Genomic DNA, 72,089 nt, shown 5'->3' with positions numbered 1-72,089 from the left:
AAAAGTCTGCGTAAATACGGCAATTGATAGAAACAGCTGCCATTACAAACCCTGGCTCGACAGCGCTCCTAGAAGCCAATTTTTGAGGCTACGCAGAAACTGTACCGAATTAGATGATTTTAATGAGCAAGCAAATATTTTAAAAGATAAATTTATCGAAAAAAACTACTCAGAGACCGACTTATTAGAAAATATTAATACGATCAAACACAAAAATAGGAGTGAACTTTTAACATATAAAACAAAAAATATAAACGAATCTATATCCCTCCCTATAACTTTCAACTACAATAACAAAAGCAGTGAAATTAAAAAAATCATTAAAAAACACTGGCACATTTTAAAACAAGACGACAAACTTAATAAAATTATTCCCGATAAACCAAAGATAGTTTTTAGAGGAGCTCCTAACTTTAGATCGATTTTAACTACAAATTTTACTAAAACTAATGTACAGAAAAATCCTGTATCCTTCTTTCCGCAAACTAAAGGGTTCTACAAATGTAAAACATGCATTGTATGCAAAACCACAGATCCCACATTTGCATCTAAGGTGACCCAATTTGTTTCAAACAAGACTAACACTGTGTATAATATCAAAGAGTTCATTACCTGTAATACCAAAAATGTAATTTATTTGCTCGAATGCCCATGTGGCTTCCAGTACGTTGGAATGACCACAAGGTGCCTGAAAATCAGGTTGAGCGAACATTGTAGAAACATTAAAAATGGATACTTAAATCATACAGTATCCAAACATTTTATTAACCATAACAAAGATCCTAAACTGTTAAAATGTATGGGGATAAAAAAATGCACTTTACCCTGGAGAGGGGGAGATATTAAAAATGTCTTAGGAAGAACAGAAATGGAGTGGGTCTATAAGTTACAGACCCTCTCACCTCATGGTCTAAATGCAGACTTCGATCTGCATAATTTTTTATGATTATGATTATACTGCTTTATTTTATTCTTTTTATTGGTATCAGCTGGTTATATTTCTATTACTTTTACCATCCTTTTACTCTTATATTGATATTATTTTTACCTATAGTTTTGCTACTATGGTATTCATTCAACTTATTGCCATTATGTACTACTCTTTCTCCCCTTGCCTTACTATATTCCCACTTTGACGGCTATTTTCGCCGTCTAGTATTATGATCCTTATAGGCTACCGTACTGTGCCCTTGAGGAAGCAGCTCGCTGTTAATTTACTCAGCGAGCTGCCTCCCGGTCTCCGCCCCCCCGTGCGCGCGCACATCTGACCGGCACTACTACAAGCCCCATGGGGCTTAGCTCTACAGTAGTGCCGGCGGGGTAAAGTCACACGGGGAGGGGCTCATACCTCACGCGCTCAGCGCTCTGATACTACATTTCCCATACACCCAAAGTCCGATCATGTGACACAAGTTCCACAATTTTAAATATGTGTTAAAAACTTTGTTTTTTATATTTTTATGTTCCATTGTGTATATATTACTTATGACCATTTATATGTCCATTTGTTTTCAACTTATTTAGTGTCTAACAATGTTTTAATCTAAAGGTTTTTTGATTGGCCAATCATTTTTTGGCGCAAATTTTAACAATCTTCACTGTCTTATATATACTGTATCTTGCCAGGTATAATGCTATATTACCATTTTGAAAAAGCCTGTTTAGGTGAAACGCGTTAATGGTTTTAAATTGTGTATTTTAATAATAAAAGTGATTTTGGTTACCTTTTTTATAGGACCAACTCCTTTTTTATTTGATAAACTATTTTATTATTCCTGGCATTTTTATAATACAATTTCTCTTTTTTTTTTTTTTTTTTATATATATATTTTTTTTATATTTATTTTTATATACATATTATTATTTATTATTATTTTATTCTACAACCACTACTATTTTTACCTCTCATACTCGGATCCTGAACCAAAGAAATCCCAGGTGGGGATTATTCCACCAGCGCCCTATTAATAGAGCAGTATTTCCTGCTCTATATTTGTAAGTATATTTTATTTACTGTTACTTTACATACCCTACCTATTGAGAGCACTATTGTTGTTTTCTATACATTCCGGAGTACCAAGGTTGGATTGACAGACGTTTTCTCCAGTATATCCTGGTAGCGGGGATCATACCGCTGCAACGCCTATAAGTCTAGAGCTGGTCCAAAGCTCCTACATATGTGAGTGTATTATCTTATTATTTTCTCATTTTATCCTTGGAGCCGCAATTCTTCACTATTGGCAGTTTGTCGTGTCTCCCATTTTGTCTCCACATATACAGATTATCCTACTACCCGGACGGATCAACTCCTGAGGACTGTACAGATATCCCACCAAGCTATATCAGTGAGACTATTTTTATTCATTTTTATCTTATTTTTTAATTTTTTCATTGTATATTTTTTACTATCTGCAAAGACTTCCTTCAAAGATATATTTTTTCATAGATATATTTTTTCACCTGGTTCAAGAGACTTACATTTTCCGTTACTATTGGATTGTGACCATTTGGTCTGGTATACACTGTATTTCACTGTATCTTACTTTTTAGCGCAGCCCTTTCCCCCCGTTTTTTCATCTCCAGTCTGTTTTTAGGGTTTTGTGGGATTCCCTAATTAGGGTTGCTGCTTTTTCTGTTATTGAGCGCAGACTCTTCTCTTTGTTTCTCTAGTTACCACATCTGCCTGGTCTCACAGTTTAGCTGGTTTCCTAGTAACCACAATATCTCTGCAAGCATCATTACGTCATAACAACACTTGCGGCTTTCCGTCACTTCCGGGTTGGAATCAGTTTGCGGCCCACATAAACGTAAACCTTGTTTATTTGGCCCATGTAAGCCTTTGAGTTTGACATGTTAGCTGTAATGCCTTTTATACTGTGATGCATTTAAACTGTGATGAATTTAAACTGTGGTGCATTATGCAGCTGTGCCTTTACTGCTTTATGCTGTGATGCCTTTTATACTATGATGCCTTTAACCTTAGTGATTTTTTGCACCTTGTTGCCTTTTTATCACTGTGCATGCACTTTTTCTTTATTTCTTATGCTTCCCCTCGGTCCCAGAGATTTATTCCGGGTTCTCTGGGTGTTCAAGGGCCATGTATGCTGCAGACCAAGCTCTCTCCCCAGTCTCTAGACAGCAAATGCACTTGGAAGATGCCCGTGCATGTGCAGTTTGTGCCTTAAAGGCCCAATACAGATGACTTGCATTATGGGAATACAGATTGCGGCAGCCATCTTGGATTAGTGCAATTGCCAGAATGTACCTACAATGGAGGGGAAATTACTGTAAACATCACAACTTATTTGTAAAGCATTTGCAGGTTTCCCAGATATGCATTTGCAGGTTTCCCAGAAAGCATTTGCAGGTTTCCCAGTGCTGTCTTCAGCTGTCTAAATCTGTTTGACTGTTTTCTTGGTTATAGAATTTGACAGTGCCCTTTTGTACTTTTATACTTCACCACGTGTAATTTTTTTTGTTTTGTTTATTTTATGTCCGAATCTACACCATGTTCTGATTGTGATGGAAATGCAGTGGTAAGAAAACCATTATGCGTTGCCTGTCTTCAGTAGGTAACCTCTTCAGCTTCACCTATACCTGCGCAGCCACAGGACATGTTGGCATAGCTTACAAAGGAAGTTTCATGGTATTTTCTGAATCTACACCATGTTTTGGTTCTGATGAGAAAGCAGTGGAAAAAAACTGTTGTGCTCTGACTGTCTCCATAAGGTAGCTGCTTAAGCATCACCTATACCGGTGCAGCCACATGACAGGTGGGACGATGCTACCGCTTGACAACTCTGCATTTTTTTACACAAGCCTATGGATCAAAAGTGGACGCAGACCTGTCCAAATTTATATGCCTGCCGATGCAGGTTGTCAGAGATATTAAGAGCCAAGATTGAAGTAGCATTCTGGAGTTTTCAGGTTACAAGTGACTTCTTCACAGAAGTTTTCCTAGATGTAACTAGGATATTCTCTCAAACAAATGGCTTTATCTATAGCAACTAGGAAAGCATTATGGTTCTGCTTCTGGGATGATGACTCATTCTCCAAGTCTGCCCTCTACACCCTTCTGTTTGAAGGGGAGCTGCTGTTTAGGAAAGCTTTTGATGAATCCATTAAAAGGCAGCTGAGGGCTGCACGGTATTTGTACCTCAGGACTGAAGATCGAAGAATCCAGCTCCTCAGGGTCAGACAGGAGAACCTCGAGTGACCAGCATTTCTGAGATACATTGAATTACTGACCCTGCAGGGTAAAGTCCAGAGGTAACTCGTGGCAGTTGGTAACCTGCCTTTCAAGGTTCTAATAGAGCTATGAAGAAGGTATAGCACTGAAGCTTCAGACACAAGAGTCTCTATACCAACAAGATAATTCAGACAGATGAATCAAAGGTATAGCACTGAAGGAATATGTATGAAACCTGGACAAAGATGTGATTTTTTTAGGTCCCTTAACAAGAGAGGTTCCTGGGACAATGTTCGTCTCTCTTCCGATGCTAAAAGTAAAGACACATGGAAGCCCTTTATTGGAGCTAAGAAGGGCCAACAATAGGCTGAATGACAGAGCTTTTGGGATGGAGTCAATCAGATCCATATCCCCAGCAATTTGGAAAGACAATTTCCTTATATCTATATATCTCAAGGATGCTTACTAATTGTCATGGCCGTTACCAGTAATTCCTGTCTCTTCCGGGTTGACGGACTGTAGCCACACCCCCTCTCTGACGCGGTCTCATTACGCTACATAATGCGACCGCGCCAGACAACAGACGCTGGATTAATGAACAGCGTACCGCGGAATTAAACCGTCTGCCACACTTCTCTACAACTTACCTGTGTACCGAACCGGACTTGTACTCGACTGACCTCCTTCTCCTTCCCTCGATCACGGCTAGTACTTTGACTCCTCTCGACCTTTCTCCAACGGAACCTCCCCAGAGGGGACTCTGGGACCAACTTCAACCTCTGGAAGCTAAGTTACCGTACTTGTGTTATACGAACTTTTCCCACAGACTTCTGAGCAATCAAGCTTCAGCCAGCTCTCACGTTCTCCTATCGTTATTGGAGTAATTCCTACTCATTAACCCTTCAGTCTCCAGCTGATACGTTTTCTACCAATTAAGCTAAAACAAATCTCTGCAGGTTAAACTCCATTACTTTTCCTTTATTGAATTATTGCTGCAATTCAATTGTATAAGATAGTCTAAGATTCCACTCACCAATACTGAAGCATTTAAAGATACAGTACCTATGTTTTCTTCAATCAAAATATTAAAGACACAGTACCAGTGAATTCTCTAGTGAACTGTCATCTCTTTATTTTCCTCATTAATTTCACATTCACATCTATTTAGACTGAAATCTGCAGTTGAGCTCCATCTCAATCTATGTGAACGTGACAGATTAATCCAGCCTTGTAATGGATCCAGCAGATTTCGATTCAAAATTTAGTATGCTGAATCAAAGAGTTGATACACTTGCTCAAGGCATGCAAGATCTCCAGGTTACAAATGAACGGATTCTTACTTATGTCAGAGACTTACAAACCCACACTCCTCATACCGTTATGCACTCAGCCAGTGACCCTGCTGTATGTAATCCCGAGAAGTTTTCTGGAGATAGATCAAAATACAGGGTGTTCCTTAATTCCTGCAAATTATTGATTGCTCTAAAACCTCGATCTTATCCCACTGAAAGATCTAAGGTTTGTTCAGTTATCTCCTTCCTAAGAGGTGAACCTATGGCCTGGGCCCACTCCTTCTTGGAAAATGATGATCCCATCTTAGACTCATTGGACGAGTTCTTTGAAGCTATGTCTCTCCTTTACGAAGATCCTAACAAACAGTCTACAGCTGATTTAACCATCCGAACCATCCAGCAAAAACATAGACCTGTCGAAGATTACATAGCTGAGTTTAAGAGATGGGCAATAGAAACTCAATGGAACGATATAACCCTGCGCAACCAATTTCGAATTGGGTTATCCGAAGGAGTAAAGGATGAACTTTCTAGAACTGAACTTCCTGCTACATTAAACGCTCTTATTCAACTATCAATCAGTATTGACAGACGGCTTAGGGAAAGAAAGGCCGAAAAAGCTCTCTCAGGTTCATCATGGAGGAAACCAGCTGCTCCTCCAAAACCAGCTGAAAAACCTTCATCACCTAACGAACCTATGGAAATTGGCACTATAAGAAGTCCTCTCACACTAGAAGAAAAAACTAGAAGACGACTACTCAACCTTTGTATGTACTGTGCCTCACAAGATCACTTAATCCTGGACTGCCCTCTATTGAAACGACCATGGAGTGGTAAGCATGCTCATACCACGTCTATACTGAGTGCACTCCCTTCTAAATCAACCACTCAATTTTTCTCCATTTCTCTCATATTACAGTGGGACAAAGAAAGAATCACGACTGAAGCCATCATTGACTCTGGGGCTAACGGGGTGTTCATCGATTCATCCTTTGTAATCAAAAATAAAATTCCTTGTGTTCGTAAAAGCACTTCTGTTTCTGTCAGAGTAATTGATGGCTCCCTCATAGCCTCGGGCCCTATAACAAAAGAAACTATTCCTGTACGAACAACCACCCTTAACACTCATATCGAATATCTTATATTCGATGTTATCTCTTCTCCTCTTTATCCGGTCATCCTAGGAATCAATTGGCTAAGGGACCACAACCCTCAAATTACCTGGTCTCCCTTTTCTCTCACTTTTAACTCTGAGTACTGTAAGGAAACATGCTTACAACATATTCCACTCCTTCAAACTATTGAAGAACCAACTATACCTTCCTGCTCTTCTGAGTTCTCTGATGTATTCAGTAAAAGGGAAGCTGAAACACTCCCACCTCATCGTCCCTACGACTGCCCTATCAACCTCATACCTGGTGCCCCCATACCTTTTGGGCACATCTACCCTCTCTCTGAATCTGAATTAAAAATCCTCAAGGAATACTTGGATGAAAACCTCCGTAAGGGGTTCATTAGACCTTCCAGCTCACCTGCTGCCTCCAGTATGTTTTTTGTGAGGAATAAGGACCAGACCATCCGTCCCATCATAGAGTACAGAGCTTTAAATAAAATAACAGTGAAAAATCGCTATCCTCTTCCCCTGATAAACGAGCTGATTGAAAGGTTAAAAACAGCCACCATCTATACTAAGCTTGACCTCCGTGGGGCATACAATCTCGTTAGAATCAAAGCTAACGATGAATGGAAAACTGCCTTCAGAACTAGATATGGTCTCTACGAGTATCTTGTGATGCCTTTCGGCCTCTGCAACGCCCCTGCCACCTTTCAACATTTCATAAATGACATCTTCAGGGATCTTCTGGACGTCTGTGTTATCATTTACTTAGATGACATTCTTATATATTCTAATACACCTGAGGAACACAAAAAACACATGAGATGGGTGTTATCCCGACTTAGAACTCATAAACTATACGCTAAACCAGAAAAATGTCTCTTTAACGTCAATGAAATAACCTTCTTAGGTTACGTTATCACTCCTCATTCGATTGGAATGGATAGCTCGAAAATCAGTTGTATCCTCAACTGGCCCATTCCTTCTAATGTAAAAGAATTACAACGGTTCCTGGGGTTTGCTAACTTCTACAGAAAATTTATTAAAAATTACTCTGATGTAACTCATTCCCTTAATTCACTTAACAGCAAAAAACATGCTTTCAATTGGAATGAAAAGGCCCAAAAGGCTTTCGATGAATTAAAAAGAAGATTTACAACTGCTCCTATCCTTCAACTTCCTGATCCCACATGTCTATATGTCCTTGAAACAGATGCTTCAGAAACTGCCATCGGAGCTGTCCTCTCCCAACACAAAACTCCTCAAGATCCTCTTCATCCTGTTGCCTTTTTCTCCCGTTCCATGTCTCCGGCTGAAAAGAATTACCCGATAGGAGAAAAATAATTATTAAGTATAAAATCAGCTTTAGAAAGCTGGCGACATCTTCTAGAAGGAACACAAACTCCTATAATAGTTTATACTGACCATAAAAACCTTGAATATCTCCACTCCAACAAAACTCTCTCTGCGAGGCAAGTAAGATGGAACCTCTTCTTCTCCCGGTTTAATTTTCAAATCGTTTTTTAGACCTGGGGCTAGGAACAAAAAGGCGGATGCCCTTTCCAGAATTCACCAAGAACCTGAATTGGAACCCCCACATGCAGTCATCGGAATTGCCACATCCCTTATAGATGACATAAAAGGCCTTCATCCAGATGCTCTTGAACTTCCTAAATCAACTAAGTTATCGCGGAAAGACGGTCTCTATTATTTTAATGATATAATTTACATTCCTCCCCCATTTAGAAATAAAATACTTGAATTCATTCATGACTCTCCTCTGGCAGGTCATCCCGGTATAAAAAAGACCCTTGAATTAGCCAAAAGATATTATTGGTGGCCGCGCCAGGACATCACCATCGAATCCTACGTGAAAACCTGTTCAACCTGCCAAAGATCCAAATCTGACCATCATCAACCCTTTGGTCAGTTGCTGAATCTACCGGTTCCAGAAAGACCTTGGCAATCCATTTCCATGGACTTCCTGGTGGAACTTCCCCCTTCTCAACACCATTCTACCATTTTAGTAGTAGTGGGACGATTCACAAAGATGTCCCATTTCATTCCTTTGAAGAAATTACCCTTGTGGCGAAACCGAACTCACCACGTGTCCTTGGAGGGGGCTGCTTGCCCGCCTCTTGCCTTTGGACTATGGACCAGACCTTATGTGAATGTGTTAACCCAGATAGTTATGCCATGGAGCCCATTCGTGTAGTTAAAGACTTCGGCTCCGTGGCGAGTGAACTGTGTGAGTAGGATCTGCGCGCTATTCGGTAGTTTTGTGCGCGCAGATCCCAGCTATCTGGGGATATGTGAAATGTCTGTGTGTTATGGATAAAAAGTAACTTTCTGTATTTTAAAGTATTTTATGTCTTTTACTGTCTTTTTGTCTGCCATGTGGGTAATGGGGTTTTGCCTCAGTCCTTGGAGATAATTAGATTCCTTCCTCAATTATCTCCAGGCCAGAGGGGAGGGATTGTGAGGCATTGTGGGAGGTAACCGGTCTGAGCTGGAAAGTCATGCTGACAGGGGTTTTAAAAGATACTATTACTAACTTTTGAACCCCTGGTCTGATCCATGCCATTTTTTTACATGTTGTTCCCCTGAATGGATTGATTGTGGGTATGTATTTTTATGTGAATGTGATGTATGGTTTTAGAGTTATGAAAGTTGGGTAGAAAGTATGTTTTAACTGTATGTGTAATTGGGTTAAGTGTTAATCTAAGGGGAGGAGATGTGTGGGAGGTAACATCTATGCTATTGGATAATTTACACCTCCCCTGTGGGCAGGCTTAAATGTGTAAGATGGAAATAAAAGCCAGGCTGGATGTGCCAGTCCAAAGTTCCTGTTTTACCCTCAAAGTGAAGTGTCGTCTCATTATTGGGGGAAGGATTTATTGCATGCTGTTCTAGTTGACTGCTAGGAGTGCAAACCTATTCGTATGGTTCCTATTCAACTGTCTACAGCATTCAGAGGCTTGAGAAGATTCATATGCTGAATCGGTTCGGTGATTGTGGTGTCGGCTAGAGTGCTTGGAGGCCTCAGGAAGCGCTAGGAGCATCCATTAACGGAGGTACCCAGTCGGGGTGCCAGGCGATCCGTTACAACCCTCATCATCAGAACTTTCAAAAACATTTCTCGATAATATTGTGAAACTTCATGGACTCCCAGATGAAATCATATCGGACCGCGGAACCCAGTTTACCTCCAAATTCTGGAATGCATTATGTGCTTCTCTTCGTATTCAACGTAAACTATCTTCCGCTTATCATCCTCAAACCAACGGGCAAACTGAAAGAGTTAACCAATGCCTAGAACAATATTTACGTTGCTATTGTTCCCACCTGCAGGATGATTGGATGACGTGGTTACCCATGGCCGAATTTGCTAACAACAACTCAGTTCATACAAGTAGCAAAATGACTCCCTTCTTCTCCAATTATGGATTTCATCCCTCCTCATTTCCTTCTCAAATAATTCCTTCATCTAACCCCGCTGTTTCGGATCAAATCTCTCATATGTCCTCCTTATTTCGACAGTTACATGAAAATCTTGAAGTGGCATCCTCTAACCAGAAGAAGTTTTTTGATGCTAAGAGACAACCTTCCCCCACTTATAAAATTGGCGATCTTGTCTGGCTCTCCTCAAAAAACATCTCCACCAACCGTCCTTCAAAGAAACTGAGTTCCCTATTTCTTGGTCCTTTTCAAATATTGTCTATCATAAACCCTAACGTTGTGAAATTGAAGCTTCCACCTACTTTTAAATTTCACCCCGTCTTTCATGTATCCTTGCTCAATAGCACAGTCAGTAAAAAAGGGGGACAAAACCTTTTTTAGATACATAAATGAGAAAAGAAAAGTAAAACAAGGATTAGTTAGATTAAAAACAAAAGAAGGAAGGTATGTAGATGAGGATAAAGGTCTAGCTGACTGCCTCAATGAATATTTTTGTTCGGTATTTACAGATGAAAATGAAGGAAAGGGACCTCAGTTAAGAAAAAGGATAAATGAGTCATTTATTACACGTGAGTTTACAGAGGAAGAGGTTCTATTTCAACTGTCAAAAGTAAAGACAAATAAGTCAATGGGACCTGATGGAATACACCCAAAGCTATTAAAAGAGCTTAGTGGTGTACTAGCAAAACCATTAACAGATTTATTTAACCAATCATTGATAACAGGAGTAGTCCCAGAAGATTGGAAGTTAGCGAATGTTGTGCCCATTCACAAGAAAGGTAATAGGGAGGAGTCGGGCAACTATAGGCCAGTAAGCCTAACTTCAGTAGTGGGGAAAGTGATGGAAACCATGTTAAAGGATAGGATTGTTGAACATCTAAAAACACATGGATTTCAAGATCAGAGACAACATGGGTTTACTTCAGGGAGATCATGCCAAACTAATCTTATTGATTTTTTTGATTGGGTAACTAAAATTATAGATCAGGGTGGTGCAGTAGACATTGCTTACCTCGATTTCAGTAAGGCTTTTGACACTGTTGCACATAGAAGGCTTATCAACAAACTACAATCTTTGAGTTTGGATTCCAATATTGTTGAATGGGTAAGGCAGTGGCTGAGTGACAGGCAACAGAGGGTTGTAGTCAATGGAGTATATTCGAAGCTTGGGCTTGTCACCAGTGGGGTACCTCAGGGATCTGTACTTGGACCCATTCTCTTTAATATTTTTATTAGTGATATTGCAGAAGGTCTTGATGGTAAGGTGTGTCTTTTTGCGGATGATACTAAGATATGTAACAGGGTTGATGTTCCAGGAGGGATAAGCCAAATGGAAAATGATTTAGGTAGACTAGAAAAATGGTCAGAGTTGTGGCAACTGACATTTAATGTGGATAAGTGCAAGATAATGCATCTTGGACGTAAAAATCCAAGGGCAGAGTACAGAATATTTGATAGAGTCCTAACCTCAACATCTGAGGAAAGGGATTTAGGGGTGATTATTTCTGATGACTTAAAGGTAGGCAGACAATGTAATAGAGCAGCAGGAAATGCTAGCAGAATGCTTGGTTGTATAGGGAGAGGTATTAGCAGTAGAAAGAGGGAAGTGCTCATGCCATTGTACAGAACACTGGTGAGACCTCACTTGGAGTACTGTACACAGTACTGGAGACCCTATCTTCAGAAGGATATTGATACCTTAGAGAGAGTTCAAAGAAGGGCTACTAAACTGGTTCATGGATTGCAGGATAAAACTTACCAGGAAAGGTTAAAGGATCTTAACATGTATAGCATGGAGGAAAGACGAGACAGGGGGGATATGATAGAAACATTTAAATACATAAAGGGAATCAACACAGTAAAGGAGGAGACTATATTTAAAAGAAGAAAAACTACCACAACAAGAGGACATAGTCTTAAATTAGAGGGACAAAGGTTTAAAAATAATATCAGGAAGTATTACTTTACTGAGAGGGTAGTGGATGCATGGAATAGCCTTCCAGCTGAAGTGGTAGAGGTTAACACAGTAAAGGAGTTTAAGCATGCGTGGGATAGGCATAAGGCTATCCTAACTATAAGATAAGGCCAGGGACTAATGAAAGTATTTAGAAAACTGGGCAGACTAGATGGGCCGAATGGTTCTTATCTGCCGTCACATTCTATGTTTCTATGTTTCTATGTTTCTATCCTGACCCTTTTCAAAGAGATGTAATCACTTCTCCTGATCCTATCTTGGTACATGGTAATGAAGAATACGAGGTCCAGAAAATTCTTGATTCAAGGATCCATCGTGGCTCTCTACAGTACCTCATTAGATGGAAGGGTTATGGAGTTGATGAAGATTCATGGGAAGATTCCTCTGTGATTCATGCCGATCAGCTGCTTACAGCGTTCCACAAACGTTATCCATCCAAACCACGTGGATAGCACCCGGTGGGTGCTCTTTACAGGGGGGTACTGTCATGGCCGTTACCAGTAATTCCTATCTCTTCCGGGTTGACGGACTGTAGCCACACCCCCTCTCTGACGCGGTCTCATTATGCTACATAATGCGACCGCGCCAGACAACAGACGCTGGATTAATGAACAGCGTACCGCGGAATTAAACCGGCTGCCACACTTCTCTACAACTTACCTGTGTACCGAACCGGACTTGTACTCGACTGACCTCCTTCTCCTTCCCTCGATCACGGCTAGTACTTTGACTCCTCTCGACCTTTCTCCAATGGAACCTCCCCGGAGGGGACTCTGGGACCAACTTCAACCTCTGGAAGCTAAGTTACCGTACTTGTGTTATACGAACTTTTCCCACAGACTTCTGAGCACTCAAGCTTCAGCCTGCTCTCACGTTCTCCTATCGTTATTGGAGTAATTCCTACTCATTAACCCTTCAGTCTCCAGCTGATACGTTTTCTACCAATTAAGCTAAAACAAATCTCTGCAGGTTAAACTCCATTACTTTTCCTTTATTGAATTATTGCTGCAATTCAATTGTATAAGATAGTCTAAGAATCCACTCACCAATACTGAAGCATTTAAAGATACAGTACCTATGTTTTCTTCAATCAAAATATTAAAGACACAGTACCAGTGAATTCTCTAGTGAACTGTCATCTCTTTATTTTCCTCATTAATTTCACATTCACATCTATTTAGACTGAAATCTGCAGTTGAGCTCCATCTCAATCTATGTGAACGTGACACTATTATTCCAATAGTCCTAGATCTTCAGCATTATCTCAGATGAGAACTTCCAATTTAGTGCCCTACCATTTGGCCTCACTAAAGCCCCAATAATTTTATGTTTGCTTAAAGTGACACCACCAGGTACCATTATCTGGATGATCTGGTAGCCTCAGACCCACAGAAGGCAGGTGCACAGAGGGATATAGTTCTTTCAGAACACCTAAAGTTTGGCTGCTTGCTTAATACCAACAAAAGCAGTCTCGCACCAGCTCAGAGGATAACTTTTCTGGGTGGAGTATTCTATATTCGGCTTTCCCCTATGTCAGGAACAGTTCCACAGATGGTGGAAGTTTTTTCTTCCAGTTTCTTCATTTTTGCTTGGTAACAGCAAGAAAGTAGATGCAACTACTAGGAATCCTGGCTTCCACCATCAGACGTGTCAGATGGGCTCAATGGCATCTCAGGATTCCTCAAAGGTCCTTCCTATCTCAGTTCAACAAGAGAAAGATGAATTGGAGCCAGCCACTGAAGTGGAGTTACACCTTACCTGGTAGCTGAAAGAGAGAATATGTCTCTGGGTTTCCTATGAACAGAACTTCATTGGGCAATTATAAGCTCAGATTCCAGTTTTCAAGGATTGGATACACATTGTCTGGACCACGTTACACAAGGTCTGTGGATAAGGGAAGGAACAATATTTCCATCCAGTGTTTTGGAATTACTAATCATTTTCAGTGCACTTCTTCACTTCGAAAGGTTGCTGAAGAACAAGTGGGTCCGAATTTGCTCAAATATGAATGCAAATGTATCCTATATCAATCGTCAAGGTGGATCTCACAGCCACTTATTGATGAGGGAATTACAGTCCACGATGAGCAGGGCAAAGGAGAACAACTAGGAGCTAACCCATATGTATATGCTGCCATGAATAATAGCCAGGAAAAGAAAATTACGGTAAGTATGAATACATTTTCATCTATATTTTCTTTATCATTAATTTCTTATAATGTTATGATATTTAATTGTATTAGTTTTTTTTTATAAATATATATATAACCATCTTTTAAAAGTTTTAAACTTTACATATATCTATATTTTATGTTGTGTTACTTTTTCTACATTAGTCTCTTGTATATGCTTCCCGTCTCCAATACTAACACCATTTACATACAGCTGCTCTGTATATTTTTCACTTATTGCATGTTTATACTTGTTCCTCATACATTGCACAAAGGAGTTAATAAGTGTATTTTAACACACCTAGGAGCAGTAATCCCACATTTTTATTCCATTGTAATTTACAAACCTTAAACACATTTGATTTTCTTTTTGGACACTGTAACATTTCTTACACATTTAGATCAGTTAAATTAAACACACAAACAGTTTTATAAAAGTTATTCAGTATAAAAGTTTATTTAACATCTTTTTATTAAATATATTCACATGCTTGCATGTTTTCCTTGTCAGAGTTCATTAGTTCTCCTTTTTAGATTCTCTTGTTCCTTCCAAGGGAGGGGATTCCTTATGAAGCAACAGGAGTCCGCAGAGTGTGATTGAAATTCCCACCCACCAGAGCAGTGCACGAGATTCTCCAAACAGCACCTTTCCCAGAAAAGCCTACATATAAGCAAAAGAACATAACCAGTAAAACCACACAAAAATAAAGTATATCTGGAAAATAGTAAAAATAAAATAAAAATAATAATAATAATTAAGCAACGATACCTTTAGCTATTGCTAGTTGGTCTACATGTTATCTAACTCAAGCGGACTTATTTTCAATAAGCTGGAAGTTGTGAAAAACGACACATTTTTTCTTTAGGCCAAAATAGCAGAATTTAAGATTTTTTTATTTTTATTTTAAATGAGAGTATTTGGGCCTAAATAGCCATTAGGATTCCTAAGCTGCACTGTGTCAGAATGTCCCACAAGTATGGGTTAACGTAGCCTCATAGTTCTTGCTCCATGATGTAATTATTAAATGCTTAGAGGGACAATCCAGTGCTCAAATATATAAATTACTTTTTAATAGATATACCCCAAATGTAAATATGTATGTATTTAATTATTGTAGTTATATCTAAACACAGCTTAAAAAAGCTGTAGACTTTTTGTCTGAAGGCTCTGCAAGCCCTCCTGTTCTAACCCCGTCCAGACTTTTTGTGGCTGTCAAATCACAAACATTCCAATGCAGCTCAGTGATTAGTCTCTGCAAAGCAGGTGCTCTGAGCAATTGCCTGCCTCTTGAGTTTAGCTCTACTGAGCTAAACAATTAGGAAGTAAAAGGACCAGTTGTCTGATTAATAGCCAGGGTCGTGTAACAAGGTTAATCAATTTATATTTAAATGTACACTTTTTTTAAAAGAAAAGAAAGTGGAAACACGCTTCACACATAAAGCACTTCAGCAAGCTGATGTGCTTTAGGGGTCTGGAGCGTCACTTTTATTGTCTCAGGTTGTTGCAATGACGATTGCCTATTTAAACATTGCTCATTAATTGATTATCCATGCCGTGTGTCATACAGATCATGTGGGACCAAAAGTAACCTGTCTGGTCACTCATTTTCATCGTGGCTTCAGACCATGGCTCTTGTTCCTGACTATGTATACGGACCAACCTTGTATCTCTCCTTCTTCGCTGGCTTCTTACCCAGGCTCCCACTATCTGACTATTCTCTGGTATCATCCTTGTGTCCTTCTGCAATACCAGTAATAGACCTCAGTTTACGAGTCACGACCACGGTCTTGGATAATCCTCAATTCTCAGCCAAACGGACTTTGTCTCAAGCACTCAACTCACAGTAAATGTCACCATCATCTAATTTCTATTTCCATTGTTCTAAGACTCTTATCTCACCAAAGCGCTTTATGGACTCCACAGCTCTTTGCTAATCCTGCATTCCTTAGCTAGTCTGCCCCATGTGACCTACAATTCTCTCTTGTCTAATCTTTGTGTCCTACTCATTAAACCTAAACCTTTACTTTGCTGCCAAGCTACACTGTTATAGCCAACATATTGTAACATATTCAGAAAGTTGATGTCAGGATCGGGACAGGGATCCAACACGCAGAGTACAAACAGTAGCCAGATACGTATACCGGACCTTAGAATGGCCGGACTAACGTAAGTAGTACAGTATAGAATGGTCAAAGACAAGCCGAGGTCGAGGGTAACAGAAGACAGGTAAGCGAGAGACAAGCCGAATCAAGGGTAACAGAGATAAGCAGAGTAAGGTAAACAAGCCGGGTCAAAACCAAAAGGGATAATAGAATACACAAGCACTGAGTGACTAGAACAAGCTAGAACCACGACAGGGCAATGAGCTAATGAAAGAAGCTCTGTTAAATACCCTGTTCAGAGCAGTAACCACGCCTCCGAGGCGTCTTGATTGGTCCTGCAGCAATTGACTGACAGGTCGTTCCGGGGGAGTGTCCTGATGACTACTTCCTGCCTAGATGCTGTAAAAGGCAGTCACTCCCTCGCGGCCGGCCTAGCATGACCGGATAGACCGCGGGGAAGGGAGCCATCAGACCGTCTGGATGGAGGAACAGCTAAGTCTCTACCTCTTTCGGAGGTAGAGACCACAGGTACCCTGACAGTACCCCCCCTCTCAGATACGCCCACCGGGCGGAATGAACCGGGACGAGATGGGAAGCGAGAGTGATACGCCCTGCGGAGACGGGGAGCATGAACATCCTCCTGAGGTACCCAACTCCTCTCCTCAGGACCATATCCCTTCCAATCAACCAGATATTGTACTCTCCCCCGGGAGATTCGAGAATCAATAATAGAGTTAACCTCAAACTCCTCCTGACCCTCCACCTGAACGGAGCGAGGAGGGGCTATTGTGGAGGAAAATCTGTTACATATGAGTGGTTTCAGCAATGAAACGTGAAACGAGTTCGGGATGCGTAAGGTATTAGGAAGAGCTAAACGATACGCAACTGGATTGATACGGGTCAGCACCCTGTAGGGTCCAATATAACGAGGAGCGAACTTCATGGATGGCACTTTTAAACGGATGTTCCTCGTGCTCAGCCATACCCTATCACCTGGAACAAAGACCGGAGCCGCCCTTCTACGTTTATCAGCGTGTTTCTTAACCAACATAGAGTTGTGCACAAGGATTTGTCGAGTTTGATCCCACAACTTCCTCAAATTGGCAACATGAACATCAACCGACGGCACCCCCTGGGAAGGAGAATCCGAAGGAAGAATAGACGGATGAAAACCATAATTCATGAAGAAGGGGCTTGAATGAGTAGAATCGCAAACGAGATTGTTGTGTGCAAACTCCGCCCAAGGAATCAAACCGACCCAATCATCCTGGTGTTCAGAAACAAAGCATCGTAAATATTGTTCAATTTTCTGGTTGGTACGTTCAGCAGCTCCGTTAGACTGAGGATGATAGGCAGAAGAAAAGTTTAATTTAATACCAAGTTGAGAGCAGAAGGACCTCCAAAAGCGGGAAACAAATTGGGAGCCTCTGTCCGATACAATTTGAGAGGGTATCCCATGTAGGCGAAAAATCTCCTTAGCGAATATCTCTGCCAATTCGGGAGAAGACGGGAGTTTAGGCAGGGGAATGAAGTGTGCCATCTTAGTAAACCTGTCAACCACGGTGAGGATAACAGTCTGTCTTTTAGAGATAGGTAGATCGACAATAAAGTCCATGGCCAAACAGGACCATGGTTTTTCTGGAACCTCCAAGGGGTGCAGGAATCCACATGGAAGCGTATGGGGTTGTTTGGTTTTAGTACAAACTTCACATGCAGCGATGAACTCCTCAATATCCCTCCGTAAAGCAGGCCACCAGAAGTCCTTAGAGATCAACGCGTAAGTTTTGCGAATACCAGGATGTCCCGCCATCTTGCTATTATGTAAACACTGTAAAAGTTCCAGTTGAAGAGCAGGAGGAACGAAATGACGGCCCGCAGGAGTCTGTTTAGGTGCTAGATGTTGCAACTTAATGATCTCAGCCAGTAATGGAGAATGAATCCTGAGATTCGTATTAGCAATGATATTGCATTTCGGAACTATAGAAGAAAGAACTGGTTCAGGTACAGTAGAAGGTTCATATTGGCGAGATAATGCATCGGCTTTAGAGTTTTTAGAACCAGGTCTGTAAGTCAGTACATAATTGAAGTGAGTCAGGAATAAGGACCAACGAGCTTGTCTAGAGGATAAGCGCTTAGCCTCCCCAATATAGGACAAGTTTTTGTGGTCCGTCAAAATCGTAATAGGGTGTAGGGTCCCCTCCAACAAATGTCTCCACTCCTTTAAGGCTTTAATGACTGCTAACAGTTCCCTTTCCCCGATGTCATATCTGCTCTCAGGCCCAGAAAATTTCTTAGAGAAGAAACCACAAGGGTGTAACGGTTTATCCACCCCTAACCTTTGAGACAGAACAGCCCCAACTGCTGTCTCAGAGGCATCGACCTCAAGCAAGAAAGGCAGAGTCGTATCAGGATGGACTAGAATGGGAGCCGAGGCAAAAAGTTCCTTGAGAGTCTTGAAAGCACCAAGAGCTTCCTTAGACCAGAACTTAGTATCAGCCCCTTGTTTGGTCATATTGGTAATAGGCGCAATGATAGAGGAGTATCCTTTAATGAAGCGCCTATAGTAGTTGGAAAAACCAATAAACCTTTGGATAGCTTTGAGTCCTTTGGGCAAGGGCCAGTCTAAAATAGATTGGAGTTTTACAGGATCCATTTTAAAACCTTCCCCAGAAATCACGTATCCAAGAAAGTCTACTTGAGACTGATCAAAACTGCACTTCTCCAATTTGCAATATAGACCATGTTGCAGCAGCTTGTGTAATACCTTTCTGACCTGTCTATGGTGAGTCTCAAGCTCCTTAGAGTGTATTAGTATGTCGTCCAGGTAAACAATAACACAATCATGCTGAAACTCCCTAAGTACCTCATTAATCAAATCTTGAAATACTGCAGGCGCATTGCATAGTCCAAATGGCATAACAGTGTATTCGTAATGGCCATACCGGGTATTGAATGCCGTCATCCACTCGTGACCTTGCTGGATTCTCACCTAATTGTAAGCCCCTCTGAGATCTAACTTGGTGAAGATTTTGGAGCCCTTAAGACGATCAAATAACTCGGTAATCAGTGGGATAGGATAGGCATTTCTGACAGTTATTTTATTCAAGCCTCGGTAATCGATACATGGTCTCAGCGTGCCATCCTTCTTCTTAATGAAAAAGAACCCAGCCCCGGCCGGAGATGAAGACCTCCTGATGAATCCCTTTTCTAAATTCTCCCGAATATACTCCTCTAGAACCGAGTTTTCCTGAACAGACAAAGGATATACATGGCCCCTCGGAGGCATAGTGCCGGGTAGAAGCTTAATCTTACAGTCAAATGACCTGTGTGGAGGCAAAGAATCGGCATTCTTCTTGTCAAACACTGCCCTTAAGTCTAGGTAAAGGTCTGGTATTTGTCTTTCTGTGGACTGAATAGGATTCTCCGGTATGTTAATATTAGCTAATGGAGAAACCTTGCACAAACACCGATCCTGGCAGCCCTGGCCCCACAAGAGTATCTCTCCTAACTCCCAATCGATAATAGGGTTATGTTTTTTCAACCATGGGTACCCCAGAACTATGGGAACGGAAGGAGACGAAATGAGCATAAGAGATAAATTCTCCACGTGTAGGATACCAACATTTAAATCAATGGGTATGGTCTCACGAAAGATAACAGGGTCTAGTAGTGGTCTACCATCTATGGCCTCAACGGCCAAAGGTGTCTCCGTTAGCTGGGATGGGAAATTGTTCTTACTAGCAAAGGCTTGGTCGATAAAATTCTCAGCAGCACCGGAATCTATCAATGCCATAGCCCTTACTACTTCCTTCCCCCAAGTTAAGGAAACTGGTAGCAGAAGCCTGTGATCTTTATAATTAGGAGTAGAGGACAAAATAGAAACACCCAAGGCCTGTCCTCTAGAGAGACTTAGGTGCGAGCGTTTCCCGGGCGGTTAGAACAGTTCGAGAGTAAATGACCCTTGGCCCCACAATACATACACAAATCCTCTCTTCTCCTGTGCTGTCTTTCCTCCTCAGAGAGGCGGGTATACCCTATCTGCATAGGTTCAGTAAGCAAAGATATCGTGGAGTCAGGACTTGGAAAAGCGGGAGCTAACCTAAAAGAAGGTCTCTGGTTCCTCTCTCGAGTGTTCTGTCTCTCTCTTAGACGTTCATCTATACGAGAGATGAACGAAATTAAATCCTCTAAATTCTCAGGGAGTTCTCTGGTAGCAACCTCATCAAGGATTACATCAGATAGGCCATTCAAAAATACATCCATATACGCCTGCTCATTCCACTTGATTTCTGCCGCCAGAGACCTGAACTCTAGTGCATAATCCACCAGTGTTCGGTTCTCCTGTCTACCTGGAGGGTCAAATGTTCTTCTAAAAGCAGCTACAAATGCGTTATAGTTATAAACTAATGGGTTATCGTTCTCCCATAGTGGGTTGGCCCATCTCAGAGCTTTCTCAATGAGTAGGGTGATAATAAATCCTACTTTTGCCCTATCTGTAGGATAAGAGCGAGGTTGCAATTCAAAGTGGATACTAATTTGGTTTAAAAAACCACGACACTTCTCAGGAGCCCCACCATAGCGTACTGAGGGGGTAATGTGAGAAGAAGCACCCACTGTGGCTACCTCTAGACCTGAACCGACAGGAGAAACAGGGGTATTACGTATCTCCTCTGGTGGGTTATTGGCACAAGCTAATAGAGCCTGTAGCGCAAGCGCCATCTGATCCATTCTGTGATCCATGGCTTCAAACCTAGGATCAGGAGCAGCCAGCTTACTGTTTGTACTTGCAGGATCCATTGGCCCTGTCGTTATGTCAGGATCGGGACAGGGATCCAACACGCAGAGTACAAACAGTAGCCAGATACGTATACCGGACCTTAGAATGGCCGGACTAACGTAAGTAGTACAGTATAGAATGGTCAAAGACAAGCCGAGGTCGAGGGTAACAGAAGACAGGTAAGCGAGAGACAAGCCGAATCAAGGGTAACAGAGATAAGCAGAGTAAGGTAAACAAGCCGGGTCAAAACCAAAAGGGATAATAGAATACACAAGCACTGAGTGACTAGAACAAGCTAGAACCACGACAGGGCAATGAGCTAATGAAAGAAGCTCTGTTAAATACCCTGTTCAGAGCAGTAACCACGCCTCCGAGGCGTCTTGATTGGTCCTGCGGCAATTGACTGACAGGTCGTTCCGGGGGAGTGTCCTGATGACTACTTCCTGCCTAGATGCTGTAAAAGGCAGTCACTCCCTCGCGGCCGGCCTAGCATGACCGGATAGACCGCGGGGAAGGGAGCCATCAGACCGTCTGGATGGAGGAACAGCTAAGTCTCTACCTCTTTCGGTGGTAGAGACCACAGGTACCCTGACAGTTGAATTGTAACTAGTGAGCATATAATTGTCTGTTACTATTACTTTAAATTACATTGTTTAAGTTCTTTAACCAAGCAAACTCCATTTTGTGTGAGCCCAAGTGTTACAGTCTATGACAAGAGAGATAAGGAAAAGTCAGGTAATTTAGTGTTCACAAATTGTGTTCTCAAATTATTGCACAATATTACAGAATCTGGAATCGTGATATTCTGACTTACTGAGTGCAGGGACTGGAAAGAGCGATTACTTTTTTTTTTGTAAATCTTTTTATTAAGGTATTTTCATGTTGAGAAAAGCATTTAATTGGTAAACAGTAAGAAACTCGCAGGTTTCTGTTGTCTGTAGGTAAAGTTAAGACAGTGAGACAAGTAGAATTCTGCATACATTTCGATAGAGAGACCCGCAGGTCTCCGGGCAAGATAAGAATAGTTTTCCAACATAATGTTTACAGCCTGGGTATTATACAGTGCGAGATGGTAGCAGTAGACAGAATAACATGTATGTATCAAACTAAAAGTTTCGATCAACAAGATTATATGCAGTAGACAAGCATTGGTTGTATATGGGGCATACCGCTCCCAACACATTAACATGAGAGTCACATAGCACTGTATTACACGAACATTTGGGTGTAGTGTCAAGGCAAGTATAAGAAAGGTGGGTTTCAGACTCCCGTTGGGTTCTGATTTGTGGGTCCGTAATGTTCTCACAAAGTAAACCTAGCACGTTGAGTTGGCGGGTGTAGTCGCGTATCGTGGTTAGCGTCACTGTAAGGTAAGTATCCGGTCGTATAGGGATACATTATTGAGGTAAGAGTCACCCTCAAGCTAGGTCGGTGTGGATTGGTTTCCATAGTTTGCCTACGAATTTCCGCGGGAGGGTGTCCTACAGCCCTTGTTACTGGTGTACTAAGCTATGGTTGTTGCTTCTCTTGGCAGAGCCCGCGGTGCGCGGATATCCCTGGATGTGAATTACATAAGTTTGTTGAAGACAATGCAATTGTCAGGTATGAGCTGTGGAACTATGTCATTACAGTGTGTATCAGTGTTAGCGCAAAGTGAGTATGATGTAGGTCTACGAGGTGCAGGGCTGTTAGCTGCGGACGTGTGGGGTCCCAGATATTTACTCGTGTTGTAACAGTGTGTGTGTCCGAGCGCATCTCGCGCACCCCAAAAACCTGGGCAGGTGAACGGGTCCCGTGTGGGTTAGGAGCCCATATTGTGTTAAGATGTAGCAGATTTGCATGTTTCAATAACACTTCACAATGATCTCGGCCCTCCTCCCCCAGGTCCTGGGACCCTTTAACTCAGCAATCATAGAGGTGGAAAAGGGACAGGAGGAGGTAGATGTAGAAGGAAGGGGTGTAGGGTGAGGTGATCTGCGTCAAGTAGAGCCCATGTCAGCCGTCCCCCCATCAGCGGGCTCAAAGGAATCAGTTGTTTGTCTATACTGGGTAATGTACGTGAACCATGGGAGCCACAATTCCATATGTTTTGTTTCACGGCCAGTCAGGGAGGCGTGAATGTCTTCCGCTCCATGTATGTCCTCCACCCTGCGGATCCATTCTTTCTTTGTCGGCGTGTCGCTCGTTTTCCAGTGTGCTGGTATATTGGCTTTGGCTGCGTTAAGCAAGTGGCGTAATATAGATCTTTTATAGGTCCGGATGGATTGCGTTGAGATGTGTAGTAGGGCCAGTTCTGCGTTCCATTCTGGGATATCTCCCAAAATGTCGATTATGGCTCCTTTAATCATCGCCCAGTATGGGACGATGTCCCTACATTCCCACCAAATGTGTATCAGCGTGCCGCGTTCTGCTTGGCATCTCCAGCACAATGGGGTGATCGATGGAAAGATCCGGTGCAGCAAGGTTGGGGTCCTGTACCACAATGAGAGCAATTTGTAGTTGACCTCCTGGTAGTATGAACTCATAGAGCTTTTCTGTTGCCATAGCAATGCCGTATCCCATTGTGCAGGTGTAAGTACCTTTCCAAGTTGTTCTTCCCATTGACGGCGGAAAGTGGATGCCTGAGTTTTGTCCCCGATATGTAAGTGTTGATATAAAGCCGAGATTGTGTGGCTAAGTGGGGCGCCCTGGTTGAAGAGGTCTTCAAACCAGGTGAGGTCCCGATGTAAGCGATCTTTATGTGGTATCGAGTTGTAATAATGTTGTATTTGTAGATATCTGAGGACCGTGAGGGGAGTCCTGGGTTTTATTCCCAATAGCGTGGTCAGGTCTCGCATTCCGCCCCCTTCGAGAATTTGGTAGATGGGAATGTATTTCCTAGTGCTCGCGATGGGCCATGCGCCCGATGGTAGTCCTCCCCCCAAAGACGCGTTATGCGTCAGCGGGATCATGGGGCTGGGGGTAGGCGAAATGTGGCCCAGGTTCCTCAGCGACCGCCATCCGAGCAGCGTTTGTTGTATCGGGCCTCCGTTGTCTTCGTTGGATATCCGTCCCCGTGCAGTCCCCTATATCTCCATTTCGAGCGATGGTCCGAGTAGGCCTTTATCTAGCGCTACCCATTGTTTCGACGAGGGGTCCAAGTGCCAGTCCAGTATCCGCTGTAATATCGTGGCTTGGTGATACTTCTTGATGTCCGGGAGTGCCAGTCCCCCGTGGTTCTGCGGCCGGCAAAGTATGTCGTGACGGATTCTGGAACGGCCTCCGCGCCACACAAATTTAATTAGCGCCGTTTTCAGTGAGGAGAAGAAGGTGCTCGGTATGGCCAGAGGAATTGCTTGCATGAGGTAGAGAACTCTCGGTAAGATATTCATTTTTAGTACAGCCACTCTGCCGTGCCATGTTATGTGTGGGTACGACCATCTATTCAGATCAGCCACTATTGACTTCAAGAGGGGGACAAAGTTGATTTGATAAGTGTCGTCCGGGGCTGTGGCCACCCAGACTCCCAGGTACTTCATTTTGCCATAACACCAACGGAATGGGAACTGCGAGTCAAGAGACGTGTAGTCTTCCGTAGGGATCGTGATATTCAAGACTTCACATTTGGAGAGATTAAGCCTGAAGCCCGAGATTTTACCAAATGTGTCGAATTCCGCGAGTAGATAAGGTAGCGTTGTCCTAGGACTTCTTACGAAGAACATGAGGTCATCCGCGTAAGCGGCTACTTTATGGTGTGTGTCTTGCCATTCATATCCTTGTATGTTCGGGTTTAAGCGAATCGCCTGGAGAAGAGGTTCCAGTGTCATTGCGAACAGAAGTGGCGAGAGAGGGCAGCCCTGACGGGTGCCATTGCCAATCCCGAAGTCAGCAGTCGTAGACCCGTTGACTCTCACAGTTGCATGTGGTTTACTATAGAGGGCTGATATCCACGTGAGGAACCTCTGCCCACATCCCATCTGTTGTAAAGTGGCCATCATGTACGTCCAGTCGACCCTATCAAATGCCTTTTCGGCATCAGTTGATAAGAGGAGTAGTTGGGTTTTCGTCCTCCTGGCGTGTTGTTGGATGGAGAACAGCCTCAGCGTGCTATCCCTAGCCTCTCGTCCCGGGATGAAGCCTGTCTGATCTACGTCAATCAGGTCCGGTAGGAGGTGGTTGAGTCTGCTTGCTATAACCTTCGTAAATAACTTGGCATCTGTGTTTAACAAGGAGATGGGACGGTAGCTTCCGCAGAGCAGAGGGTCCTTTCCCGGCTTGAGCAAAACTGTGATGGTCACCGCTAGGGATTCCGCGCCCAGGCTCCCTCCTTCACCCACCGCATTAATCGCTTTAGTCAGCCATGGCAGCAGGAGGTTGGAGAAGCTCTTATAATAGCCAGTCGAAAAGCCATCCGGGCCCGGGGCCTTGCCTGATTTGGATACTTTGAGGGCCGCCGTCAGCTCTTCCAAGCTAATCGGTGCATCAAGCACGGATGCTGAGTCCTGGTCAATCTTGTTGGTGACTGTGTTGATTAAATAGTCCGATATTTGCGTGCATTGGCTTTCGTCTCGTGTCGTCTGAAGGGGAGGACGCAGATTGTAAAGGTTTTGGTAGAAAATCCGGAACTCATCAGCTATCTTCTGCGGAAAGGGGGTCACCTCGCCTGAGGCTAATCTTAGTTTCCGTATTTGCCTGCGGGGCATGGGGCCCTTTAGCAGCCTAGCCAGGTATTTTCCCCCCTTATTAGCGTGGGCATAGTAAAACCCTTTCGTTCGCTGTAAGTTGCGAAGATGTTTTCGTGTGATGAGGTCTCTAAGTTTTCTCCTGTGTTCCATCAGTTCCCCATAGACTTCGTTCAGCTGTGACCGTTTGTGTTGACTTTCCAGTGAAGTTATCTTCCAGTATAAGTCGGTCATCTCGGCCATGGTTGCTTTTCGTTTTTGTGACGCGATGCGGATGAAAGAGCCGCGGATGACACTTTTGTGGGCTTCCCACACAGATATCGGTGACGTTTCAGGTACATCGTTTTCCCGAAAGTAGAGTTCCAACTCCTGGTTTATTTGATCTGTAGTGGCGGGATCCAGTAGCAGAGCCTCATTGAGTCTCCAGGTCCAGGATGATGGGCGGAACAGGGGAGACTCCAGTTCCATCCAGACCGAGCCGTGATCCGACCATGTGGGTCTATGTCCGATCTAAGCAGACGGGAGAGACCCTCTTGTGTGATAAAGAGATAGTCTATGCGCGAGTAGCGATTGTGAAGGGCGGAATAGTAGGTATAATCCTTCACCGAAGGGTTAAGCGTCCTCCAGCAGTCAACCAATCTCAGGTCCTCCAGTGATCTACGTATAGACCAAATACTGCTCTGTGGGATGCAACTGTGTCCCGACGAGGAATCCAGCACTGGGTCTAGGGGGACGTTGAAGTCTCCCCCCACAATTAGGATGCCGTCTGTAAAGTCCTCCAGAATGTGTAAAGTATTCCGGAGAAAAGGAGCTTGACGTCGGTTGGGAGCGTAGATGTTGGCCAGTGTGTATATCTTATCTGCTATGACCCCTTTTAAAAAGAGGTATCGACCTTGGGAGTCTTGAGTACGTTCGAGTTCCTTAAATTCGAGCTCAGCAGCTAGTATTATGGCCGTTCCAGCTTTGTGGGCCGTCGAATGGTTAGAAAAAAAATTATTCGGATAGTGTCGATTTTTTAGTTGGGGCGCCGCGCCCTCCTTAAAGTGGGTTTCCTGAATCATGGCCACTGTTACGTGTTTTTTCTTCAGTTCCCTCAGGAGGTGAGTCCTGCGTTCAGGTATATTGAGGCCCCTACAATTCTGCGTGAGTACCCTCAGGGGTGTATTTTGGTAAGCCATTCCCGTAGCGTGGTACCGGTGCTACCTTTAATCTCTAATGTACCTAGAGAGCCCGCGATCCCAGGGGGCAGCCGGCAGAGTAGATAAGCTCGACACAGACCACCGTAGGAAGGGTAGAGGAGGTAGAAAGGGGAAGAGATAAGTACAAAGAATGAGAGGAAGGGAGCAAAGGCTCTAGGGTTCAAGATCAGGGTCCAGGTGCCTGGGGAACGGAGCCTGTCAGCGTCCCTCTAGTGTGACAAAAATGGAAACTCGTGTCCCGGGTGGTCACTCCGGTATCGTAGGAATCTCGAGTGTAACCCCGTATAGGGTGATGTTAGTGATAGGTCTCGTGCTGCAACCAGTGCTAGTGGTACCTCGCCTTGGTTCCAGCCCAGAAGACGAGAGCAACCACAGCCCAGTTGCCCAACTCGTAGCACGAGGGTGTGGTGTGGGGAATGCGAGTCAGGCTCTGCCCAAGAGAATTGATTTACCTAACAGTGGACCCGTCCGCCCCACCAGACCCCCTGGAGCTAGTGTCAAGCCAGACAGATCGGTCTGTGTGTGCAGGGCGTTCATAGTTTCTCAGGAGCGTCGGGAGTGGTATAAATGGATTATATATCGGCTACTGTCCCCGTCTCAGACCCCCAGTGTCCCCCTCGAATCCCCCGAACGGGGGGGTACTTTCCCATTCATCGTCTTAACGTCTTCCCGGTCTCTATATTTAGTCATGTGTCGTAATACTAGTGGGACGGGGTTCAGGACGTCACTCACGGTCGACGGTGGCCCTACCAGTCCATCCACTTGGAGGGAAGAGTCTGCCCTGTCTCATGGGAATGCCAACCGGTGTCACAGATTCAGTGCTTGGGCCTTGAAATATACATTAACAAGAGGATTGCAACAGCTTAAAAAGGTAAATCAGTCAATAATAACAAGACAGAGTATAACAGTGTGTCAACATTGACCCCCAGTGTCCCACAACCCGCCCCTCAGCCAGCCGGATTCCGGCGCAAACCCGCTGTCGCCCAAGTCGTATGTGGCCGGTAGGGGAAGAAAGAAAGAAAAAAAAAAAAGGGGGGGATGGGGGGGGGCTCTCCCGGTCTAGACATCGTTATCACCTCCCAGTTCCCCATAGGCGGGGCTTTGAGTTCCCTCCCGGTCAGCGATAGGGGGCGTAGGTAGGGTGGGAGAGGGGGGGGGGGGGAGAGGGGGGGGGGGGGGAGAGGGGTAGGGCGGTACCATAAAACTACGCATGCAACAGGAGTTCTCACCCAAACTAATGACTTAAGAGGCCGCCAGAGGCCTATTGGATATTTCTCATGTCAACTGGACATTGTGGCCAGAGGGACTCCCTCCTGTCTCAGGGCTGTTTTTGCTGCAAGAGAGCTCATAGAAAGAACCTCAGACCTGGTCCTTGGCCACCCTCTGGTTGTTTTGGCCCCTCATGACATTTCTGCCATCATCAACCAAGTCCAGCTCAAGCACGTGTCTCCAGCCAGACACCTACGCCTACAGTGCCATCTTCTTCTACCTGACAACATTTCCATCCAAAGATGCCAAGTTCTTAACCCGTCCACTCTTCTTCCACTCCCTGAGGGGGGTATCTATTATGGATTTATCACGGATGAAACCTACATTTACCTGCTCTGTGGATGTATCAAGAAAGTCATGCATCCACATTTGACATTTTATGAAGATGAGAAGCCTCTCTGTGAAGGCCCAGATTACGCCTTCTGTACCATGTGGTACAAACCAAACATTACTCCCGAACCTTGCTATGAAGATGAGCTTTACCACTGGACTGATGTGAAGCTCACTGCTCAAGATTTCTATTGTGACTCTGAAGGCAATAGCATGGTCTTGGTCCAACTACCTCAACAACTTAACTACCTCTACCGCCATTGGGATACTGCTATCCCACATATTCCTGTTACCAAATTGAAGACAAGGTCATGGAATGATCTTGGGCCTATGGCGAAGCTATGGGCCACCATGGATGAAGAACAGCTACAGGAAAATGGTATTGCCAAATACCCAACAACTGACCTTCTGGAAGCATGGCCACGCCACTTCCTAGAAAAAGAATTTCAAGATCTGGTCATAGTGAATGATTATGACCCTGAAACACCTCACGACTGTTTTGAACAGATGAAAATGGAGACAGTGCACCTACCAACTGTGCATGAGAATCCATTACCAGATCCAGATTTCACCCTGTTTGTGGACGGTTCAAGATATGCTGATGAAGAAGGAAGATATCATACAGGATATGCCGTAACCACAACAGATGAAGTTATCAAATCATCATCCTTACCGCCAGCAATGTCTGCGCAAGAAGCTGAATTACAGGCTCTGACTTCAGCATGCAAAATTTCCGAAGGAAAACGTGCCAACATCTATACAGATTCAAGATATGCTCTGGGCGTGGCACATGACTTCGGCCTAATTTGGAAGACAAGAGGATTTCTTACCACCGCCGGTACACCAGTCAAGCATAGTACTGCAATCAAGGAGCTAATGGATGCCCTCCTACTCCCTAAAGAAGTGGCCGTTTTGAAGGTAAAGGCCCATGGGAAATTGGATACAGATGAAGCAAAGGGCAACCATTTGGCTGATCAGGCTGCTAAGCTAGCAGCCAGGGATCTGCAGGAAGTGGATGAAGAAGTGTCCGGACAAGAAGAAGAAGAAGTCCCTATTTTTGCTCTGCAAACTCTTCCTACTGATTTGCGAATTTTGCGAGAACAGCAAGCTGCAGTCACTCCTGAAGAAATCCAGAAATGGAAAAAGAAAGGAGCTGTCCAAAAGGACGGAATATATTACAACAACTTCAAATTCTGTCTTCCCAAAAATTTATATCCAGCTGTTGTCCAATGGGCACATGGGCCTGCACACCTGTCAAAGGAATTGATGGCCGCCCTCATACAGAAGTATTATGAAGCACCCGGAATCACAACATTGATCAGCAGCTTCTGTAAGGCCTGTGTCATTTGTGCAAAATGCAATCCAGGAAGACCAATCAAGGTGCCTGCAAAACACCTGGCAAAGCCCATGTACCCCTTCCAGAGAATTCAAATTGACCACATCCAAATGCCCAAGAGTGGGCCCCATGAATATGCACTAGTCATAGTGGACATGTTCTCAGGATGGCCAGAGGCCTACCCAGTGGCCAATATCACTGCAAAAACAACCGCAAGACGCCTACTTACAGAGATAGTATGTAGGTTCGGACTCCCAGAAGTCATTGAAAGTGATCAAGGCCCAGCTTTCACAGCGACAGTGACTAAAGAAATTTGGACTGCTCTAGGGGTGACTCTAGCCTTCCACACCCCTTACCACCCACAAAGTAGTGGTAAAGTAGAGCGCATGAATGGCACTCTAAAAGCCAGAATGTTAAAAATGTCACAAGAAACAAAAATGCCCTGGCCAGAAAGCCTGTCAATAGCTTTATTTAGTGTTAGGCACACACCTAGAGGGAAGCATTCACTGTCCCCATATGAGATTCTATTTGGGACAGCACCCAGACTAGGTTGTTATTATCCGCAGCAGTTACAGCTCCAATCAGATGTTTTAGTAGACTATGTAACTGAACTTGCAAATGCCTTAGACAAAATACATGCCCAAGTTTTCTCTTCAATTCCAGATCCCGATTTGGATACAGGTACCCATAACCTGCTTCCCGGAGATTGGGTTCTGGTCAAGAAGTTTGTGCGGAAAAATACCCTGGAACCAAGATTTGACGGTCCATTCCAAGTTCTCCTGATTACCGCAACCTCCGTCAAACTGGCCGGTAGGCCAAATTGGATCCACGCTTCCCACTGCAAGAAATCTCCTGCCCCAGAGGAAGCAGATACCGCACAAGCATGTACCTCTGGTACACCTTCTCCTTAATTAGTCTCATAAAGGCCCAGCAAGTAACCATTACCAAAGATGTTAGTGGGTACACCTTCTGGTATAATTCATCATGCACCCATGTGGCTACTTATACCTTTGATTACTGTGATATTGTAGAATGCCCATTTCCCACATCACAAATCCAGAGTATCTATAGAGATATCCCTCATTCGAAAGACCCATATGTTTGTGTAGTTGACAAGCAATGGGGGCACAATTGTGACCATTGGGGGGCGGCGGGATGGAATGCCGGGCCTGCCTGGGGTTACAAACCAAAAAGTGCCTTATCTAAAATAGATGACCATGGTAGATCCCTTCTCCAGAGAATGACTTTGAGAAAGCCTGGGGGGGGTACACCAATGAAATTAATCCTTAACATTGAGCATCCAAGCCCAACAGATGCAGACCAGTATGTGATGGGAATGTATTGGAAAAAGGGTTCCTACCGTAAATTAGGGCATTTCTACCTCAAAGATATGTGTAACTCTTCTGAGTGGCAAGGGGCCACCCATATGGTCCCTAACCCATTAAAACCTCATATCCAGACCTTTCAAGACATGATGGCCATTGCTAACCCCACCTTTGAAGATACCATGGCCGCTGAAACAGGTTTTAATGATGTAAATTTATGGTTAGAATGGATGAAATATAATGCTAATAAGCATAATAAGACCGCATGCTATGTGTGTGGCGGTGCCCGGCCTCACCTGGGTACTGTGATGTGGAATTATTAAAAATTATTATTGTACTTATATTGAATTATTGTACTAACTCCATTTTAACCTTATATTGTGACAATCCTCCATTTTGTCCTCCTAACTTGACTTCTTCAAATCCTCCATTTTGTCCTCATGACTTAACTTGTTCATTTTAAAACTACCTTACGTGACTGAACTTCTCAACCCAATTAATACAGTAGGCAAAGACTGTGTTTTCCTGCAAGGACAAATACCAGGAGGTGCTGGTTACTCCTTAAGACTTGCCGGCTACTCCTTAGAATTTGTAAGATAGTATAGTTTGAAGGCCACAGAACACAGTAGTAATGAAATGTTCTATTCATAAGAGACCTTGCACCTGGACATAAAGCCTGATATCATTGACCGTGTAAAATGACGTTTAGGACCCCCTTGTCCCCCACCCGTGTCCAGAACAATCCCACCTCTGATGGGTGGGCACGGGACTAACCTCTTAATTTTACGAACCAATAGGTAAGACACTAACACCGACACTTAACAATTAATCCAATTGATGATGTTTATTTGCTGATATTCTAATAATCAATGATGACGTAAAATGCCTCTTAAAAGGGCCTGCGCGCCCGCTTTTGACTTCACTTGCCAATAAACTTTCTCGAAGTTATTTTAACCTGAACCTCGTGTGTCAGACTTAATTACTTCAGCGTATATACGCAATTTAATTTTATTGATTTGGACAGGAACAGATAGACTTTGAACATTTTGGTTTACTCTCAAAAAGTACCATAACAACTTGGCGCCCAACGTGGGGCATCGGGCTATGTCCGGCCGGTGAGCCGTCCTAAGGAAGACAAGGGTGGACGGAGGAATCCAGGGGGAAGGAAGGGAGATTGATCACCTCCAGATACACGGTAGAGACTTCTGCAGAGCCACCGGTACGTTCCGGCCCCTTTGATTGACCCGTCCACGTGTCTGTGACTGCTTCCCGGGAGGACATCAAAGACAGGTAATATCTTGCCCGGTGTCTCGTTACTCACTTGTTTACCTGCATTTTAGTCTATCTGTTGCCTGGGTGTGTTTGAATTGTGTTTGAATTGTTTGCCTGTTTCCCCATTTTGAGATAAAGGGGGGGTGGACCTGCAGGGGATTTGCCTGGGGTTCTGTCTTGCTTGTTTTCCCCTTTTGGGATAAAGGGGGGTGGACCTGCAGGGGATTTGCCTGGGGTTCTGTCTTGCTTGTTTTCCCCTTTTGGGATAAAGGGGGGTGGACCTGAGGGGATTTGCCTGGGTCTTCAGTGTGTCTGTCTATCTGTTTGTATTTTACCCCTTTTGGGATAAAGGGGGGTGGACCTGTGGATTCGTTCCTGGGGGTCTTCTGCTGCCTGTTTTACCTCTTTTAGGAACCACGGTGCTGTGGTTGTAAGGAAAAAGGGGGGTTGACCCGTGGATGTGTTCCTGGGGGGTCTTCTTTGCCTGTTTACTTCTTTTAGGAGCCTCGTGGCTGTGGCTGTAAGGAAAAAGAAGTTTGTGGAACTGTGGGATCTGTGTAGAATCATAGTTTCCTGTGATCCAAGTTTGTGTCACTTTGATAGCCTAGCTAGCTTCACTGTGCGCGTTCGGACTATCCAGCTCTAGTTGAGTTGGGGACGTCCTGACCCGGACCATCCAGCTCTAGTTGAGTTGGGGACGTCCTGACCCGGACCCTTCGGCTCTAGTTGAGCTGAAGGTCCACTGATTATTTAATTGTGGTAGGAGACTTAGCCTTGTGGCAGGGGACTTTGTTTCCTGGGGGAATTCAGGCAGGTATTGCTTGTTTTTCGCATCACGTGGTAGTGAGACTTATAAAGTGGGTTTTATAGGGGCACTACGGGAGTGAGGATAGACGTGGCCACATTCTTGTGGACTGCAGAGTAGAGAGAGGCTGACGGAACTCGGACCGGTGTCAGTTGTTTTCCGTGGCCGCTGGTAGTGAGACTTATGAAAGTCGTTCTCCGAGCGGGGACACTACGAGGTTGAGAAAGGTGACTTTGGAGTAAGCACATGTAGAAGGAAAGGGATTATTGTTGATTTTATTTGAACTGTAATGCATGCACTGTATTTCAATTGTATTGTTGTCTTGTCTGTTTTATTAGGAGTCTCATGAACTCCTGTGTCTGTCTCTAAGGATTTTTCCTTGCCTTTCATCTTTTCTAAACTTCCTATATTATTATACTATCCACTCCCATTTCTCTTGAAAGAGAAGTGATTGGTCACACACTTCTCACCTCGCTCCAATCCGTGTCTACCACCCCGGGTAGGCGGATTCAGTGACTAGTCTACGTTTTGGGAAGACGCACCTGAGAAAGTCCCACGATTCTCGGGTGGCAGTCGAGCATTGTAGACGTTCTTGTTCAGTTTTCCTTCTCTCTCCCTATATCTAGGACGCTGGTATAGGGGTAAAGGGATTATGGGACAGGATTTAAGCAAGCCCAGTAAGGGCTGGTTAGCATGTGATTTAGTCGAAGACAGAGAGGGTGAGGAAATGGTTAAAGGTGTTGAAAAGATTGCGAAAGTATGTAGAATTGCTGTACCGACATGTGGAAGATTGCAACCAGAAAGTTGGCGTAGGTTACTGACAGAAAAGAAAGGCAAACTTACAGATAATGGTTTATTAAAGACTGCTGAAGCATGGTATAGAGTAGCGAAGGCTATTCAGCTAGAAGGTTGGGTTGAGGAAGAGATAAATCACAAAGGTGTGAAATTGTTTGTGTATCATAATAATTGTGTTGCTGGGGTCTACCCTCAGCCAGCGCCCAAAACCGGCGCCCAGGGAATGTCTATCCCCAAGGTTCAGTCAGCCATAAGTGATAGCCAGCTGACTATGTTCCCCACTCCCAATCCTCCTAACACCCATCCCATTACCTCCCCTGTCTGCCCGGTCCTGAATTCTGATGGATCTTTCTTTTCCCCTTCCCCATCTTTGACATTCCCATCATCCTCATCCATCCCTACGCTACCTGCTATACCTTCCCCTAACATTTCATCTGCCATTCCTTCCCTACAATCCCTCTCCATTAATGATCCCCTCCCCTCTGCATCCGCCCAGCTAACCACCTCTTCCACCCTCACCCCGGCTCCTCCCTCTACACCCACCCCTACCAATCCCTCTCCGTCCCCTCCCATCTCCGCCCCAGTCCAATACCCCACCTCCTTTCCCTCCCCAGCCTGGCCCTACCCCTTCCCATATCCCATGGCCCTGCCCTATCCCGGATATCCACTACCCCTTCCCCAAGCCACTCCCCAGGTTCCGGTTATGCCCAGTCCGGCACAGGTTGCTCCAGGTGTGCCCACATCTAACATGGCCGCCACTCCTTCCCTTAACCCTAATGTAACACCTTTTCCGGCCACCAATATGGCGGCCCCCAGTTCGGCCCTTATGCCGGTAATTCCCGGTGACTACCTATCCCCAGGTTATGACTCGCTAGCCACCCCTGCATCTGGGGCTCGTTCCCAACCACCGATCCTTTCACCTCATGCGGGCCCTGCACCGCGCAAAAGAGCCAATATCATAGAATTCGATGATGACGAGATGGACAGGGTGTCCCATGTCTCATCGGAGCTTGCCGCGGGAGCCCCAACTCATCGTTCTATCGATGACCCCTTTGGCCACAAGGGTCGGGGAGAACAGGCCCCTCCTAAATATGTTGCTTTCAATCCCACTCAAGCTAGTGCTCTAATGAAATCACTCCCTGACCCAGAAAAACAGCCTATGCCCTTCTACCGAGGGATAGTTCAAATTCAAAAGACTTATTCCGCTGCATGGCGTGATCTACTGAGCATTTGTGCTATAAAAGCAGGGGATGCATATTGGCCAAGTATGGCCCGACACCTCAGTACAGATCTGCTCAGCAGTGATGTTGATTACCCCTCTGGAGTAACTTTTTGCACCCAATTAAGAGAATGGGCTAAGGACAAACTTGCGGATCAGGCTGCTGGCCTTACTGATGTTATTCAAGATAAAGGAGAATCAGTGGAAAGGTTTCATGCAAGACTGTATCAAATGTTCACAGATTTGGGGTTTGATCTTACAGACAAGATTCATTCACAAATGCTGTCAGGTGCGTTTGTCCAAGGTGTTAAAGACTCTATACGCAAGGGAATCATTGCTGCACGTCCTGAATACAAGGTTGTTCCCTTGGATACCCTGCTTTTAGTTGCTAGAGGTCTGGAATCTGTTCAGACCCCAAGAAGACCCAATCCAGCTCCACTCATGGTGGCCCGCGCTACCCCCATCACCTCTGGCACCAAGGGTGTCAAGTTAGAGGATGTAACTTGTTTTAATTGTGGGGCTCAGGGACACTACAGAAGTGACTGTCCGGAACCTAAAAAGGAACCTGGGGCACCCAGAAAGTTCTCTAAGCCTGCCCCAGGCCCCAAGACCGAGAAAAAGATTCCAATTATTGAAGAACCAGATGATTAGGAAACTGGCAAGCCTGTGTCTGTAACCCCTGTAATGGCAGCGTCTACAGGGGATAAGGGAGGGCCACTTGCCACAGTGACTTTGCCCATTGAGGACCATCCTACGACATTTCTAGTTGACACAGGTGCAGCCCGTAGTGTTCTACGAGAACAAGACCTGCCAGACCCATCCTTCCTGTCCAGTATTGATGTCTCTTGTGTTGGAGTGGATGGCCAGCCAAGACGTAGCCCTTTAACAACTCCACTACGAGTTGGCTCTAGCCTGCTTGCTCGCTTTGTAGTATCCTCCACATGCCCCATTAACCTGTTAGGTGCTGATGTTCTCTCACGCCTGCAAGCATCCATCACCTTTACCCCGGATGGGCAGGTAGAAATGTTTACACCTCTATCTGTATCAGACACTTCAGCCCTGTGCTCCTTGCCTCTGATGCTACATTTAGAAAAGCCCCATGAGGAAGCAGCAGAATTAAGGTCTAACTTCCCAGAGGAGTTAAAAACACAAGTGCCCGCCAAGTTATGGTCCTCAGGCCCAGAGGACATAGGTCACCTAAATGTTCCCCCTGTGGTGGTAAAACTTGTTTCAGGAGCTAAACTACCAAGAAAACCACAATATCCATTAAAACCAGCACAGTCTGCTGCAATTTCTGTCCACATCAAGGCACTCTTGGAGAAGGGTGCCCTTGTCAAATGTAAATCTGAATGCAACACCCCATTATTTCCTGTGAAAAAGAAAACTCCAAAGGGTGAGCCAGAAAAGTACAGGATGGTCCAGGATCTCCGTGCTGTTAATGAAGCTACCGTCCTGGACACCCCTCTTGTACCAAATCCTCATACTCTGCTCTCTGGAGTCCCACCATCTGCAAAATTCTTCACAGTTATTGACCTGGCCAATGCCTTTTTCAGTGTCCCACTGGACCCATCCTGTCAATACCTGTTTGCTTTCACTCATGAGATGCAGCAGTATACCTGGACTGTCATGCCCCAAGGGGCACAAAATTCTCCAAGTCAATTTGCAAAGGCCATGGGCACCATCCTTGACCCATGGCAAGCTGACCACCCAGAAGTTGTCCTGCTTCAGTATGTGGATGATCTACTGCTGTGTGGAGATGATATGCCCACTACTGAAAGGTGTTCACTTAGTCTTCTTTCCTATTTGGCAGAACAGGGATGTAAAGCTTCACTCATCAAGCTACAATTCTGTCAGTCTTCAGTGATCTTCCTTGGACATTGTCTATCTCAAGGTACCAGACATCTTACTCGGGACCGGGTGAGAGCTGTGCTGGACATTCCGCCTCCAAGGACTTCTAAGTCTCTTCATGCCTTCCTAGGCCTCATTTCCTACTGCAGAGCATGGATCCCAGAAGCCTCTCTGCTTATTCAACCTCTCTATGATGCTCTTAAGTCCGACCCCTTCGGTCTGACCAATGAAGCTCTGGACAATTTTAATGCCCTCAAACGTGCCATTGCTTCTGCTCCTGCCTTGGGCCTACCTGATTACTCCAAACCTTTCAAATTATTTGTCTCTGAAAGACAAGGCCATGCAACAGGAGTTCTCACCCAAACTAATGACCTAAGAGGCCGCCAGAGACCTATTGGATATTTCTCATGTCAACTGGACATTGTGGCCAGAGGGACTCCTTCCTGTCTCAGGGCTGTTTTTGCTGCGAGAGAACTCATAGAAAGAACCTCAGACCTGGTCCTTGGCCACCCTCTGGTTGTTTTGGCCCCTCATGACATCTCTGCCATCATCAACCAAGTCCAGCTCAAGCACGTGTCTCCAGCCAGACACCTGCGCTTACAGTGTCATCTTCTTTTGCCTGACAACATTTCCATCCAAAGATGTCAAGTGCTTAATCCGTCCACTCTTCTTCCACTCCCTGAGGGGGGTATCTATTATGGATTTATCACAGATGAAACCTACATCTACCTGCTCTGTGGATGTATCAAGAAAGTCATGCATCCACACTTGTCATTTCATGAAGATGAGACACCTCTTTGTGTAGGCCCGGATTACGCCTTCTGCACCATGTGGTACAAACCGAACATTACTCCTGAACCTTGCTATGAAGATGAGCTTTACCACCGGACCGATGTAAAGCTCACTGCACAAGACTTCTATTGTGACTCTGAAGGCAATAGCATGGTCTTGATCCAGCTACCTCAACAACTTAACTACCTTTACCGTCATTGGGATACTGCTATCCCACATATTCCTGTTACCAAGTTGAAGACAAGGTCATGGAATGATCTTGGGCCCATGGCAAAACTATGGGCCACCATGAATGAAGAACAGCTACAGGAAAATGGTATTGTCAAATACCCAACAACTGACCTTCTAGAAGCATGGCCACGCCACTTCCTGGAAAAGGAATTTCAAGATCTGGTCATAAAGCATGATTATGACCCAGAAACACCTCATGACTGTTTTGAACAGATGAAAATGGAAACAGTGCACTTACCAACTGTGCATGAGAACCCATTACCAGATCCGGATTTTACCCTGTTTGTGGACGGATCGAGATATGCCGATGAAGGAGGAACATATCACACAGGATATGCCGTAACCACAACAGATGAAGTTATTAAATCATCATCCTTACCGCCAACAATGTCTGCACAAGAAGCTGAATTACAGGCTCTGACTTCAGCATGCAAAATTTCCGAAGGAAAACGTGCCAACATCTATACAGATTCAAGATATGCTCTGGGTGTGGCACATGACTTCGGCCTAATTTGGAAGACTAGAGGATTTCTTACCACCGCCGGTACACCAGTCAAACACAGCACTGCAATCAAGGAGCTAATGGATGCCCTCCTACTCCCCAAAGAAGTGGCCGTTTTGAAAGTTAAGGCCCACGGGAAATTGGATACAGATGAAGCAAGGGGCAACCATTTGGCTGATCAAGCTGCTAAGTTAGCGGCCAGGGATCTGCAGGAAGTGGATGAAGAAGTGTCCGGACAAGAAGAAGAAGTCCCTATTTTTGCTCTGCAAACTCTTCCTACTGATTTGCGAATTTTACAAGAACAGCAAGCTGCAGTCACTCCTGAAGAAATCCAGAAATGGAAAAAGAAAGGAGCTGTCCAAAAGGACGGAATATATTACAACAACTTCAAATTTTGTCTTCCCAGAAATTTATACCCAGCAGTGGTCCAATGGGCACATGGGCCTGCACACCTGTCAAAAGAACTGATGGCCGCCCTCATACAGAAGTATTATGAAGCACCCGGAATCACAACATTGATAAGCAACTTCTGCAAAGCCTGTGTTATTTGTGCAAAATGCAATCCGGGAAGACCAGTCAAGGTGCCTGCAAAGAACCTGGCAAAGCCCATGTACCCCTTCCAACGAATTCAAATTGACCACATCCAAATGCCCAAGAGTGGGCCCCATGAATATGCACTAGTCATAGTGGACATGTTCTCAGGATGGCCAGAGGCATACCCAGTGGCCAATATCACTGCAAAAACAACCGCAAAGCGCCTACTTACAGATATTGTATGTAGATTCGGACTCCCAGAAGTCATTGAGAGTGATCAAGGCCCAGCCTTTACAGCAACTGTGACTAAAGAAATTTGGACTGCTCTAGGGGTGACTCTAGCCTTCCACACCCCTTACCACCCACAAAGTAGTGGTAAAGTGGAGCGCATGAATGGCACTCTAAAAACCAGAATGTTAAAAATGTCACAAGAAACAAAGATGCCCTGGCCAGAAAGCCTACCAATAGCTCTATTTAGTGTTAGGCACACACCTAGAGGGAAGCATTCACTGTCCCCATATGAGGTTCTATTTGGGACAGCACCCAGACTAGGTTGTTATTATCCGCAGCAGTTGCAACTCCAATCAGATGTTTTAGTAGACTATGTAACTGAACTTGCAAATGTCCTAAACAAAATACATGCCCAAGTTTTCTCTTCAATTCCAGATCCCGAATTGGATACAGGTTCCCATAACCTACTCCCCGGAGATTGGGTTCTGGTTAAGAAGTTTGTGCGGAAAAATACCCTAGAACCGAGATTTGACGGTCCATTCCAAGTTCTCCTGATTACCGCAACCTCCGTCAAATTGGCCGGTAGACCAAATTGGATCCACGCTTCCCACTGCAAGAAATCTCCTGCCCCAGAGGAAGCGAATATCGCACAAACATGTATCTCTGGTACATCTTCTCCTTAATTAGCCTTATGAAGGCCCAGCAAGTAGCCATTACCAAAGATATTAGTGGGTACACCTTCTGGTATAATTCATCATGCACCCAGGTGGCTACTTATACCTTTGACTACTGTGATATTGTAGAATGCCCATTTCCCACACCACAAATCCAGAGCATCTATAGAGATATCCCTCATTCGAAAGACCCATATGTTTGTGTAGTTGACAAGCAATGGGGGCACAATTGTGACCATTGGGGGGCGGCGGGGTGGAATGCCGGACCTGCCTGGGGTTACAAACCAAAAAGTGCCGTAGCTAAAGTAGATGATCATGGTAGATCGCTTCTCCAGAGAATGACTTTAAGAAAGCCTGGGGGGAGCACACCAATGAAATTAATCCTTAACATTGAGCACCCAAGCCCAACAGATGCAGACCAGTATGTGATGGGAATGTATTGGAAAAGGGGTTCCTACCAGAAATTAGGGCATTTCTACCTCAAAGATATGTGCAACTCTTCTGAGTGGCAAGGGGCCACCCATATGGTCCCTAACCCATTAAAACCTCATATCCAGACCTTTCAGGACATGATGGCCATTGCTAACCCCACTTTTGAAGATACCATGGCCGCTGAAACAGGTTTTAATGATGTAAATTTATGGTTAGAATGGATGAAATATAATGCTAATAAGCATAATAGAACCGCATGTTATGTGTGTGGCGGTGCCCGGCCTCACCTGGGTACCGTACCTTTAATCCTACCCGTAGATATAGAAGAATGTGTTTTAAGCCTTTTTGCCTATCACTATAATTTTAACAGGTCCATATGTATTGCATGGACAAAGGAGTATCCTCTTCTAGCCAAAGACGTCAAACCCCCTGATGGTATTACCGTATATAAAGGTAATTACACTTGCTATGCCATGTACGATGGTATTGGTAAATTTGTAGGTAACTTTTCCAAAGGTTATTGTGCTACATACAGAACTGTCCCTGTACGCTTGCTGCAACATCACACTAGGTCACTAGGAGACATTTACTGGTTGTGTGGGGATTTACAGCTAAGATCCAGAATGGACACGGAATGGTGGGGGGAGTGTACTTTGACTAAGGCCATTATGCCTATACACATTATTTCTGACACACACCTCAACACCCATGAGTCCAGCCACACTAAGGTTAAACGTGACGCCCCAGTGAAAGGAAGTTTTGATCCTCATGTGTATATCGATGCCATTGGAGTGCCCAGGGGGGTACCCAATGAGTTTAAAGCAAGGGATGAAGTTGCCGCAGGATTTGAATCAATTTTTACCATAGTTACCGCAAACAAGAATTTAAATTGGATAAATTACATTTATTATAACCAACAGCGTTTTGTTAATTACACCAGAGACGCCCTCCAGGGGTTGGCCGAACAGTTGCAGGCCACATCCCAAATGACTTTCCAGAATAGAATGGCCCTGGATATGATCTTAGCCGAAAAAGGAGGGGTTTGTAAAATTTTGCCCGACACCATGACATGTTGTACCTACATCCCAGAAAACACAGGCCCTAATGGTAAAGTCACACTAGCCATAGAAAAATTAAATGACCTGTCTGAAGAGTTAAAAAGGAATTCTGGGATAAAAGATCCCTGGGAAAGATGGTTTGGTTGGATGACAGGATGGCAAAAGGCTTTAATGCAGATTTGTATGGCTATACTAATTTTTCTTTTTATTTTTGCTCTTCTCTTTTGTTGTGTCCTCCCATGTCTGAGAAAATCCCTCATGAAGACTGTTGACCAAGCAGCACCCACTTTGACCCATCTCGAAGTTGACGACCAAGAATTCCAAGACATCAACTCACCCTGTCTGCCGCTGCAAATTATCCCTTTTGTTGATAAAGTGCAGGAATTCTAGGAAGGGACTAGATTAGGGACAGCATCTGTCAGTGAATGGTAAAGGCCCCGTGTGGAGAAGTGGTGGGTTAGCTGCCATGGGATACCCGTGGGTGTGAAGTGTTCGAGAGCCATACTGATGGATGAGTTAGCCTATTAGGGTCAGCTCTAGGGACAGACTTGCACTTTGCATTAACACCTAGCTAGCGGCCACGGGGTTTCTGTGCCTTTGGGTTAACACATCTTCTGATACTAACATAATAAAGTTTTTATCTCTTAGAATCTAACATTTCATAGGGGGGACTGATGTGGAATTATTAAAAATTATTATTGTACTTATATTGAATTATTGTACTAACTCCATTTTAACCTTATATTGTGACAATCCTCCATTTTGTCCTCCTAACTTGACTTCTTCAAATCCTCCATTTTGTCCTCATGACTTAACTTGTTCATTTTAAAACTACCTTACGTGACTGAACTTCTCAACCCAATTAATACAGTAGGCAAAGACTGTGTTTTCCTGCAAGGACAAATACCAGGAGGTGCTGGTTACTCCTTAAGACTTGCCGGCTACTCCTTAGAATTTGTAAGATAGTATAGTTTGAAGGCCACAGAACACAGTAGTAATGAAATGTTCTATTCATAAGAGACCTTGCACCTGGACATAAAGCCTGATATCATTGACCGTGTAAAATGACGTTTAGGACCCCCTTGTCCCCCACCCGTGTCCAGAACAATCCCACCTCTGATGGGTGGGCACGGGACTAACCTCTTAATTTTACGAACCAATAGGTAAGACACTAACACCGACACTTAACAATTAATCCAATTGATGATGTTTATTTGCTGATATTCTAATAATCAATGATGACGTAAAATGCCTCTTAAAAGGGCCTGCACGCCCGCTTTTGACTTCACTTGCCAATAAACTTTCTCGAAGTTATTTTAACCTGAACCTCGTGTGTCAGACTTAATTACTTCAGCGTATATACGCAATTTAATTTTATTGATTTGGACAGGAACAGATAGACTTTGAACATTTTGGTTTACTCTCAAAAAGTACCATAACAACTGTACCTCTAATCCTGCCAGTAGATGTAGAGGAATGTGTTTTAAGCCTTTTTGCCTATCACTATAATTTTAACAGGTCCATATGTATTGCATGGACAAAGGAGTATCCTCTCCTAACCAAGGATGTCAAACCCCCAGATGGTATTACCGTGTATAAAGGTAATTACACTTGTTATGCTAATTATGATGGAATTGGTAAATTCTTGGGTAACTTCTCTAAGGGGTATTGTGCTACCTACAGAAATGTCTCTATGAACTTGTTGCAGTTTCACACCAGGTCATTAGGGGATATTTACTGGTTGTGTGGGGATTTACAATTAAGATCCGGAATGGACAAAGAGTGGTGGGGGGAGTGTACTCTGGCTAAAGCCATTATGCCTATACATATCATCTCTGACACACACCTCGTCACCCATGAGTCCAGGCACACTAAGGTTAAGCGTGACGCCCCAGTGAAAGGAAGTTTTGATCCTCATGTGTATATTGATGCCATTGGAGTGCCTAGGGGGGTGCCCAATGAGTTTAAAGCAAGAGATGAAGTTGCTGCAGGATTTGAATCACTTTTTGCCATAGTTACCACAAACAAGAATTTAAATTGGATAAATTACATTTATTATAATCAACAGCGTTTTGTTAATTATACCAGAGACGCCCTCCAGGGGTTGGCCGAACAGTTGCAGGCCACATCCCAAATGGCTTTCCAGAATAGAATGGCCCTAGACATGATCCTAGCCGAAAAAGGAGGGGTTTGTAAAATTTTGCCCGACACCATGACATGTTGTACCTATATCCCGGAAAACACAGGCCCTAATGGTAAAGTTACATTAGCCATTGAGAAATTAAATGACCTGTCTGAAGAGTTAAAAAGGAATTCTGGGATAAAAGATCCCTGGGAAAGATGGTTTGGTTGGATGACAGGATGGCAAAAGGCTTTAATGCATATTGGTATGGCTATACTAATTTTTCTTTTTATCTTTGCTCTTCTCTTTTGTTGTATCCTCCCATGTCTGAGAAAGTCCCTCATGAAGACTGTTGACCAAGCGGCACCCACTTTCACTCATCTCGAAGTTGATGACCAAGATTTCCAAGACATCAACTCACCCTGTCTGCCGCTGCAAACAATCCCTTTTGTTGATAAAGTGCAGGAATTCTAGGAAGGGACTAGCTTAGGGACAGCATCTGTCAGTGAATGGTAAAGGCCCCGTGTGGAGAAGTGGTGGGTTAGCTGCCATGGGACACCCATGGGTGTGAAGTGTTCGAGAGCCATACTGACGGATGAGTTAGCCTATCAGGGTCAGATCTAGGGACAGTCTTGCACTTTGCATTAACACCTAGCTAGCGGCCACGGGGTTTCTGTGCCTTTGGGTTAACACGTCTTCCTTGTACTAACTTAATAAAGTTTTTATCTCTTAGAATCTAACATTTCATAGGGGGGACTGATGTGGGATTATTAAAAATCTTTATTGTACTTGTATTGAATTATTGCACTAACTCCATTTTAACTTTATACTGTGACAATCCTCCATTTTGTCCTCCTAACCTGACTTCTTCAATCCTCCATTTTGTCCTCATAACCTAACTTGTTCATTTTAAAACTACCTTACATGACAGAATTTCCCAGCACATCTAACACAATAGACAAAGACTGTATTTTCTATAAAGACATGATTAACACAGGAATTGCTGACTTTTCCTTAACTTGCAACATAGTATAATTTGAAGGCCATGAGAACACAGTAGTAATGAAATGTTCTATTCATAAGAGACCTTGCACCTGGCCACGAGGCCTGAGATCACCGACCGTGTAAAATGACGCTCAAGACCCCCTTGTCCCCACCCGTGTCTAGAACAATCCCACCTCTTGGTGGGTGGGCACGGGACTAACCACTTAGTTTTTGAGCCAATTAATAATATTGATAGGAGGACACTAATCCCGACACTTAACAATTAATCCAATTAATGATGTTTATTTGCTGATATTCTAATAATCAATGATGACGCAAAATGCCTCTTAAAAGGGCCTGCGCGCCCGCTTTTTAATCACTTGCCAATAAATTTTCTCGAAGTTATTTTAACCTGAACCTTGTGTGTCAGACTTAATTACTTCAGCGTATATACGCAATTCAATTTTATTGATTTGGACAGGAACAGATAGACATTTAAACATTTTGGTTTACTGCTAAAAAGTACCATAACAACTCCAGTCTGTCACACCCAGCTCATCTCAGTTATGAACCAATCAAGAGGTAGAGACATAACAACAATTGCATATTAAACCCTCACATGTGTCCCCCGCCCCGCTCCCCCCACATATAGGTACATGCTGATTCATGTGTAATTAGGTGATATGAAGTAATATATAATAACAATAAAGGAATAAAAATAATAATAATAAATAGAATAAAATAAAATAAATTTTCTCCCCTTTCCTTCCCTTTGCCCTTTCTCTTCTCCCGCCTTAAATTATATACATATAAGGACACATCGACTTGACTGTGTAGAAGCCAGGAATCTCGGTGTGCAGTTCAGGGCACGAGTCAATGTGATGGATGTCTGCGCCCTCGCCCAAAGGATCCAACCCCCCAAAACAAGCGAGCCCAGGTCCCTGAAGGGAAGCTTCCTCCAAGGTGAGAAAGGTGGCAGGGCAGCCGCAGAGAGAGTCACCCGAAGAAGCCTGCAGGGCCATGCCCCGAGTCCACAAACCCCCCCACTCCCCACCCAAATGCGGCTCACCATACCTGTAGGCGTGCGCTGTCCCATCAAGGCCCAAACAAACTGTGGGGGTAGGTGGCAACAGCTCCAGGTAAGGTCCGGGAAACAGGTCGGTGGGACACCCAGGTTAGGGCCCTGGGGTGCCGGCTCCCATCCCGGCAGATCGATGTTCACTCTTCAGGGGACGCCGGATTCCTGCGCCGTATTGCAGGCTGAGCGGAGGGGGAGCGGGCTTCTCTCTGCCGGGGTACTCTTTGCGGTCTCGACATAGGGGCCGTAGGTCCCAGGATCCAGTTGGGAACGACAGGAGTTGGGAGGCCCAGGTCATCCATGAACCTCGGGACATCTTCAGGCCAGCGGATAGATATCCAGTTGTTGCGGTGCCTAGTCAGCAAAGCGAAGGGGAACCCCCACTTGTAGGTTATGTTGTTTTCTCTTAGCGCGGCTGTCACAGGGCGGAGGGCCCGCCAGGCCTCTAGCGTGAGTGGGGACAGGTCGTTGTATAGGGCAACCTGCGCCCCTCTATAGGGCCACGTCGGTCTATCCCTGGCCTTCTTCATAATGTTATCTTTAATGGGGAAGGAATGTAGGCAGCATATGAGATCCCTCGGTCCGTCTTCCAGGGATCTGGGTCTCGCAATTCTATGTGCCCTCTCGAACTCTATATGCTCCGGCGATGTTGGTTGCAGGATAGTCTGGAAGAGCTCGGTGAGTATGTCCACCACATTCTCATCCGTACCCTCAGCCTCAGGCACCCCCCGGATGCGAATATTACACCTCCGACCTCTATTGTCCAGGTCCTCGAGGTGTCTCCTCGTTGATAGGAGCATAGAGCCTTGGCGGGCTATTGCCGTGTCGGCAGACGTTTGTCGTGCCGTGAGGGCCTCAGTTGCCTCCTCCGTTCGTGCAATACGGCCTGCATGTGACGTGACTTCAGAGCGGATCCCCGCTATTTCAGCCCTGAGGGTGTCCTGGATGGCAGAGGTGAGGGACTTCAGGTCGTCCTTTGTGGCCATAGATGCGGTCAGGCTCTCCAGCCTATCCTCAATCCTCTCAAGGGCGGTGCCGCCCGACCCTGGCGGGGTAGTCGGCGCCATTTTGGGGCTTCCCGTCTCTCCGCTAGCCCCCGGTTGCGGATGCAGGTACCCGTCCAGGGGGCCCTGCTGGAGGTTCCTGGGGGTCTGGGGTTGCTCCGGGCGCTTAGTGCGACCCATTTAGCTAAGTAAGATGCTTAGAAGGCGGCTTGTCAGGGTCCGGTGGAGCGGAGCTATCCCTCTATGCGGCCATCTTGGTCAGAACCGTAACCACGCCCCCGAAAGAGCGATTACTGTGGTCTGCACAGTAATCCCCTACTCGATCACCATGGACTTTAACCCCACAGATGGGAAAAAAAGTTTTAAGTAAATATTTTTTCTGCAGCATAGCTAGATCCCAGTTTGTCAGTGATAATGAGATGGAGCAAAACAGGCATAACATTTTGGGAAGTAGCATCATTTTCACAGCATAGATACAGTATTACCACTACTGCAAGAGTAGATCTTGCAGGTTGGTAATTATTGGCCTATAATCCGTTCCCACCACAGAGTGATACAAACACCCAGAGAGGCAACCCTGTCTGATTGCCATAAAAAATGGAAGTTTGCTTCTAAATGTTGTACCCGGGAACTTTAAAAGTGTCAGCCTGGACTGGAGACTGGCCTCACACTTAGAATGGTTGATCTTACATTCGAAAGAGGCCCGAAATTCCGCTAATTCTCTACACATATTAAGTAGAAAGACTGCCGTGAAGGACAGCAAAAGCAAAATGTCATCCGCAAATAAGCAGAGTTTGTACTTCTCTGCCCTCATTGACACCCCCTAATATTGTTACAAGCTCTAACTTTACAGGCCAATGGCTCAATATCCAGGGTGAACAGAATGGGCTGGTTCATTTGCAGTGAAAAAGTCATTGTGTGGGTTTCAGTGATTCATAATATGTTTGTGAATCTTTTCTTCTATAGTAAGTCAGTCTGTCATCAGTCTCATATGACCAGGGCTTGACCAGGTTAACAAGATTTTATTTAAAACACCAGCATTGTTGGGGACGTGGCTTGGCTAAACACCATGGGTGAAATAAGGCACCCCAGCCTCCGGGTGCAAAATGACTATATGCTATTTAAGAATTCCTAAAGAATCCAAATTGTGCTAAGACCTCCCAAAGATAGCTCGGTTCACTCAGTCAAAAGTCTTCACAGCATCCAGAGAAAGCAAAAAGGTGGGTGAGCCTGAGGCCATGACTGAGTGGACCATATCCACCGTCCTAACATCTTGATGTGCATAAAAATAAGGCATATGGGGCAGTAGTTTTGACACAGCACATAATCTTTTTCTTCTTTAGAGAGCACAACTATGAGTGTTTCGAACATCACTTTAAAAGTTTTTTTACTGACCCTGGAGAAAACAATTGTATAGGGAGGTGAGATGCAGTAGAAATATCTCCTTGAACTTCTTTCAGTGTGAAACAGAGAAGCCATCAGGCCCTCCTCCAGGAGGATCTACTGGTTAAGTGCCTTCAGATCCTCATCAGAGATTAAAGGCACAGCACACTGCATAAGATGTTGTCGGAGTCCTTATCAAAGTCCTCATATAAAGTGGGAACATTTTTGGTTGGTCCATTGCGCTGCCTGAAGGACCTGCGGAGACAGCAAAAGGTTCAGTTGATCCCTCATGTCCACCATGTAGAGCAATTCCACAGTATAATTTGCTTGGGAGTCCATTCCAAGGAACACAATCTTTCAGTCAGGTCATGCTTTAAATTGGTTATGCTGACTTTTTCCTAGTCACAATAGCAATGAGGTGACCCATTGCTGCTTTAACCCCTTAAGGACACATGACATGTGTGATATGTCATGACTCCCTTTTATTCCAGAAGCCTGGTCCTTAAGGGGTTAAGGGCATCCCACATATCATCTAATTGGTTGACAAGTAGGAGCGTAATCAGAAAAGACGGTCAGTGCAGAGGAGGGAGTCATTAGTCTCCAGGTACGGTTTCTAAAACAGTAGGCCAAACCTGACATCTCCATTATCAGGTTGTCAAACCAACTGATGGCACGGATGTAAATGTGGTCCATCTTGAACATTAAGTCTTGCGTACAAAAAATCTAGTCAAGTCTGGAGAACATGTCATTGGAGCGGTATAGAAGGTATAGTCCATTACCAGGCTCTCGATTTATGCAGCCAGACCCTCAAGCCCAGACTTCAGATCTGCTTGGGGATCTTCTTTCATGGAGTGGATCAAATGGCCATCTTGGTGTTTAGCCAAGCCACGTCCCCAACAATGCTGGTGTTTTAAATAAAATCTTGTTAACCTGGTCAAGCCCTGGTCATCTGAGACTGATGACAGACTGACTTACTATAGAAGAAAAGATTCACAAACATATTATGACTCACTGAAACCCACACAATGACTTTTTCACTGCAAATGAACCAACACAGGCACACCAGAAGGGACTGGGCCGACCAAAGTGGTTAATGTGCTTGAGGCATCTTTTAAAATATGGGAATAGTTTACAAAATACAGTTATTCAGCACATTATGTGTATGTTGTGATATGAGTTCACCATCTACTGTATTAGATAATTAAAGGGATACTGTAGGCACCCAGACCACTTCAGCTCATTGAAGTGGTCTCGGTAATGTGTCCCTATTGCCCTTAGTGCTGCAATGTTAAACATTGCAGTCCCAGAAAATGTGCAATGTTTACATTGTAGCACTAAGTCAGCCTCTAGTGGCTGTCTTCCAGATCTGCATGAGGACCTCCAGTGTCAGATTTTCCCCATAGAAGAGCATTGATTCAATGGTTTCCTATGGGGAGGTGGGGAGGTCTAATACGCGAGCAGCTTTGACCCAGTGTCGATTGATATCGGCGGTGGGATCAGGTAAGTAAATAAAGGGTTTTTAACCCTTTATTCAATGCAGGGGGGTGGTGATAGTATTCCTGGCACTTATAGTATCCCTTTAAAGGGATACTATAAGTCAAAAACAAATAGTGCTCATTATCATTACCATGTACTTTTAATCTGAGATGTCCAAAAAGATACTGTTGACACAAAGCAAAGGTAGTTTAGCTGTAACACTTTAAGAATTAGAACATTATTTTCAAAAAAATTATACTTTTGTATAATTATACTAATGATGTAGTTGCCTATAGTGTGTTTTATACATAGGTGCTCAGATTATTTTAATCAATATATGTACAATTTTTCTATTAGAGTATTTATGTCATATCTAGTTCTATTTCTGCTGACAGACAATGGCCATACATGCTTTTAACCTAGCATCCACCTAAAATATGTCCCAGAATGCTTTGCTATCTTAATATCTAATTCATGAGCAGATGACTTGCATATATATTAGGTAGCAATATGCAATGTCAATCTGCCGTTGCTAAGGCCAGTAAGGTTTTGTCATGTATAAATTGGGGCATAAATTCTCGAGATGAAAATATAATTTTGCCTCTTTATAAATCGCTGGTAAGTCCACACCTTGAATATGCTGTGCAATTTTGGGCACCTGTTCTAAAGAAGGATATCATGGCACTAGAAAAAGTGCAGAGACGAGCTACAAAATTGATAAAAGGAATGGAGCATTTTAGTTATGAAGAAAGGTTAAAAAATGTAAATCTCTTCAGTTTGGAAAAACGGCGCCTTAGAGGGGATATGATAACATTATACAAATATATTCGGGGCCAGTACAAACCATTATCTGGAAATCTATTCATAAACAGGGCTATACATAGGACACGAGGTCACACATTTAGGCTTGAAGAAAGGAGATTTCATCTAAGGCAAAGAAAAGGTTTTTTTACAGTAAGAGCAATAAGGATATGGAATTCATTGCCGGAAGAGGTGGTTTTGTCAGAGTCTATACAGATGTTTAAATTGCAATTGGATAAATACTTGCAAAAACATAACATACAGGGATACAATTTCTAATTAGTGGGGTAATAGCTGCTTGATCCAAGGAGACATCTGACTGCTATTTTGGGGTCAAGAATGATTTTTTTCCTAGTTTGTTGCAAGATTGGAAGCGCTTCAGACTGGGTTTTTTGCCTTCTTTTGGATCAACAGCAAAAGCAAATGTGCGGAAGGCTGAACTTGACGGACGCAAGTCTCTTTTCAGCTATGTAACTATGTAACTATATTAAGCTTAACAGAGTCCCTTTAAAGACCAAACTAAAAGTGGGCTACTTACAGAAGTCACAAAGTTTGAGGCAGTTGTTGTTACAGTTGCAGTAGCTGAAGAGGAAGAGAGTCTCAATCCTTTGGCAAAGAATGTCCACATCATGCCATTGCAAGCAAATACTAGAAAGATGCAGCTAACACGAAGTAGCAGGTGGACCTGCAACACAAGGAATATACAATTAATTCAACAGTCTTGCAACATAGTTACACAGTTATCAATATCTTTCATTTTATACATGGAAAAATAAATATCAGACCCCACAGATCTGAATGAGAGGTTCCATATTTGTGGATTCTGCTTGAGGGGAAGTTATGTTAGCCAAGAAGGATCGGGCTGAGGGAAGAACTTGGACTTGGCAATGGAAGAAAGATAAAATGTTAAACTCTTTGGCGGGAGAACCACCACAAAAAGGTTTACAAAAAAAATCCAAACAGTTTTTTTGGTTTGAGTAACTCAAGTCAGCATATTTGCCACTCTAAATGAACCTGTGTTGCACTTTGAATTTAAGGCCAACGTAGTCAAACAGGAAGCATAGCTGGCTTAGAGAATTTTTCCAGTTTTGCAATTTTCAACTCTCGGTCTAGTAAAAAACCCTGGTAGTCTATTTTTCTAAGATTAGGACAACTAACAGACAACTTTTTTTTTTTTTGGCATTCTTTATTTTTCATCTTGTACCAACATGTCAAGTAATACATTGTGCGCAACAGCATAAAATTAACAAGCAGTATCACAGGAGACATCGTCAAACATTTAGTGCTTATAGGGCAAGTAGCTGTTGGAGCTTTTAGTTAGATATTTGGTTGTACACAATTTCTAGAATAAACAGTGTCGCTGTAAATTTCTAGTTTTTTATTTTTTTAATTTTAAAAAATTAAATTATTTTATATTTTTGCTGGGCATAAGATTGGTACATACAAGCCTGAGGTACCCCGACGGCCATCCTCGAGCATCATATTATGCTTTACAAGTGGGATATTAGAGCAAACGTGCACAATTTTATATTATATTAGAATCAGGCTTAACCGGGAGAACATACTAAACATACATGTCTGAGCTGACTGGCTACGGCATCCAAAATCCCTAAACATGGTTTTACTTTAGGAGGCATGTGGATTAAGCTTGTGTTGTATGAGAAAAATATAGTGGAGCTCAGGCTAGGTACAGGATAATAACATGCATGGCTATCTTTTGGTGTAGGCAAGCTTAGTAGGTATCTAATGCAAGCTGTCAGGCACGTCTAGGCTAACAGGAGTCATCATGTCAGCAAGAACAGTCTGAGCTCCAGCAAACAAATTTAAAGATTGCTCCCTGAACTCACAGCTAGCAAGCCTTATGCTGAGGTAGCACCCCCTACTTATACCCTTTGTGTCACTATAACCCACTCCCTCTAGCACGTAAGCTCATTGAGCAGGGCCCTCAACCCCTCTGTTCCTGTGCGTCCATTTGTCTGGTTACAATTAAGTGTCTGTTAGTCCACCCATTGTACAGCGCTACGTTATTTGCTGGTACTATATAAATAATAATCATGAAACATTAAGTAATTGGTATCTGGACGTGCGTGAGTTATGCAGTTTAGGTGAAAATCACTGGACATTGAATCAGTAGATTGTGGCTGCACTCAGCTATGTGTGTGAACAAACCATTGAGTAACAAACCGCTTAAAAAAATTGTATGCCCAGAAAACATAGGAGGCCGGTATATGTGAGACATTGCTAAACCACCTTATATTAAATTACTAGGGGCTATATGAACCAGGATAGCCATAACCACAAGCGGGTGGGTCCCGTAGTGTACGTGATGGACCTGCCCAAGGAGGCATGGGAACAGTCAGCCTATGCCCACAACTGAAAAACAGAGGGCAGACAGGTAGCATCCGAGAGGATTTCTAGTTTCAGTGTTTAAATGCTTTATTCTGATAATGCACTCAGAAGTCTATAAATTTGAAACAGACAGTAAATTTTTACAATAATGTTAATACCCTATATGCCAACTATCACCAGATATGGTGCTTTTATAGATTTTTAGACCACTCAAAACGCTTTTTATTACTATCCATGCCACCAGGGGATTTTTTTCACATAAGACATATTCTGTACCATTGCCTAGGTTGTCATTCACACGAGATAGATAGAAAGAAGGGAGGCAACGCACAAGAGATTAACTTTTGATTTATAGAAATCAAGAGTGTGTGTATTTTATTTTTATTCTGACCTTACTGACCACTGCACAAGGTGTAAATCATTCATTTAAAACAAACAGGCAAAGACTGTATGATCACATCAAAATACACAAAACCTATACAGTAACCACTCCTTCAAGTCACAGCAGCAAAATCATCAGAGTCCCATTAACAGTAACATACCCAGTCACAGATTCCTCCTGCCCCCCCTGCTGCAGATTCACATATATCCCGCAGATAATCTGCCCCTAGGGCAAGTTTGGCCAAACATGCTGACAGTGCCCCCAAGAGCCCGGCCACTGCACTGCACCCCCAGCTGGACAGCATCGAACCGAAAGTGCACTCGCTTCCTGTTTCTGTCATGTGATCATATCATGTGACCAAAGAAATCCAGGACTAACGCCTGTGTAGCTAAGGTGCTTCGGGTGCCATCTTGGATGTGGGCATGCGCGAACTACGCTTGTAAACGCTTGATCGTCCGTTTAACTTGATCACTCCTTCCCGAGCAAGGTAACACATCAAAATTATTGTAAATGATTAGGCAGCTCTCATGTAAGGGTGTTTAAAGTAACGTTGAAGAGAAAAGTACAACAAGCAGCAGCATATGATGTGTGTAATAATTGTTCAAATCAATAAAACCGTAATCAGAAGTCAAACCATTCTCTGTCATAGGAAATAAAAGCAGGTATAATTAGGGGAAAGAACAACCCTTACATGTGATTTAATTACCAAATTGCAGTAGGATATATTTTATATTATTATTATTATTATTACTGGTATTTATAAAGCGCCAACATATCACGCAGCGCTGTACAATTAGGGGAGAAGTACAATATACACAAATACAAGAGGTAAAAATGGCCTGGTCAATGAAGCTCTTTTATACAACGTGTTTAGTAAGTGGTACTTTGTCCCTGTTCGCTTAAAGAAGAGATATATTATTACATTAGTTGTGGTTGACATGTGTGAACATTATTATAGTTTTCTGTGACACTTTATGGTTGCTAGTGTCAGGCTTAAAGGACCACTATAGGCACCCAGACCACTTCAGCTCAATGAAGTGGTCTGGGTGCCAGGTCCCTCTAGTTTTAACCCTGCAGCTGAAAACATAGCAGTGTCAGAGAAACTGCTGTTTCACTGAGCGTTAATGCAGCCTCTAGTGGCTGTCTCACTGGCAGCCACTAGAGGCCGCTTCCTCGATTCTCACTGTGAAAATCACAGATAGAAAATGCTGACGTCCATAGGAAAGCATTGAGTAATGCTTTCTTATGGGCGTTTTTTAATGCGCATGCGCATTCGGCTCCACTCAGGAGCCAACGTCGGAGGGGGAGGCGAGGTCACCAGCGTCGAGGGAGCCTGGCACTGGATAAAGGTAAGTGGCTGAAGGGGTTTCAACCCCTACAGCCCGGTGGGGGGGGACCTAAGGACTACATAGTGCCAGGAAAACAAGTTTTTTTCCTGGCACTATATTGGTCCTTTAACATTAGAAATTTATTACCTAAGCTATTGGGCACTCCCGTGCCCCCTAAAATGGGGTCCCAGTGAGCTTTAGGGTTAGCGAGAGTGCTACAGCGTCCAGAGTTCGGAAATTATAAGGCCCATCAATGTAATGATGGGAGTTATAATCCATAGCATCAGCAGTGCAGATCTCTAACTGTAATCTCTAACCTGTCAATAATGTAGATTGTAACTTTAGTCGTTCTGCGCAAAATGATGCATATTTAACCACCCCGAAGGCCGGCTGACATGGATTATATAGAAGTATGGAATTTAAGCTTTATCCACACATTTAGGGCAGCATGGTAGTGCAGAATCATGTAGAAATTATTTGAATTGTAAAATTTCATTTACTTTTATTTTCAGGTGCACAGAATTTGGTTCTGCTGAATTCTTTGTCATTAATCCCCTATATATGGCGGTGACCGAAAACGTATCAAGCTGTTCCCTAAGTGCAATGTGGGATTGGTCACATTGGTCCCCTTCTGGAACCCCTCCTGCTGTGTCTTTGCTAGATGCAGCTGCAGACCTCCTTGTGCTTGAGAGGAATTTTTCTGGTGCTCTGGAACTATGTGAGCGAGGTTTGCAAATACTAACAGTGGAGCCTAAAGATAATAAGTGAGTATCCATAGGTTTCCGTCAACTGTATAAAACAAAACAAATCCTGTATGCATCTGCTTTGAGATTGTTTTGTTGCAAGAAAGTTATTTGCACTGTTTCTATTTTTTTGTCAAACCCTTTTCAAGTGCATACCATACACACGTATGGATAATGAGAGTTAGATTTCCTCACTATTGCAATTTAAATGGGGGTGGCTTTTGGGCCATGCAAGTTAATGATTCCTGGGCTGGAGAAACTTCACATCCCAGCATCACTATAGGGCGCGCGAGGGAGGGGCGCAGGCACAACATATGTAGACCAGAGCTCCCTTTTCACCCGTCTCTCCCGGACCCTGTACATTTTGGCAGAGTACGCAGCTGCTGTCCTAGTTGGTGGCTATCTGGGCTGTCTTAGGCTTGTTCCGCCTTGATGGTACCTGGAGTCGGTATGTGCACTCTAATGCTTTGAAACACTTCACATACAGAGTTTAACCGTATGTTAATTATATGGAGGTGTAAGTCCACCAATGGAAGTGCAATTAGTCAGCCTGGAAGATGAGTTAGGGCCGACTAATGTCAGTTCTGTGCATATTTCATGTTTGTCATTGGCGAGCACAGCATGTTCGCAACGGATTACCAAATGTAACATACCCACTCCCGCTATGCTGCCCATGTTCTCCCCTCAGCCCACCATCTGTGACATCTGTCCCCCTCCAGCGAAGGGGAGTGACATCAGCAGAGTAGGATCAGGCGGAGGGAGAAATTAACTTTAGCAAGATGAGTTTTAGAATTTTTTTGTTGTTCTATTGGGAGAGGGAAAGAGCCATGGTTATTCTCCCCAAAAGGAACACTGCACAAACATGGTCTGTGTCAGGAGTATCTAATCTAAAGGAAGTTTATAAAAGTGGTAATTTCTAGGCAACTATACTGTGTTGTACCTGATGCGATATAGCGAGAGATCTAATAATTGACTTAAAATGTCTTTGAATATATGGAGCATATTAGCATGTATGTCTTGACATTAATTTATTCTGCATACTTGCATAGATTTCAAAGAATTGGGGGTAAAGTTTTAAGCTAACATGCAGTTAAAATGTTCTGTAAGGGGCGGGGCCGGGCGGCCATGCCAGCAGGCTGCTAGTCACCACGGCTCCGGGGAAACACGACGAATAAAGGGTGAAAACCCTTCAAAAAGCGGCTTGGAACCCCCTGGAAATGCGGGATACCTGACCCTGGAGTGTCCCGGTGCAGCTGGAGCACCTAATATCGGGTGGACCGGGTCCTGGTGAGATGCTCCGGGGCAGGGGAGACTGAGGCCTACCCGGGAACAGGGCGGAGTGGACGGCCGCCACCTCACCTTCCGTCCCCGGCACGTACCGAGACCCTTTACAACTCTGGGGCCCCCGGCCTCGTTTCCCCCCCCCCCCCCCTTTGGGCCGGCGGGGGTTATCCTGGGCCTCCACCAGGCAGACATCACCTCGGCAGAGCTTCTGGGCGACTAACCGCCGACAACCACCACGCGGCCCTCACAAAATGGCCGACAGCGAGGCACCTACTCGGCACACCGCTGAAGGAAGCTCCCACATCACTCAGCCAGGGCTATAACCACCCATGGCATTTAAAAGCAGCCATGACGGGGAGACAGCGGAGACCTGTCATACCGCTGGACAATCACCCCACAAACAGCCTTACACACCAGCAGAGGATCCAGCGCTTACCTGCACTGAGAGTACCCCACTGGAGCTCTCGAGACCCCAAGCGACCAGCTCTTCACAGCACCAGCCTCATCTGGGTGCTGCGACCCATAAAGCAACATACCCGCATTCAAGCACCAGCTGAACACACAGCCGAGAAGGCCTGCAGACACATTAACCCACAGAGGGACCCACAGCTGCAAGGGATGCAGAGATGCGCTATGTGGAACACCTGGGTGCCGAAGAAAAGGACACTGCTCGACACCATCCTCAACTCTGAAACGACAGGTACCCCAGCCCCAGGTGACAGACGGCAAACACGGCAAAGCTGCTGGACCTGCTGCTAACAGCCTTACTCACCCCCACAAACCCTGGCTGTGAACACCTCCAAATGGACACATCTCCTACAGCTAATTAGCGCAGTAATTCACATAATATGCCATAACCTGCCTGGTGGTAAATGTTTAACTCACCTGTGTAATCCTTCTTAAATAAGCTGCTGTTACCAGTGAAACTATTGGTACTCTTAATAATGTTACCCAAGCATAATTAACATAATTTAACTGACGTTGCTCAATTCTCAGTAATTTAATCACATGCATGTTTAGCGTAGAATATGTAATACGACTACTGAAGTTACAAAGCTTAACGAACACTCGACATGTACTAGCTTAAAACTTAAACGTTGTTCATTTGTTGTGCTTTTCAAACTCTTTAAGCAAAGTTCTTCATTACGGTATAACTCTTTACTTTTAAAAAAAATGTGTGCAAGATCTCATGTCTACCCCTATGTTCGAATTGTACCTAACGTGCTAGAGGAATGCCTTTGGGGTACCTCATAAGCAATTGTTATCACTGTGCGCACTTCAAAAATAAAGAATTTAAAAAAAAAAAAAAAAAATGTTCTGTAAAACAGCAGACCAAAAACTGTTTGTATGTTGTTGTTTTTTTTGTTGTTGTTGTTTTTTTACATCCATTATTCAGTTTTGTAAGGCCGTGGTAAAGGACAAATATTGAGTTCTACTTAAAGGAGCCCTGTCACTTAAAGCAATTGTCGCCTGAAGCAAACATGGTAACTAACGCCATGGATCGTGATTTTTTTTTTTTATTGGGTTAATACTTTAACAATTTTATAGATACTTTCAGTAAAGGATTTGCACTTAAAGGACGACTATAGGCACCCAGACCACTTCAGCTCAATGAAGTGGGCTGGGTGCCAGGTCCTTCTAGTGTTAACCTTGCAGCTGTAAACACTACACTAGGATTAATCTAGCATCTAGTGGCTGTCTCACTGACAGCCGCTAGAGGCGCTTCTCACTGTGAAAATCACATTGAGAAGACGCTGGACGTCCATAGGAAAGCATTGAGAAATGCTTTTTCTATGGACTGATTGCGCTCGCGGCTCTTGCCGCGCATGCATGCGCATTCGGTGCTGACGTCGGCAGAGGGAGGAGATTTGTGTGTTTAACCCCTTCAGCCAAGCGGAGTGGGACCCTGAGGGTGGGGGGGACCTAAAGACCCTATAGTGCCAGGAAAACGAATTTGTTTTCCTGGCACTATAGTGGTCCTTTAACATGCTGATTGCTTATTTTTGGTTTCCCCAGCCTGCACCGTGCCTGTTCTTTCTGATTGGCTACTCTTTTGTTTTTTTAACTTGTTTTAAAATCGGTTTAAAGAATTAGCAAAGACAATAAATATTTAACCTTGTTATCCATAGAACGTGTGCCAATCCTTTATCAAAAATATAAATATCCTAAAATGTGTAATAGATGGGACTACTTTGAATTTGTCACATTTCAGGTATGAACAGTTGAAAGCTCATCTCTGTGTGGTTGGTATTCAGGCTCTAGCAGAGATGGAACGATGGAGGGAAGTTTTGCCCTGGCTTGTCCAATATTACCGAACACCCCAGGAAATGCCACACAATATAATGGAGATGTGGTAAGCAGTACATTCATATTTGACATTTACTATACCAAGGTTAGAATCATTTGATTACTGATTCATTTTAGAGAATCAGATTTAACTTACAATTAGAGAGAGTACTCCTTTAACCCCTTAAGGACCAAACTTCTGGAATAAAAGGGAATCATGATGTGTCACACGTTATGTGTCCTTAAGGGGTTAAAAGTAACCTGTCATCGAAAAAAACAAAAACATGTAGATAATGTGTTCATCTTTAGGTATGTACACATTTTATATGTTATATTGGGATGCATATAGTATACACTGATCAGCCACAACATTAAAAGCACTGATAGGTGAAGTGAATAACATTGATTGTATCATTACAATGGCACCTATAAATAGGTGGGCTATTTTAGACAGAAAGTGAACAGTCAGTTCTTGAATTTCATGTGTTGGAAGCAGGCAAAAATGGGAAAGCAAAAAGATATGAGTGACTGTGGCAAGGGCCAAATAGTGATGTCTAGACGACTGGGTCAGAGCATCTGTAAAACTACAAGTCTTGTGAGTTGTTCACGGTATGCAGTGGTGAAAGAAAGACCAACCAGTGAACTGGCGTCAGGGTCATGGACTTCCAAGGTTCATTGATGTGCGTGAGAAGCAAAGACTAGCCCACCTAGGCTGATCACAGCCTGTATACATAATGTCAAAATCATCAACAAATATATTTATTTGAATCCCACCTCCTCCCCATTTTACGATATGTAGAGTAATGGGGGGGGGAGCGGTTCCTAACGCAAATCTCAAGCCACACTAGCAGTGCTAGTTCAGACTTTTCCAAATTCTGTTCCAATGGATAAAACTGACAAAAACTTGACTGTTCGTGTGCTTGCGGACTAGTCAGCCCTATGAATAGGAAGCTGTAGTCACAGATATAATATATGATTTTCATTGATGGGATTTATTTAATTCACATTCTTAAAAAAAAAACAACAAGTTTGTCGATTTTATTCTAAAACAGTAGGAGAGCCAAAGATTGTTCCCTGCAAATTTAGAGTCTCTCTCTCTCTCTCTCTCTTCTAACTTTTCATAACATCTATGATTGACAATTATTGACTCTTAGAGATTACTTTATAAGGTGTGTATTACCATTTGTCTGATTCCCTGTTCAGCCTCCTGCTGTACAGCAAGGTCAAGCAGCCACATGTAATGCTGGAGCTGAGCAGTAGCTGGTTGAATGAAAGAGCCAATCATCACCTATCAGGGTACAGACGAGTAGCTGAACTCCATCTCTTGCGTGTTCTCCTTCCTTTGGGTCTGTTCTCAGAAGCAGAGTGTTTGGCTAAGGACTCAAAAATGTTAACTCAACAGCAGCAGCTAATAGTTCTTAAAACCATAAGTGAACAGAAGCGTCAGTGGGAAGAGAAAAATGATCCTGCAAAATCTGAAAGTAATCAATGTGATCAAACTGTGTCACAGGCCAAGAGGGACAAAGGTATTTATATGCAATTCTCAGTCACAAGTGTTTAGTCTGATATTAGCAAAAGCTCATATTATTTAATTCATTATTACATTTTGTGATCTACAAATACTTATATCTATATTAGCTATAAATACTAGCAAAGTAGTTATTAATCTTTTTTTGTCAGGAACCCAAATAGTATAAATCACATTTGTTTTGTGAGGCAATCTTTAATTGGAAAATTAGCTCAGTGACCAGTTCTATTGATGTCATATAATAAATATTAACTATATTTTGCAAACTACCTTAATTCAACTTTTTCCAATGTCAGAGAGTCCATGTCACTATGGTTTTCTGGCAGCCTTAAAGGACCACTATAGGCACCCAGACTAATTCAGCTCAATGAAGTGGTCTGGGTGCCAGGTCCCTCTAGTGTTAACCCTGCAACTGAAAACATAGCAGTTTCAGAAAAAACTGCTATGTTTACACTGCAGGGTTAATCCAGCCTCTAGTGGCCGTCTCACTGATAGCCACTAGAGGCCGCTTCCGCGATTCTCACTGTGAAAATCACAGTGAGAAGACGCTGGACGTCCATAGGAAAGCACTGAGTATTTTGAATGCCGCGCATGCAAATTCGGATCTGATGTCGGCAGGGGGTTGAGAGTTCCCCAGCGCCGGCGCTAGAGAAAGGTAAGTGGCTGAAGGGGTTTTAACCCCTTCAGCCCAGCGGGAGGGGGGCCCTGAGGGTGAGGGGGGACCTAATGACCCAATAGTGCCAGGAAAATGAGTTTGTTTTCCTGGCACTATAGTGGTCCTTTTAAGATTTTGGTGTGTCTTATATGGATCCACTAAAATTACTAGGGGACCCATACTTAGAACCCAGGGGATAAGAGCTGTTGGCTTAGCAGACCTATACTTAAAGTGAACCTGTCATAATAGATATAGATTTGCAGTTTTCTAACCATCTGGTTTGACTCATGTTATACAATTATTAACTTTTTTTTCTCTTAATACAATTAAAAATGAGTATTTTAATTTATTTCCATTACACCTGTCTCCTGCTGAGAGCATCAATCATGTTTTCAGAGTGCAGTACACTTACTGTAAGGCACAGATCTACTGCATAGCCCTGTTTGATGAGCACAGAATTGCTTCCTATAACAGATTAAAATTCCCCAACACTTATGTTGGCTTTCTGTAAATAAAAAACTTATCTCTGTTTCATATCCCAGATTGCCTGTTCAAAACTGCTACAATAAATCTTTCTGGCTGTTTCTCTCCTCTCTCCATTCTGTTGCTGGTGCTGCTATCCCTTCTCCATTCTTTCTCTTACATGTATTGCTTTTCCTTAGGCTGAATTCAAGCAGGAGAGACACCAGAGCAGGGATTCCTTGATAACAGACATGGCTCTTACCTTATCTCTGTGCAAATTAAATTAGTTTCTTTAAATAAGTTGTATTTGTCATGACTGGTACCCTTTAAGATCTTCTGGAGATTTTATGTGCCAGATGGAAAAACACCATATGGTACATCATAACTCTACGTTTTCCTGATGTTTTCAGGCAGCAACGGCAAGTCCCGCAAGATATTCTAGTTCTACATGGAATAAACAAACAAATTTATGTAAGCAATATAATGCCCATTACAATTGTGAGATTATTCACACTTGTTGTTGTTCAACAATTGAATCATTTAAGACATAGAACGGACAAGGCAGAATGCCTGTGTCCGTTTGTCCGTTCTGCCTCCCTACCAGAGTGACAGCCACTAGAAGTGGACTTAGGCAGTATTGTAAACCCTGCCTTTTCTAAGTAAAGGCAGTGCTTACACTGTTGATCCTTCATTGACAGGCTATATTTCCCAGAACCACAACATTAAGCTGTAGTGGTTCTGGTAACTATAGCGTCCATTTAAAAAGACTATCTTATATTCTTCTGTCTTTTGATGCATGGTTTGGTCCAATATTGAATGTATGTGTTATGTTCTGCTATCACATGGATCACATCTAATCTTACAGGTAACTCAAGGGTAGGAATATTAAACATGGCTCGGGTACTGTATGGATCCTTGAGTTTGGTGGCAACACAGATTGGCAGAGTCCCTTTCAGACGGACTGTACTTGCGCTCCTCCTGCTCTATGTCATCTTGGTGCGCTTGGATCCAGGTTAGATTTCATTGCGTGTTACAGGGATGCAACCTTCAGTCATTCATTGAAAACCAGCCAAGTGTGATGTATGTAAATATACTTGGAATTGCTATACTATTTTGTTAATATTATTATCAGTGAATGAAAGAGACACTATAGTCACCAGAACAAGTACAGCCTAATGTAGTTGTTCTGGTGTCTGCTCCCTGTCCTTGCAAGCATTTTCATGTTAAAGGAACACTATAGTCACCTAAATTACTTTAGCTAAATAAAGCAGTTTTAGTGTATAGATCATTCCCCTGCAATTTCACTGCTCAATTCACTGTCATTTATGAGTTAAATCACTTTGTTTCTGTTTATGCAGCCCTAGCCACACCTCCCCTGGTTATGATTGACAGAGCCTGCATGAAAAAAAAACTGGTTTTACTTTCAAACAGATGTAATTTACCTTAAATAATTGTATCTCAATCTCTAAATTGAACTTTAATCACATTTAGGAGTCTCTTGCAGGGTCTAGCAAGCTATTAACATAGCAGGGGATAAGAAAATCTTAATTAAACAGAACTTGCAATAAAGAAAGCCTAAATAGGGCTCTCTTTACAGGAAGTGTTTATGGAAGGCTGTGCAAGTCACATGCAGGGAGGTGTGACTAGGGTTCATAAACAAAGGCATTTAACTCCTACATGGCAGAGGAGTGAGGCTGCAGAGGCATGATCTATACACCAAAACTGCTTAATTAAGCTAAAGTTGTTCAGGTGACTATAGTGTCCCTTTAACACTGCCTTTTCAGAGAAAATTTAAATGTTTACATTGCTCCATAGGGACACCTTCAATGGCAGTCACTCAGGAATACACATTTGTATTCCTGACCCTATAGTGTTCCATTAATATAAGGGGTAAGAAGTTTGTTAAAAAAAAGTTTAGCTTTGCTGTGTGGGTGAGATGGTTAGGTTCGCAGTATATTGTAGGAACTAACACCAAGGAGAACCTTCACAAGACAGAAAGTGTCAGCTTTCTAGAAAGGTTTCTTCAGTCAGTGAAAGATGCACAGAGGAGGATTGCAGCTGAAGGGGAAAAAAAAAAAAAGATCAATAGTAATATTCATTGACCTAAACTAAAGACTGAACAGGAGGCTGGGCTAAGTGTCTTGGAACAAGGAGGGTGTAAAGGGAGACTTTTGGAGGTTCAGTGATAGTTCATGTTACAGCTTTGCAAATTCAGCAACTCAACACAATTAAATCATCTAAGACATATTATTGACTAGTGGTATGCAAGTGTGGTATGGTGCCTTAGTGTTTTGTATGAAATTAGGGCCAGATTTTTAAATATATCTATAATATGATAATGATAACAGAGCATGTGCAGACTAAAGATTTAATTCAGTTTTTTTGTCTTGCAGCTTTCCCTGTGTCCCAGGGCCCCATGCGTCGTCTGCTCCTCCTGCTCAGAGCATGTTTCTCTAATATTTTCCAAAGAGCGCACTGACTGGATCAATGGAATAGATGGAAATGCCTCCTACTTACTGATCAAAAATTCAGCTAAACAATAAAATTCTGTCATAATTCCAGAGACCCATTTATACAATCCACACCATTATCTGAGTGCTCATTTGTATCCTTGCTTGTTAAATTATATGGAATAAGAAGAAATGTTTCCTCTAACACTAAAACTCCAGTTTTGTCTGGAATAGCTAATCTATAACTCACCAGCTGTACACCATCCACATCTAACATAATGCTATGGGGCTTAGCACCGTGTGTTTGAGCTATAATTAGACATTACAGATTAGCTATCTGTTCTTAAATAAAACGGCACTAATTTTATGCAGTGTTGCTTTATATCAGAGTTTAATTAATAAAAGCTGAGATTGTCTCATGGATGGGAAATGCAGCTATCAGGGTTACACTTACATAATGCCACAAGCATATGCTTAAAGAGTCACTCCAAGAATCATGACCACTTAGTGATTTGAAGTAATTATGGTGCCTGAAGTCTGTATGTTCAGTGTTTTGCTATGAAATGCTGCACATGCTGAGATTAACCCTGCTGGAATTCTGTCATTGACTGGTTAATTCTCAATTCTGTGCATATTCCTACGCGCAAAATTGCAATCCGTGACTGAGAGCTGTCAGCTGACACTCTAAGCCAAATAAATGACTGGCAGGATCGGAAGCAGTGCAGAAAGTTGGAAGTCACAGCCAGCCTCAAAGCAGACTAGGAGCCTGGCAGGACCAGGTAGTAGTGCAAACCGAAACAAGAAATGGGACAAGTGTACTTCTCATTTCATTACCCCTACAGTGGCCTGTATTGGTTATGATGCTTGGAGTATCCATTTATATCTCCATTGAGAAGTTGAAATTCAAGTTGAGATAGCAGTATGATGTAATACACCGCTTATCGTTGGTGCACTATCCTGCAGTACTGTGAATTCATATTACTAATATGAATCATTTATGTATATACCAATTTATTAAAGGGACACTATAGTCACCAGAACAACTACAGCTTATTGAATTTGTTCTGGTGAGTAGAATAATTACCTTCAGGCTTTTTGCTGTAAACACAGTGTTTACATTACAGCCTAGTGATAACTTCACTGGCCACTCATTAGATGGCTGTTAGAGATCCTCCCTGGGTCATGGCTGCCTAAAATGCATCCAAACATTCAGTGTCTCCTCCCTCTGCATGAAGACACTGAACTTTCCTCATAGAGATGAATTGATTCAATTCATCTCTATGAGGAGATGCTGATTGGCCAGGGCTGTGTTTGAATCATGCTGGCTCTGCCCCTGATCTGCCTCTTTGTCAGTCTCAGCCAATCCTATGGGGATGCATTGTGATTGGATCAGGCCACCACTTCTGATGATGTCAGCAGACAATTTTTGACTATTCTGAGTCAAACAGCATGCAGAGCTACAGCTTCAGGCTTGAATAAAAGTAAGATTTTGCTATTTTTAGGGAGGAATGAGGGGTCCGGTGTTCCTGTCCCTATAGTGATCATTTAAGTTTACACAGTGAGACAAGCAGTGTGAAACACAAATGATTAAATAGTTTTTTAATAGACCACCACACTGAACTTCAGAAGTAGAATTTACAGAATTGGACAGGGTTTCCAATTCCAGTAAAATTGCTCCTTGAACTGCTGTTCAACTCTACTGGCTTACAACACATTTTACTATGTAGTTAGTATTTCTGATATTTGCTGTAAAATATATATTTTTTATAAAATGTTATTTTGAAATTTCAATAAATATTTTAAAATTGTAATTTTATGGATTTTTTTCTATTGGGTAGATTTACATAAAGTTGATTCCTAATTGTCAGCATTAACTGCTTATATTCCAATTTGGAGCTCAATCAGTAAAGCTTTATCACCCTCTTTATCATTTGTCCAAGATGGCATGACCTCTAACTTCTAAAATCTGGCACAGGCTGGTTCTATTGCACTATAATATTGGTACAATCTAGCTCTTACACTAATAATCATTTGCATCCACATTGCCTGTGTGATGTAAAATAAAATCTGAAGCTTTAGAAAGATCTATTTTTCCAAATAAGTCTGCTGTATAATTGATCCTTGAGTGCCTGGACCACAATTTTGTTCAACTATTATGGTATGGGCAGCCAACCACAGATCTGGTAGCACCGGGATCTTGATAAGGTTATGGAATTCCTCCTTTTTTTTTTTTTTTTTAATACATTTTTTTCTAAAAGACATGATTAGTATATGTATGGTAGACAAAAGTTTTATTAGATTAACCCCTTAAGGACTGAGCCAAATGTACAAGTTGTGAACAAAACGTAAACAAAACCTGGCATTTGCGCTATATGTCTGTCCAACCGTAATTCACCTCTTTCATATTAAATGCACCCCCCCTTATTATATATAATTTTATTCAGGGAAAACAGGGCTTTCGTTTAATATCAAATATTTAGCTATGAAACATAATTTAATATGAAAAAAAATGGAAAAAATAAGAATTTTTTAGTTCTACATGCCATTTTAACTGTCAATGTCATAATAATGTTTGCTTTTACTGCAATAAAATACACATATTTGTATTCAGCGAAGTCTCACATGTAAAACAGTACCCCCTATGTACAGGTTTTATGGTGTTTTGGGAAGTTACAGGGTCAAATATAGCGTGTTACATTTGAAATTGAAATTCGCCAGATTGGTTACGTTGCCTTTGGGACTGTACAGTAGCCCAGGAATTAAATTTACACCCACAATGGCATACAATTTGCAATAGTAGACAAGGTATTGTAAATGGGGTATGTCCAGTCTTTTTTAGTAGTCATTTTGGTCACAAATACTGTCCAAAGTTAGCGTTAGTATTTGTTTGTGTGTGAAAAGTGCAAAAAACACAAATTTTGGCCAGTGTTTGTGACTAAGTGGCTACTAAAAAAGACTGGACATACCCCATTTGCAATACCTTGGGTTGTCTACTTTTGCAAATGGTATGCCACCATAGAGGTAATTTTCATTCTTGGGCTACCACAGGGTCACAAAGGCAACGTAAGCAACCTGGCAAATTTTAATGTGAAAAAAATGAAACACGAGCCTTATATTTGACGCTAGTGAGAAAAGGTGGGAAGGGAACAGCGCTACAGTACTGATCACAAGGGGGGAAAAGCTGCACACCTGAGAGGAAGGGCTACCCTCAAACCCTTCAGAAAATGGAGAAAACAAAAAACAACAGATACAGGGTGCGCTGGATAAAATAAACGAAAACGATAACACGAAAAGGAAAGTCTCTATAGGTGCAGTGTAGACCTTGAGTAACTGTTCTTCTGTTCTCGCTTTGGAATCGCAGTGGTTGGATATGAAACACAAAAGCAGAGAAGGGGGGGACCAATAGTGCAAAACCATATGGTAGAGAGGATCACGAACAACACAGACGTAGAGAAATGCCAACTTACAATTTTTAGAGCTAAGCCCAGCTCTAGGTAAAACAGCTTACAGTGGTATTTGATACTCCCCACATGTAGGATATAACTGGGCAATTGGAGTCTCCACACGATTCTTTAAAACTTCTGAGACAGACGTCAGCATATAAAATATAAAAGGAAAAACCCAATGGTGCAATAACTTTGGTAGTACTGCAACAACAGACAACACAGAGGTCCTAAGAGTGCCAACTTACAATCTAGAGAGCTATAACCAGCTCTAAGTAAAACAGCATACAGTGGTATTTAAACTCCCCACGTGTAGGATATTCCTCTAGTGATGCTTGTAGTGCCGGTCTTATGAAAAATAAAATCACAAGAGAGGGCCCATAGTGTTTTCCATATGTAAAAATGACAAAGTGATAAAAAGAAACGTACTTACAGTGTTCAGAGCAGCCACACTGCTCTATGAACCAAGCGTAGGTGGAATAATCCCCACCAGGGATTCCTTTTGCAGTACTGGATCTTGTTAAAAATGATGATAAAAAAATCAGCCAGGATAAAACAGCAGCATATAAAGTAAATGAACTAACCCAAAGTAAAAGGTAGTAACAAAATACTTTAATATAAAACAGAGTAAAAATACACAACGCGTTTCGCCAAACAGTAGGCTTTTTCAAGTGTAAAGATAATAATCCTGGCTTAATCACATTATATAGGCAGCTATATGGCATAAATTACAAAGTTTGGCGCCAAAATGGCGTCATTACCATGTGACCGCGGTCACATGGCTTAAAATTATACATATGATAGGTTAATATGTTAAATCATTAAAAAATAATCGTTTTAAATAATACATATTATGGGCTAATTCTTAACCCACTTGGGACCTATTAGGTAGTTAAAACGAATCAATTTTATGGAGTGGAAGGAGAGAAATAACGGAAAGAAGAGGCAGGGGAAAGGTCACGGGGGCGTGGCCATATTTGGACCAATCAAACGGGCGGATCGGCAAAAACGGCAAAATGCCGTGTATGGTGCTAGGCATGCAGGGAAATGTAGTCCGGATCATGTCTCTGCTAATGACATGATCGGACTGAAATTTAGAACAGAAAAAGGGGTAGGGGGAGTCCCAATTAGTGAGGGGAAAGGGGATTTTAAGCTGCCATAGTGGTAAAGGGCAAGAGGAGAAGGGGGCAGAAGGGTGGCATATAAAGGAAGGACAGTAAATAAAGGGGCAAAGTGATAAAGGGGGGGAGCATAGAATAACAGTCATACAATGTCATCAAATACATATACATATAATGGTGGAAATAAATAATAAAAGAAATAAATAAATAAAAATAAAAGTAATACATAAGACATGAAATGGTGGTCTTAGTATATGGTTATAATATCATAACAATAAAATAACAATAAAAGTAAAATGAAATTAGGAATAATAACAGTGCTGGAGCTAATAATCTATGCATAAAATTAAAATACTACAGGAAATTAAAAAGATCAAATTCTGCATTTAAGCCTTCTGGGGTTAATGTCTTAAGATTAAAAACCCATTCCATTTCGGCCTTTCCCAAAATGTTTCTTATATCGCCCCCTCTCCATGGAATATTGCATATTTGAATAGGGGTAAACTTAAGAACATTAGGGTTTTTTTGATGGTGTGTTAGGAAATGTTTAGACACTGTATGATTCTCAAATCCATTCTTTTTTTTTTTTTTTTAATAAATCTTTATTAGACAAACATTTTTTCATTTTTTTTGACATACATCAAATATGCAGGAATTAATACTTAGCATATATGCACATCTGTCCAATAAATACATGGATCTTTTATGTTTAACATGCATAACATACAAATAGTAATCGCGTATTCACTCATAATCCGGCATATCAGTACTAACATACCAACAAAAACAACAGTAACAACAATAAGACACAGCAGACACAAAAAAAAAAAAAAAAAAAAAAATCCACCAGCTCAGAGCACATATTAAAAATATGTTCTTTTCCACCTATAGTGGGGTTATTGACTTCTATTTTCAATTCAAGCGATCTTTCTCTATTTCAACAGATATCTATATATCTCGTATAAATCGCATTGAAAGATAACCATCTATGGGGTATTTATCCAAATAGTGAACTGTAATTATCTAACCATTCCCTATACCAATTGTTTTTTCTAGAAGTAGCATTCGCGTTTTTGATCATTTCATATTCCATTGATATTTGATGCCTTACTTGTTCTGTCAGTGATCGTTTATTAAACGGCTTGGATATTTTCCAATTTCTCGCAATAATAATTTTAACAGCGACTAAACAATGGATAGCCAGACATATCTCTTTTTGAGAATCAAAAGGCAAATTCAAATGTATAAGAGCCGAAGCGGCATTCTCCGGAATTCTATCTACGGACATAGATGTAAAAATATTAAAGGCCCAGGACCAAAGAACTTTAACAACTGGACATGACCACCAGATATGTATGTAGGTGCCTAAATGGCTTCCACATCTCCAACAAGTTGGCTCGACAGAATGAAACATTTTGGCTACTCTAACAGGTGTATAATACCATCTGTAGAGAACTTCTGACAGATTTAAACAGTGGATATATTTATTTACCCGCGTTAAGGAGGAGTTCCAGTCATCTATCGAAATTTGCACTTTCAAGTCTAGTTCCCACGTCTTGATCACTCTATAGGGAGACTCCTTAAGGGATTCCAACATTGCTGATGCAGCAGACATGCTCTTTTTAATAGGTTGCAACTTAAACATAAATTCCAAATTTTTAGCAAAAATGGACGTCGATTTGAGCACGTTTTTGTGTATAAAGTTTTTTATCCGCAAATATGTGAAAATTTCTCTAGATGGAATGTGAAAAGTATCTTTTAAGGACTGAAATGACAAAATGTTATCGCCTTGCATAATTTGTAATATCTTAATTTTATCTGCATTAGCCCAGTTCTTTAAAGAAAAATCTATTATAAGGCTTTGCAGTATATCTAGTGTACATGTCTTGGGTATCTTATTCATTAGGCCTAGTTTTTTCTTAATTTTTATCCACTCTTCCAAAATTTGAAATAATATCGTTGATTTCTTGAACATATTGGTTAAAGAATTATTTGTAACTGTCCACATCGCGAATTGCAATGTGTCAGTTTGCACCATTTCAGACTCTAAAATATACCATGGTTCGAGGACCTGCACAGGATCCCGAAGAAGATAAATATGTCTAATAATATTTGCGTAATAACTATAGGTAATACTAGGGTAATTTAGTCCACCATTAGACAATTTTTTAGTTAAGATTTTTTGAGCAATTCTGGGTTTTTTATTATTCCAAATAAAATTGTTAAAACTGGCTTGGATCATAGCCAACCAAGGCCCCGGTATTTTGAGTGGCATCATAGAGAACATAAATAGCCATTTCGGCAAAATGTATGAATTAATAATATTAATTTTACCTTGCCAGGAAGTTTCTAAATTTTTCCATCTTTTAAGTTTGAAATTCATCTTTCTCATGAAAAACATTGTATTCCTCTCCATTATATCTGTCACATTGGCGGTTATGAGGAGTCCCAGATAGTTTAATTCCACATCAGTCCATATAAATTTATAAGAATGAGTTAAGATGTTTACCATATCACTATCGAAATTCAAAAACATTGCTGTGGTTTTAGTTACATTTAATTTAAAGTTCGACAAATTGGAGTACCTTTTAATTTCCTTCATTAGCGTTTTTAAAGAGGACTCTGGAGATGTAAGAGTGAGTAACGCATCATCCGCGTATAATGATATCTTAATATCCATCAAGTTCGTTTGGACACCTTGGATTAGGGGATTATTCCTAATATTAATTGCCAAAGGCTCGATAGACAATATATACAGCAGGGGGGAGAGAGGACAACCCTGTCGTGTACCATTTTTGAGTGCAAACCACCCTGCCGTAATATTTGGACCCACCGTTCTAGCAGTGGGGGAGGAGTATAGGGCCATAATGGCGTTATGTATCCAGCCCGTGAACCCAAAAGCGATAAGGAGTTCACTGAGGTAGCCCCACCCGACCCTGTCGAAAGCTTTCTCAGCATCCAACGACAGGGCCAGGAAGGGCCTCCCATTTCTATTAGCCCAGTCCAAAGTATCGATTATTCTCCTAATATTGTTGGATACTTGCCTACCCGGCACAAACCCTATCTGATCTGGATGGATCAGCGTCGCAACAATAGACTTAATTCTATCCGCGATAATGGCCGCGTAGATCTTCATGTCCACATTAATCAAGGCTATAGGTCTATAGTTACTAGGATTGTGACTGGGTTTATCAGGTTTCAGTATCGGAACAATATTGGCCTGTAGTAATTCAGTTGGAAAAGATTTATTTAGAGCTATTTGATTAAACATTTCTGTTAGAGGATTAATTAATAGGGACTGCATTTGTTTATAATATTTATTCGTGAAGCCATCGGGGCCCGGAGTTTTGTTAGTAGGAAGTCTATTTATTTGAAATTTGACTTCATCAGCCGAGATGATCCTATTTAGCCTTAGTAGATCCTGCGGTGTAACTTTTGGGATCTGGGTTTCGGCAAGATAGTTTTGTATATCTTTTTGATTGGGGGACAATTTAAGATTATACAGATCTTCATAAAATTGATTAAATCTGTCCCCTATTTCAGCCGGTGTCGAATATGTCTTTTGGCCATCCGTCAGTTGTTCCACCCTGTTTTTTGCATACTGATTTCGTAGTC

The 72,089-nt window shown here is 42.9% G+C and overlaps 2 protein-coding genes across 2 annotated transcripts; one reads left to right on the top strand and one right to left on the bottom strand.

Moving 5' to 3' along the window:
- Nucleotides 1-14,640: 14,640 nt before the first annotated feature.
- TMEM42 (transmembrane protein 42) lies at nt 14,641-53,529 on the bottom strand. The gene is made up of 3 exons (XM_063452098.1): nt 53,335-53,529; nt 50,982-51,128; nt 14,641-14,863 (listed from the first exon to the last, which is right to left on the bottom strand). Exons 1-3 carry the CDS (start codon nt 53,512-53,514, stop codon nt 14,720-14,722), a joined length of 471 nt encoding a protein of 156 aa, XP_063308168.1. The 5' UTR covers nt 53,515-53,529; the 3' UTR covers nt 14,641-14,719.
- Nucleotides 53,530-53,564: 35 nt separating this feature from the next.
- On the top strand, nt 53,565-65,673 carry PEX26 (peroxisomal biogenesis factor 26). The gene is made up of 6 exons (XM_063452097.1): nt 53,565-53,661; nt 55,015-55,266; nt 58,742-58,882; nt 60,019-60,341; nt 62,326-62,472; nt 63,854-65,673. The coding sequence occupies exons 2-6, from the start codon at nt 55,064-55,066 to the stop codon at nt 63,937-63,939; spliced, it is 900 nt and encodes a 299-aa protein (XP_063308167.1). The 5' UTR covers nt 53,565-53,661; nt 55,015-55,063; the 3' UTR covers nt 63,940-65,673.
- The last annotated feature ends 6,416 nt before the right edge of the window (nt 65,674-72,089 follow it).

Source organism: Pelobates fuscus, chromosome 4 (assembly GCF_036172605.1).
Source record: "Pelobates fuscus isolate aPelFus1 chromosome 4, aPelFus1.pri, whole genome shotgun sequence".
Taxonomy (NCBI): Eukaryota; Metazoa; Chordata; class Amphibia; order Anura; family Pelobatidae; genus Pelobates; species Pelobates fuscus.
The sequence above is the reverse complement of the archived record's forward strand: the minus strand, read 5'-3'. Positions and strand labels throughout refer to the sequence as shown.

Excerpts from the sequence above, each read along its gene's own strand:
- TMEM42 (XM_063452098.1), bottom strand. The coding sequence starts at position 53,514 with ATGACAGAAACAGGAAGCGAGTGCACTTTCGGTTCGATGCTGTCCAGC. Across the intron at positions 51,129-53,334 it reads CAGGAGGAATCTGTGACTGG|GTCCACCTGCTACTTCGTGT; the intron begins GTATGTTACTGT and ends CTTGTGTTGCAG. Across the intron at positions 14,864-50,981 it reads CCTCAAACTTTGTGACTTCT|GCTTTTCTGGGAAAGGTGCT; the intron begins GTAAGTAGCCCA and ends GCTTATATGTAG.
- PEX26 (XM_063452097.1), top strand. The coding sequence starts at position 55,064 with ATGGCGGTGACCGAAAACGTATCAAGCTGTTCCCTAAGTGCAATGTGG. Across the intron at positions 60,342-62,325 it reads ACAGGCCAAGAGGGACAAAG|GTAACTCAAGGGTAGGAATA; the intron begins GTATTTATATGC and ends CTAATCTTACAG. Across the intron at positions 62,473-63,853 it reads CTTGGTGCGCTTGGATCCAG|CTTTCCCTGTGTCCCAGGGC; the intron begins GTTAGATTTCAT and ends TTTGTCTTGCAG.